Here is a 58,587-nt window from a genome sequence, read left to right on the forward strand (position 1 = left end):
CCACCTAGCAGGACAGAGAGAGAGAGAGAGAGAACAGGTTAACCACCTAGCAGGACAGAGAGAGAGCAGGTTAACCACCTAGCAGGACAGAGAGAGAGAGAGAGAACAGGTTAACCACCTAGCAGGACAGAGAGAGAGAGAGAGAACAGGTTAACCACCTAGCAGGACAGAGAGAGAGAGAACAGGTTAACCACCTAGCAGAGAGAGAGAGAGAGAGAACAGGTTAACCACCTAGCAGGACAGAGAGAGAGAGAGAGAGAACAGGTTAACCACCTAGCAGGACAGAGAGAGAGAGAGGTTAACCACCTAGCAGGACAGAGAGCAGGTTAACCACCTAGCAGGACAGAGAGCAGGTTAACCACCTAGCAGGACAGAGAGAGAGAGCAGGTTAACCACCTAGCAGGACAGAGAGAGAGAGAGAGAGAGAGCAGGTTAACCACCTAGCAGGACAGAGAGAGAGAGAGCAGGTTAACCACCTAGCAGGACAGAGAGAGAGAGAGCAGGTTAACCACCTAGCAGGACAGAGAGCAGGTTAACCACCTAGCAGGGGGCAGAACAATACTTTAGAAATAGTTGACTCAAACCTCATTCCAGGGATTGTTTAAAGGTGCTATGAATCAATGTTCTACAGAACTTAAACAAAAACCATTTCATTTACCTATACAGACTTTAGAAGGTATTCATACCCCTTGACTTATTCCACAGTCTGTTCGTGTTACAGCCTGAATTCAAAATGGATTAAAAATATTTATTTTTTTTACTGCTGAATTTAAGAGGTTGAATACCTATTGCCTCAAGACATCAGTTTAAATTTATTTATATACTGCTCAAAAAAATAAAGGGAACACTTAAACAACACATCCTAGATCTGAATGAAAGAAATAATCTTATTAAATACTTTTTTCTTTACATAGTTGAATGTGCTGACAACAAAATCACACAAAAATAATCAATGGAAATCCAATTTATCAACCCATGGAGGTCTGGATTTGGAGTCACACTTAAAATTAAAGTGGAAAACCACACTACAGGCTGATCCAACTTTGATGTAATGTCCTTAAAACAAGTCAAAATGAGGCTCAGTAGTCTGTGTGACCTCCACGTGCCTGTATGACCTCCCTACAACGCCTGGGCATGCTCCTGATGAGGTGGCGGATGGTCTCCTGAGGGATCTCCTCCCAGACCTGGACTAAAGCATCCGCCAACTCCTGGACAGTCTGTGGTGCAACGTGGCGTTGGTGGATGGAGCGAGACATGATGTCCCAGATGTGCTCAATTGGATTCAGGTCTGGGGAACGGGCGGGCCAGTCCATAGCATCAATGCCTTCCTCTTGCAGGAACTGCTGACACACTCCAGCCACATGAGGTCTAGCATTGTCTTGCATTAGGAGGAACCCAGGGCCAACTGCACCAGCATATGGTCTCACAAGGAGTCTGAGGATCTCATCTCGGTACCTAATGGCAGTCAGGCTACCTCTGGCGAGCACATGGAGGGCTGTGCGGCCCCCCAAAGAAATGCCACCCGACACCATGACTGACCCACCGCCAAACCGGTCATGCTGGAGGATGTTGCAGGCAGCAGAACGTTCTCCACGGCGTCTCCAGACTCTGTCACGTCCGTCACGTGCTCAGTGTGAACCTGCTTTCATCTGTGAAGAGCACAGGGCGCCAGTGGCGAATTTGCCAATCTTGGTGTTCTCTGGCAAATGCCAAACGTCCTGCACGGTGTTGGGCTGTAAGCACAACCCCCACCTGTGGACGTCGGGCCCTCATACCACCCTCATGGACTCTGTTTCTGACCATTTGAGCAGACACATGCACATTTGTGGCCTGCTGGAGGTCATTTTGCAGGGCTCTGGCAGTGCTCCTCCTGCTCCTCCTTGCACAAAGGCGGAGGTAGCGGTCCTGCTGCTGGGTTGTTGCCCTCCTACGGCCTCCTCCACGTCTCCTGATGTACTGGCCTGTCTCCTGGTAGCGCCTCCATGCTCTGGACACTACGCTGACAGACACAGCAAACCTTCTTGCCACAGCTCGCATTGATGTGCCATCCTGGATGAGCTGCACTACCTGAGCCACTTGTGTGGGTTGTAGACTCCGTCTCATGCTACCACTAGAGTGAAAGCACCGCCAGCATTCAAAAGTGACCAAAACATCAGCCAGGAAGCATAGGAACTGAGAAGTGGTCTGTGGTCACCACCTGCTGAACCACTCCTTTATTGGGGGTGTCTTGCTAATTGCCTATAATTTCCACCTGTTGTCTATTCCATTTGCACATCAGCATGTGAAATTTATTGTCAATCAGTGTTGCTTCCTAAGTGGACAGTTTGATTTCACAGAAGTGTGATTGACTTGGAGTTACATTGTGTTGTTTAAGTGTTCCCTTTATTTTTTTGAGCAGTATATATTTCTTCAAATCAATTCCATTTTGACATTTTGGGGTATTGTGTGTTGGCTGTAACAAAATGTGGAAAAAGTCAAGGGGTGTGAATACATCCTGAAATCAAAATGTTATTTGTCACATGCACCGAATACAACAGGTGTAGACCTTACAGTGAAATGCTGAATACAACAGGTGTAGTAGACCTTACAGTGAAATGCTGAATACAACAGGTGTAGACCTTACAGTGAAATGCTGAATACAACAGGTGTAGACCTTACAGTGAAATGCTGACTTAGAAGCCCTTAACCAACAATGCAGTTAAGAAAAAGTAAAACAAAATAACTAGGCAAAGGGGTACCGGTACCGAGGAAATGTACAGGTTAGTCGAGGTAATATGTACATGTCGTTAGGGGTAAAGTGACTATGCATAGACAAACAGCAAGTAGCAGCAGCAAACTTTTTTTTTTAAATAAGGGGTCAATGCAAATAGTCCGGGTAGTCAGGATGCTCTCGATGGTACAGCTGTAGACGTTTGAGGATCTGGGGACCCATGACAAATCTTCAGTCTCCTGGGGGAGAAATAGGCATTGTCATGCCCACTTCACAACTGTCTTGGTGAGTTTGGACCATGATAGTTTGTTAGTGATGTGGACACCAAGGAACTTGAGGCTCTCAACCTGCTCCACTACGGCCCTCCTTTTCCTGTCGTCCACGATCAGCTCCTTTGTCTTGCTGACACGGAGGGAGAGGTTGTTGTCCTTGCACCACACTGCTAGGTCTATGACGACCTCCCTATAGGTTGTCTCATCGTTGTCAGTGATCAGTTGTGTCGTTGGCAAACTAAATGATGGTGTTGGAGTTGTATGCAGTCATAGATGAACAGGGAGTACAGGAGTGGACTAAGCACGCACCCCTGAGGGGCGGCAATGTTGAGGATCAGCATGGCAGATGTGTTGCTACCTACCCTTACCACCTGGGGGCAGCCCGCCTTTTACTGAGGAGTGGCTTCCGTCTGGTCACTCTACCATAAAGTCCTGATTGGTGGAGTGCTGCAGAGATGGTTGTCCTTCTGGAAGGTTCTCCCATCTCACCAGAGGAACTCTGGAGCTCGGTCAGAGTGACCATCGGCCCTTTTCCCCTGATTACTCAGTTTGGCCGTGTGGAAAGCTCTAGGAAGAGTCTTGGTGGTAGCAAACTTCTTCCATTTAAGAATGATGGAGGCCACTGTGTTCTTAAGGACCTTCAATGCTGCAGAAATGTCTTGGTACCCTTCCCCAGATCTGTGTCTCAACACAATCCTGTCTCGGAGCTCTATGGACAATTCCTTCAACCTCATGGCTTGGTTTTTGCTCTGACATGCACTGAACTGTGGAACCTTATATAGACCGGTTTGTGTCTTTCCAAATCATGTCCAATCAATAAATTTTTACCACCGGTAGATTCCATTCAAGTTGAAGAAACATCAGGGATGACAAATGGAAACAGGAAGCACCTGAGCTCAAATATGAGTCTCATAGCAAAGGATCTTAATACTTATGTAAATAAGGTATGTTTTTTATTTTTTAATACAGTTGCAAAAATGTCCAAAAACCTGTTTTTGCTCTGTCATTATGGGGTATTGTGTGTAGATTTAGGATTATTATTATTACTTTTTAAATCCATTTTAAAATAAGGCTGTAACGTAACAAAATATAGAGAAAGTCAAGGGGTCTGAATACTTTCCGAACGGTCACTGTAGGGACGACGTTGTCGATGCACATATTCCAGTCTGTACTGGCATAACAGTCCTGTAGCTTAGCATCCGCGTCATCTGACCACTTCCATATTGAGTGAGTCACTGGTGCTTCCTGCTTTGGTTTTTGCTTGTAAGCAGGAATCAGGAGGATAGAGTTGTGGTCAGATTTGCCAAATTGAGGGTGAGGGAGAGCTTTGTATGCCTCTCTGTGTGGGGTAAATGTAGTCTAGAGTTTTTCTTCCTCTGGTTAACATGCTGGTAGAAATGAGGTAAAATCGATTTAAGCTTTCTTGCATGCAAGTCCCCGGCCACTAGGAGCGCCACTTCTGGATGAGCATTTTCTTGTTTGCTTATGGCCTTATACAGCTCATTGAGTGCGGTCTTAATGCCCAGCATTGGTTTGTGGTGGTAAATAGACAGCTATGGAAAATATAGATAAACTCTCTTGGTAAATAGTATGGTGTACAGTTTATCATGAGGTACTCTACCTCAGGCGAGCAACACCTTGAGACTTCCTTAATATTACAGATCGCACACCAGTCGTTATTGACAAATAGACAGACCTCTGCTCGTCTTACCGGAGGTAGCTATTTGGTCTTGCCGATGCAGGGAATACCCAGCCAACTGTATATTATCCATGTTGTCGTTCAATGACGACTCGGTGAAACATAAGACATTAAAGTTAATGTCCCGTTGGTAGTATGGTCTCGAACGGAGATCATCCAGTTTATTCTCCAGCGATTCCATGTTGGCCAACAGGTCGGATGGTAGAGGCGGATTACCCACTCTCCGATGAATTCTCACAAGGCACTCCATCTCCTCTTCATGTGGATTTGGGCCTGGTCTGGGAGCAGTAGTATATCCTTCGCGTCCGACTGGTTAAAGAAAAAGTTTTAGTCCAGTTCGAGGTGAGTAAATCGCTGTTCTGATATCCAGAAGCTCTTTTTGGTCATAAGAGACCGAGACATACAGTTGAAGTTGGAAGTTTACATACAACCTTAGCCAAATACATTTAAACTCAGTTTCACAATTCCTGACATTTAATCCTAGTAAAAATTCCCTGTTTTAGGTAAGTTAGGATCACCACTTTATTTTAAGAAATGTGAAATGTCAGAATAATAGTAGAGAGAATTATTTATTTCAGCTTTTATTTCATCACATTCCCAGTGCGTCAGAAGTTTACATACACTCAATTAGTATTTGGTAGCATTGCCTTTAAATTGTTTAACTTGGGTCAAACATTTTGGGTAGCCTTCCACAAGCTTCCCACAGTAAGTTGGGTGAATTTTGGCCCATTCCTCCTGACAGAGCTGGTGTAACTGAGTCAGGTTTGTTGGCCTCCTTGCTCACACACGCTTGTTTAGTTCTGCCCACAAATATTATATGGGATTGAGGTCAGGGCTTTGTGATGGCCACTCCAATACCTTGACTTTGTTGTCCTTAAGCCATTTTGCCACAACTTTGGAAGTATGCTTGGGGTCATTGTCCATTTGGAAGACACATTTGCGACCAACTTCCTGACTGATGTCTTGAGATGTTGCTTCAATATATCCATATAATTTTCCTACCTCATGATGCCATCTATTTTGTGAAGTGCACCAGTCCCTCCTGCAGCAAAGCACCCCTACAACATGATGCTGCCACCCCCGTGCTTCACGGTTGGGATGGTGTTCTTCGGCTTGCAAGCTTCCCCCTTTTCCTCCAAACATAACAATGGTCATTATGGCCAATCAGTTCTATTTTTGTTTCATCAGACTAGAGGACATTTCTCCAAAAAGTACGATCTTTGTCCCCATGTGCAGTTTCAAACCGTAGTCTGGCTTTTTTATGACAATTTTGGAGCAGTGGCTTCTTCCTTGCTCAGGTCGATATGGGACTTGTTTTACTGTGGATATAGATACTTTTGTACCCGTTTCCTCCAGCATCTTCACAAGGTCCTTTGCTGTTGTTCTGGGATTGATTTGCACTTTTCACACCAAAGTACATTCATCTCTAGGAGACAGAACGTGTCTCTTTCTTGAGCGGTATGACGGCTGCGTGGTCCCATGGTGTTTATACTTGCGTACTATTGTTTGAAGGTAGGCCTTGAAATACATCCACAGGCACACCTCCAATTGACTCAAATTATACCAATTAGCCTATCAGAAGCTTCTAAAGCCATGACATCATTTCCTGGAATTTTCCAAGCTGTTTAAAGGCACAGTCAACTTAATGTATATAAACTACTGACCCACTGGAATTGTGATACAGTGAATTATAAGTGAAATAATCTGTCTGTAAACAATTGTTGGAAAAATTACTTGTGTCATGCACAAAGTAGATGTCCTAACCGACTTGCCAAAACTATAGTTTGTTAACAAGGAATCTGTGGAGTGGTTGAAAAAAACAAGTTAATGACTCCAACCTAAGTGTATGTAAACTTCCAACTTCAACTGCATGTACAAATAAAGTTACACAATGCAAAAAAAAAATGTTAAAAATAAATAAATAAAAATAGAACAATTTGTTAGTAGCCCATAAAAATGGCTGCCACCCCTCCGGAACCATTCTCATCTAACAGCGTGGCTACTAGTGATAATACTTATAGGACACTCACCTCACATTCAACCCCCTCCTTAGCCAGGACGGCCGCTGCCTCCAGACAGAAACCCACACACCGGGAATGTGAAACTAGAGTGATATGGGTCCCTGGAGTAAACAGACAGGCAGAAATGGTTGGGTAGTGTACAATGTTTTGTATATCTGTGTTGTAACAAGAGCCTACGGAGTGAACTTACGCACCCTTAGGAATTCTCTGTTTTTCCACCACCCACAACTAAGTGGCACATTCCAGGCCAAGATTTCCAGTTCTGTTATTGACCCCTTCAAGCTATCACAAGAACAAATAAACTGCCTCCTTTTTAAAAAAATTTTTTTTTACCTGAGTGGCCCGGAGGAGGAGGGCAGGAGAGAAAAAAAGACGCCTCCTGCAAATCAGCAGACCGTCTTGTGATCTGCATGTTTTACTGGGAATGACCAGCCAGGCTTTCAAGTAGCCAAGAAGAGCAGTAGCCAGGGTAGTGTATTGTAAAGGGAAGAGCAGTAGCCAGGGTAGTGTATTGTAAAGGGTAGAGCAGTAGCCAGGGTAGTGTATTGCAGGGGAAGAGCAGTAGCCAGGGTAGTGTATTGTAAAGGGAAGAGCAGTAGCCAGGGTAGTGTATTGTAAAGGGTAGAGCAGTAGCCAGGGTAGTGTATTGTAAAGGGAAGAGCAGTAGCCAGGGTAGTGTATTGTAAAGGGAAGAGCAGTAGCCAGGGTAGTGTATTGTAAAGGGAAGAGCAGTAGCCAGGGTAGTGTATTGCAGGGGAAGAGCAGTAGCCAGGGTAGTGTATTGCAGGGGAAGAGCAGTAGCCAGGGTAGTGTATTGCAGGGGAAGAGCAGTAGCCAGGGTAGTGTATTGTAAAGGGAAGAGCAGTAGCCAGGGTAGTGTATTGCAGGGGAAAGAGCAGTAGCCAGGGTAGTGTATTGTAAAGGGTAGAGCAGTAGCCAGGGTAGTGTATTGCAGGGGAAGAGCAGTAGCCAGGGTAGTGTATTGTAAAGGGAAGAGCAGTAGCCAGGGTAGTGTATTGCAGGGGTAGAGCAGTAGCCAGGGTAGTGTATTGTAAAGGGAAGAGCAGTAGCCAGGGTAGTGTATTGTAAAGGGAAGAGCAGTAGCCAGGGTAGTGTATTGCAGGGGAAGAGCAGTAGCCAGGGTAGTGTATTGCAGGGGAAGAGCAGTAGCCAGGGTAGTGTATTGCAGGGGAAGAGCAGTAGCCAGGGTAGTGTATTGTAAAGGGTAGAGCAGTAGCCAGGGTAGTGTATTGTAAAGGGAAGAGCAGTAGCCAGGGTAGTGTATTGCAGGGGAAGAGCAGTAGCCAGGGTAGTGTATTGTAAAGGGAAGAGCAGTAGCCAGGGTAGTGTATTGCAGGGGTAGAGCAGTAGCCAGGGTAGTGTATTGCAGGGGAAGAGCAGTAGCCAGGGTAGTGTATTGCAGGGGAAGAGCAGTAGCCAGGGTAGTGTATTGCAGGGGAAGAGCAGTAGCCAGGGTAGTGTATTGTAAAGGGTAGAGCAGTAGCCAGGGTAGTGTATTGCAGGGGAAGAGCAGTAGCCAGGGTAGTGTATTGTAAAGGGTAGAGCAGTAGCCAGGGTAGTGTATTGTAAAGGGAAGAGCAGTAGCCAGGGTAGTGTATTGCAGGGGAAGAGCAGTAGCCAGGGTAGTGTATTGTAAAGGGAAAGAGCAGTAGCCAGGGTAGTGTATTGTAAAGGGAAGAGCAGTAGCCAGGGTAGTGTATTGTAAAGGGGAGAGCAGTAGCCAGGGGTAGTGTATTGTAAAGGGAAGAGCAGTAGCCAGGGTAGTGTATTGTAAAGGGAAGAGCAGTAGCCAGGGTAGTGTATTGTAAAGGGAAGAGCAGTAGCCAGGGGTGGTGTATTGTAAAGGGAAGAAGAGCAGTAGCCAGGGTAGTGTATTGCAGGGGAAGAGCAGTAGCCAGGGTAGTGTATTGCAGGGGAAGAGCAGTAGCCAGGGTAGTGTATTGCAGGGGAAGAGCAGTAGCCAGGGTAGTGTATTGTAAAGGGAAGAGCAGTAGCCAGGGTAGTGTATTGTAAAGGGAAGAGCAGTAGCCAGGGTAGTGTATTGTAAAGGGTAGAGCAGTAGCCAGGGTAGTGTATTGTAAAGGGAAGAGCAGTAGCCAGGGTAGTGTATTGTAAAGGGAAGAGCAGTAGCCAGGTAGTGGAATTGTAAGGGAAGAGCAGTAGCCAGGGTAGTGTATTGCAGGGGAAGAGCAGTAGCCAGGGTAGTGTATTGTAAAGGGAAGAGCAGTAGCCAGGGTAGTGTATTGTAAAGGGAAGAGCAGTAGCAGGGTAGTGTATTGTAAAGGGGAAGAGCAGTAGCCAGGGTAGTGTATTGTAAGGGGAGGCAGTAGCCAGGGTAGTGTATTGCAGGGGAAGAGCAGTAGCCAGGGTAGTGTATTGTAAGGGAAGAGCAGTAGCCAGGGTAGTGTATTGCAGGGGAAGAGCAGTAGCCAGGGTAGTGTATTGCAAGGGGAAGAGCAGTAGCCAGGGTAGTGTATTGTAAGGGTAGAGCAGTAGCCAGGGTAGTGTATTGCAGGGGAAGAGCAGTAGCCAGGGTAGTGTATTGTAAAGGGAAGAGCAGTAGTCAGGGTAGTGTATTGTAAAGGGAAGAGCAGTAGCCAGGGTAGTGTATTGTAAAGGGAAGAGCAGTAGTCAGGGTAGTGTATTGTAAAGGGTAGAGCAGTAGCCAGGGTAGTGTATTGTAAAGGGTAGAGCAGTAGCCAGGGTAGTGTATTGTAAAGGGAAGAGCAGTAGCCAGGGTAGTGTATTGTAAAGGGTAGAGCAGTAGCCAGGGTAGTGTATTGTAAAGGGAAGAGCAGTAGCCAGGGTAGTGTATTGTAAAGGGAAGAGCAGTAGCCAGGGTAGTGTATTGTAAAGGGAAGAGCAGTAGCCAGGGTAGTGTATTGTAAAGGGAAAGAGCAGTAGCCAGGGTAGTGTATTGTAAGGGTAGAGCAGTAGCCAGGGTAGTGTATTGTAAAGGGAAGAGCAGTAGCCAGGGTAGTGTATTGCAGGGGAAGAGCAGTAGCCAGGGTTAGTGTATTGTAAAGGAAGAGCAGTAGCCAGGGTAGTGTATTGCAGGGGAAGAGCAGTAGCCAGGGTAGTGTATTGCAGGGAAGAGCAGTAGCCAGGGTAGTGTATTGCAGGGAAGAGCAGTAGCCAGGGTAGTGTATTGTAAAGGGAAAGAGCAGTAGCCAGGGTAGTGTATTGTAAAGGGAAGAGCAGTAGCCAGGGTAGTGTATTGTAAAGGGAAGAGCAGTAGCCAGGGTAGTGTATTGCAGGGGAAGAGCAGTAGCCAGGGTAGGTATTGTAAAGGGAAGAGCAGTAGCCAGGGTAGTGTATTGTAAGGGAAGAGCAGTAGCCAGGGTAGTGTATTGTAAAGGGAAAGAGCAGTAGCAAGGGTAGTGTATTGTAAAGGGAAGAGCAGTAGCCAGGGTAGTGTATTGCAGGGAAGAGCAGTAGCCAGGGTAGTGTATTGTAAGGGAAGAGCAGTAGCCAGGGTAGTGTTTGTAAAGGGAAGAGCAGTAGCCAGGGTAGTGTATTGTAAAGGGAAGAGCAGTAGCCAGGGTAGTGTATTGCAGGGGAAGAGCAGTAGCCAGGGTAGTGTATTGTAAAGGGAAGAGCAGTAGCCAGGGTAGTGTATTGTAAGGGAAGAGCAGTAGCCAGGGTAGTGTATTGGCAGGGGAAGAGCAGTAGCCAGGGTAGTGTATTGTAAAGGGAAGAGCAGTAGCCAGGGTAGTGTATTGTAAAGGGAAGAGCAGTAGCCAGGGTAGTGTATTGCAGGGAATAGAGCAGTAGCCAGGGTAGTGTATTGTAAAGGGAAGAGCAGTAGCCAGGGTAGTGTATTGTAAAGGGTAGAGCAGTAGCCAGGGTAGTGTATTGTAAAGGAAGAAGAGCAGTAGCCAGGGTAGTGTATTGTAAAGGGAAGAGCAGTAGCCAGGGTAGTGTATTGTAAAGGGAAGAGCAGTAGCCAGGTTAGTGTATTGTAAAGGGAAGAGCAGTAGCCAGGGTAGTGTATTGTAAAGGGTAGAGCAGTAGCCAGGGTAGTGTATTGTAAAGGCAAGAGCAGTAGCCAGGGTAGTGTATTGCAGGGGAAGAGCAGTAGCCAGGGTAGTGTATTGCAGGGGAAGAGCAGTAGCCAGGGTAGTGTATTGTAAAGGGAAGAGCAGTAGCCAGGGTAGTGTATTGTAAAGGGAAGAGCAGTAGCCAGGGTAGTGTATTGTAAAGGGGCAAGAGCAGTAGCCAGGGTAGTGTATTGTAAGGGAAGAGCATAGCCAGGGTAGTGTATTGCAGGGAAGAGCAGTAGCCAGGGTGCGTGTGTATTGCATTGGGAAGAGCAGTAGCCAGGGGTACTAGCGTATTGCAGGGGAAAGAGCAGTAGCCAGGGTAGTGTATTGTAAAGGTAAGAGCAGTAGCCAGGGTAGTGATTGCAGGGGAAGAGCGTAGCCATGGGTAGTGGTATTGTAAAGGGAAGAGCAGTAGCCAGGGTGTGTATTGCAGGGGAAGAGCAAGTAGCCAGGGTAGTGTATTGCAGGGGAAGAGCAGTAGCCAGGGTAGTGTATTGCAGGGAAGAGCAGTAGCCAGGGTAGTGTATTGTAAAGGGAAGAGCAGTAGCCAGGGTAGTGTATTGCAGGGGAAGAGCAGTAGCCAGGGTAGTGTATTGTAAAGGGAAGAGCAGTAGCCAGGGTAGTGTATTGCAGGGGAAGAGCAGTAGCCAGGGTAGTGTATTGTAAAGGGAAGAGCAGTAGCCAGGGTAGTGTATTGTAGAGGGAGAGCAGTAGCCAGGGAGTGTATGTAAAGGGAAGAGCAGTAGCCAGGGTAGTGTATTGTAAAGGGAAGAGCAGTAGCCAGGGTAGTGTATTGTAAAGGGAAGAGCAGTAGCCAGGGTAGTGTATTGTAAAGGGAAGAGCAGTAGCCAGGGTAGTGTATTGTAAAGGGAAGAGCAGTAGCCAGGGTAGTGTATTGTAAGGGAAGAGCAGTAGCCAGGGTAGTGTATTGTAAGGTAAGAGCAGTAGCCAGGGTAGTGTATTGTAAAGGTAAGAGCAGTAGCCAGGGTAGTGTATTGTAAAGGAGAGCAGTAGCCAGGGTAGTGATTGTAGGGGAAGAGCAGTAGCCAGGGTAGTGTATTGCAGGGGTAGAGCAGTAGCCAGGGTAGTGTATTGTAAAGGGAAGAGCAGTAGCCAGGGTAGTGTATTGCAGGGGAAGAGCAGTAGCCAGGGTAGTGTATTGCAGGGGAAGAGCAGTAGCCAGGGTAGTGTATTGTAAAGGGAAGAGCAGTAGCCAGGGGTAGTGTATTGTAAAGGGAAGAGCAGTAGCCAGGGTAGTGTATTGTAAAGGGAAAGAGCAGTAGCCAGGGTAGTGTATTATTGTAAAGGGAAAGAGCAGTAGCCAGGGTAGTGTATTGTAAAGGGAAGAGCAGTAGCCAGGGTAGTGTATTGTAAAGGGTAGAGTAGAGCAGTAGTCAGGGTAGTGTATTGTAAAGGGTTTTAGAGCAGTAGCCAGGGTAGTTGTATTGCAGGGGAAGAGCAGTAGCCAGGGTAGTGTATTGTAAAGGGAAGAGCAGTAGCCAGGGTAGTGTATTGCAGGGGAAGAGCAGTAGTCAGGGTAGTGTATTGTAAAGGGTAGAGCAGTAGCCAGGGTAGCGTATTGCAGGGGAAGAGCAGTAGCCAGGGTAGTGTATTGTAAAGGGAAGAGCAGTAGCCAGGGTAGTGTATTGCAGGGGAAGAGCAGTAGCCAGGGTAGTGTATTGTAAAGGGAAGAGCAGTAGCCAGGGTAGTGTATTGCAGGGGAAGAGCAGTAGCCAGGGTAGTGTATTGCAGGGGAAGAGCAGTAGCCAGGGTAGTGTATTGCAGGGGAAGAGCAGTAGCCAGGGTAGTGTATTGTAAAGGGAAGAGCAGTAGCCAGGGTAGTGTATTGCAGGGGAAGAGCAGTAGCCAGGGTAGTGTATTGTAAAGGGAAGAGCAGTAGCCAGGGTAGTGTATTGCAGGGGAAGAGCAGTAGCCAGGGTAGTGTATTGCAGGGAAGAGCAGTAGCCAGGGTAGTGTATTGTAAAGGGAAGAGCAGTAGCCAGGGTAGTGTATTGTAAAGGGTAGAGCAGTAGCCAGGGTAGTGTATTGTAAAGGGAAGAGCAGTAGCCAGGGTAGTGTATTGTAAAGGGAAGAGCAGTAGCCAGGGTAGTGTATTGTAAAGGGAAAGAGCAGTAGCCAGGGTAGTGTATTGTAAAGGGAAGAGCAGTAGCCAGGGTAGTGTATTGTAGGGGAAGAGCAGTAGCCAGGGTAGTGTATTGTAAAGGGTAGAGCAGTAGCCAGGGTAGTGTATTGTAAAGGGAAGAGCAGTAGCCAGGGTAGTGTATTGTAAAGGGAAGAGCAGTAGCCAGGGTAGTGTATTGCAGGGGTAGAGCAGTAGCCAGGGTAGTGTATTGTAAAGGGAAGAGCAGTAGCCAGGGTAGTGTATTGCAGGGGAAGAGCAGTAGCCAGGGTAGTGTATTGCAGGGGAAGAGCAGTAGCCAGGGTAGTGTATTGTAAAGGGAAGAGCAGTAGCCAGGGTAGTGTATTGTAAAGGGAAGAGCAGTAGCCAGGGTAGTGTATTGTAAAGGGAAGAGCAGTAGCCAGGGTAGTGTATTGTAAAGGGAAGAGCAGTAGCCAGGGTAGTGTATTGTAAAGGGAAGAGCAGTAGCCAGGGTAGTGTATTGTAAAGGGTAGAGCAGTAGTCAGGGTAGTGTATTGTAAAGGGTAGAGCAGTAGCCAGGGTAGTGTATTGCAGGGGAAGAGCAGTAGCCAGGGTAGTGTATTGTAAAGGGAAGAGCAGTAGCCAGGGTAGTGTATTGCAGGGGAAGAGCAGTAGTCAGGGTAGTGTATTGTAAAAGGGTAGAGCAGTAGCCAGGGTAGTGTATTGTAAAGGGAAGAGCAGTAGCCAGGGTAGTGTATTGTAAAGGGTAGAGCAGTAGCCAGGGTAGTGTATTGCAGGGGAAGAGCAGTAGCCAGGGTAGTGTATTGTAAAGGGAAGAGCAGTAGCCAGGGTAGTGTATTGCAGGGGAAGAGCAGTAGTCAGGGTAGTGTATTGTAAAGGGTAGAGCAGTAGCCAGGGTAGTGTATTGTAAAGGGAAGAGCAGTAGCCAGGGTAGTGTATTGTAAAGGGAAGAGCAGTAGCCAGGGTAGTGTATTGTAAAGGGAAGAGCAGTAGCCAGGGTAGTGTATTGCAGGGGAAGAGCAGTAGCCAGGGTAGTGTATTGCAGGGGAAGAGCAGTAGCCAGGGTAGTGTATTGTAAAGGGAAGAGCAGTAGCCAGGGTAGTGTATTGCAGGGGAAGAGCAGTAGCCAGGGTAGTGTATTGTAAAGGGTAGAGCAGTAGCCAGGGTAGTGTATTGTAAAGGGTAGAGCAGTAGCCAGGGTAGTGTATTGCAGGGGAAGAGCAGTAGCCAGGGTAGTGTATTGTAAAGGGAAGAGCAGTAGCCAGGGTAGTGTATTGTAAAGGGAAGAGCAGTAGCCAGGGTAGTGTATTGTAAAGGGTAGAGCAGTAGCCAGGGTAGTGTATTGCAGGGGAAGAGCAGTAGCCAGGGTAGTGTATTGTAAAGGGAAGAGCAGTAGCCAGGGTAGTGTATTGCAGGGGAAGAGCAGTAGCCAGGGTAGTGTATTGTAAAGGGTAGAGCAGTAGCCAGGGTAGTGTATTGTAAAGGGAAGAGCAGTAGCCAGGGTAGTGTATTGTAAAGGGAAGAGCAGTAGTCAGGGTAGTGTATTGTAAAGGCAAGAGCAGTAGCCAGGGTAGTGTATTGTAAAGGGTAGAGCAGTAGCCAGGGTAGTGTATTTAAAGGGAAGAGCAGTAGCCAGGGTAGTGTATTGTAAAGGGAAGAGCAGTAGCCAGGGTAGTGTATTGCAGGGGAAGAGCAGTAGCCAGGGTAGTGTATTGCAGGGGAAGAGCAGTAGCCAGGGTAGTGTATTGCAAGGGAAGAGCAGTAGCCAGGGTAGTGTATTGCAGGGGAAGAGCAGTAGCCAGGGTAGTGTATTGCAGGGGAAGAGCAGTAGCCAGGGTAGTGTATTTGTAAAGGGAAGAGCAGTAGCCAGGGTAGTGTATTGCAGGGGCAGAGCCAGTAGCCAGGGAGGTATTGTAAAGGAAGAGCAGTAGCCAGGGTAGTGTATTGTAAAGGGAAAGAGCAGTAGCCAGGGGTAGTGTATTGTAAAGGGAAGAGCAGTAGCCAGGGTAGTGTATTGCAGGGGAAGAGCAGTAGCCAGGGTAGTGTATTGTAAAGGGAAGAGCAGTAGCCAGGGTAGTGTATTGTAAGGGAAGAGCAGTAGCCAGGGTAGTGTATTGCAGGGGAAGAGCAGTAGCCAGGGTAGTGTATTGTAAAGGGAAGAGCAGTAGCCAGGGTAGTGTATTGTAAAGGGAAGAGCAGTAGCCAGGGTAGTGTATTGTAAGGGAAGAGCAGTAGCCAGGGTAGTGTATTGCAGGGGAAGAGCAGTAGCCAGGGTAGTGTATTGTAAAGGGAAGAGCAGTAGCCAGGGTAGTGTATTGCAGGGGAAGAGCAGTAGCCAGGGTAGTGTATTGTAAAGGGTAGAGCAGTAGCCAGGGTAGTGTATTGTAAAGGGAAGAGCAGTAGTCAGGGTAGTGTATTGTAAAGGGTAGAGCAGTAGCCAGGGTAGTGTATTGCAGGGGAAGAGCAGTAGCCAGGGTAGTGTATTGTAAAGGAAAGAGCAGTAGCCAGGGTAGTGTATTGCAGGGGAAGAGCAGTAGCCAGGGTAGTGTATTGTAAAGGGAAGAGCAGTAGCCAGGGTAGTGTATTGTAAAGGGAAGAGCAGTAGCCAGGGTAGTGTATTGTAAAGGGAAGAGCAGTAGTCAGGGTAGTGTATTGTAAAGGGAAGAGCAGTAGCCAGGGTAGTGTATTGTAAAGGGTAGAGCAGTAGCCAGGGTAGTGTATTGTAAAGGGAAGAGCAGTAGCCAGGGTAGTGTATTGTAAAGGGAAGAGCAGTAGCCAGGGTAGTGTATTGTAAAGGCAAGAGCAGTAGCCAGGGTAGTGTATTGTAAAGGGAAGAGCAGTAGCCAGGGTAGTGTATTGTAAAGGGAAGAGCAGTAGCCAGGGTAGTGTATTGCAGGGGAAGAGCAGTAGCCAGGGTAGTGTATTGCAGGGGAAGAGCAGTAGCCAGGGTAGTGTATTGCAGGGGAAAGAGCAGTAGCCAGGGTAGTGTATTGCAGGGGAAGAGCAGTAGCCAGGGTAGTGTATTGTAAAGGGAAGAGCAGTAGCCAGGGTAGTGTATTGCAGGGGAAGAGCAGTAGCCAGGGTAGTGTATTGTAAGGGAAGAGCAGTAGCCAGGGTAGCGTATTGTAAAGGGAAGAGCGTAGTAGCCAGGGTAGTGTATTGTAAAGGGTTAGAGCAGTAGCCAGGGTAGTGTATTGCAGGGGAAGAGCAGTAGCCAGGGTAGTGTATTGTAAAGGGAAGAGCAGTAGCCAGGGTAGTGTATTGCAGGGGAAGAGCAAGTAGCCAGGGTAGTGTTATTGCAGGGGAAGAGCAGTAGCCAGGGTAGTGTATTGTAAAGGGAAGAGCAGTAGCCAGGGTCAGTGTATTGTAAAGGGTTAGAGCAGTAGCCAGGGTAGTGTATTGTAAAGGGAAGAGCAGTAGCCAGGGTAGTGTATTGCAGGGGAAGAGCAGTAGCCAGGGTAGTGTATTGTAAAGGGAAGAGCCAGTAGCCAGGGTAGTGTATTGTAAAGGGAAGAGCAGTAGCCAGGGTTAGGTATTGTAAAGGGAAAGAGCAGTAGCCAGGGTAGTGTATTGTAAAGGGAAGAGCAGTAGCCAGGGTAGTGTATTGTAAAGGGAAGAGCAGTAGCCAGGGTAGTGTATTGTAAGGGAAGAGCAGTAGCCAGGGTAGTGTATTGCAGGGGAAGAGCAGTAGCCAGGGTAGTGTATTGCAGGGGAAGAGCAGTAGCCAGGGTAGTGTATTGCAGGGGAAGAGCAGTAGCCAGGGTAGTGTATTGTAAAGGGAAAGAGCAGTAGCCAGGGTAGTGTATTGCAGGGGAAGAGCAGTAGCCAGGGTAGTGTATTGCAGGGGAAGAGCAGTAGCCAGGGTAGTGTATCGCAGGGGAAGAGCATTAGCCAGGGTAGTGTATCGCAGGGGAAGAGCATTAGCCAGGGTAGTGTATTGCAGGGGAAGAGCAGTAGCCAGGGTAGTGTATCGCAGGGGAAGAGCATTAGCCAGGGTAGTGTATCGCAGGGGAAGAGCATTAGCCAGGGTAGTGTATTGCAGGGGAAGAGCAGTAGCCAGGGTAGTGTATTGTAAGGGAAGAGCAGTAGCCAGGGTAGTGTATTGTAAAGGGAAGAGCAGTAGCCAGGGTAGTGTATTGCAGGGGAAGAGCAGTAGCCAGGGGTAGTGTATTGTAAAGGGAAGAGCAGTAGCCAGGGTAGTGTATTGTAAAGGGAAAGAGCAGTAGCAGGGTAGTGTATTGTAAAGGGCTTAGAGCAGTAGCCAGGGTAGTGTATTGCAGGGGAAGAGCAGTAGCCAGGGTAGTGTATTGTAAAGGGAAGAGCAGTAGCCAGGGTAGTGTATTGTAAAGGGTAGAGCAGTAGCCAGGGTAGTGTATTGTAAAGGGAAGAGCAGTAGCCAGGGTAGTGTATTGTAAAGGAAGAGCAGTAGCCAGGGTAGCGTATTGGAAAGGGAAGAGCAGTAGCCAGGGTAGTGTATTGTAAAGGGAAAGAGCAGTAGCCAGGGTAGTGTATTGCAGGGGGAAGAGCAGTAGCCAGGGGTAGTGTATTGTAAAGGGAAGAGCAGTAGCCAGGGTAGTGTATGCAGGGGAAGAGCAGTAGCCAGGGTAGTGTATTGTAAAGGGAAGAGCAGTAGCCAGGGTAGTGTATTGTAGAGGAAGAGCAGTAGCAGTAGTGTATTGCAGGGAGAGCAGTAAGCCAGGGTAGTGTATTGCAGGGGAAGAGCAGTAGCCAGGGTAGTGTATTGTAAAGGGAAGAGCAGTAGCCAGGGTAGTGTATTGCAGGGGAAGAGCAGTAGCCAGGGTAGTGTATTGTAAAGGGTAGAGCAGTAGCCAGGGTAGTGTATTGCAGGGGAAGAGCAGTAGCCAGGGTAGTGTATTGCAGGGGAAGAGCAGTAGCCAGGGTAGTGTATTGTAAAGGGAAGAGCAGTAGCCAGGGTAGTGTATTGTAAAGGGTAGAGCAGTAGCCAGGGTAGTGTATTGTAAAGGGAAGAGCAGTAGCCAGGGTAGTGTATTGTAAAGGGAAGAGCAGTAGCCAGGGTAGTGTATTGTAAAGGGAAGAGCAGTAGCCAGGGTAGTGTATTGTAAAGGGAAGAGCAGTAGCCAGGGTAGTGTATGTAAAGGGTAGAGCAGTAGCCAGGGTAGTGTATTGTAAAGGGAAGAGCAGTAGCCAGGGTAGTGTATTGTAAAGGGTAGAGCAGTAGCCAGGGTAGTGTATTGTAAAGGGAAGAGCAGTAGCCAGGGTAGTGTATTGTAAAGGGAAGAGCAGTAGCCAGGGTAGTGTATTGCAGGGGAAGAGCAGTAGCCAGGGTAGTGTATTGTAAAGGGTAGAGCAGTAGCCAGGGTAGTGTATTGTAAAGGGAAGAGCAGTAGCCAGGGTAGTGTATTGTAAAGGGAAAGAGCAGTAGCAAGGGTAGTGTATTGTAGGGGAAGAGCAGTAGCCAGGGTAGTGTATTGCAGGGGAAGAGCAGTAGCCAGGGTAGTGTATTGTAGGGGAAGAGCAGTAGCCAGGGTAGTGTATTGCAGGGGAAGAGCAGTAGCCAGGGTAGTGTATTGTAAGGGAAGAGCAGTAGCCAGGGTTAGTGTATGTTAGGAAGAGCAGTAGCCAGGGTAGTGTATTGTAAAGGGAAGAGCAGTAGCCAGGGTAGTGTATTGTAAAGGGTAGAGCAGTAGCCAGGGTAGTGTATTGCAGGGGTAGAGCAGTAGCCAGGGTAGTGTATTGCAGGGGAAGAGCAGTAGCCAGGGTAGTGTATTGTAAAGGGAAGAGCAGTAGCCAGGGTAGTGTATTGCAGGGAAGAGCAGTAGCCAGGGTAGTGTATTGCAGGGGAAGAGCAGTAGCCAGGGTAGTGTATTGTAAAGGGAAGAGCAGTAGCCAGGGTAGTGTATTGTAAAGGGAAGAGCAGTAGCCAGGGTAGTGTATTGTAAAGGGAAGAGCAGTAGCCAGGGTAGTGTATTGTAAAGGGAAGAGCAGTAGCCAGGGTAGTGTATTGTAAAGGGAAGAGCAGTAGCCAGGGTAGTGTATTGCAGGGGAAGAGCAGTAGCCAGGGTAGTGTATGCAAAGGGAAAGAGCAGTAGCCAGGGTAGTGTATTGTAAAGGGAAGAGCAGTAGCCAGGGTAGTGTATTGTAAAGGGTAGAGCAGTAGCCAGGGTAGTGTATTGTAGGGGAAGAGCAGTAGCCAGGGTAGTGTATTGTAAAGGGAAGAGCAGTAGCCAGGGTAGTGTATTGTAGGGGAAGAGCAGTAGCCAGGGTAGTGTATTGTAAAGGGAAGAGCAGTAGCCAGGGTAGTGTATTGCAGGGGAAGAGCAGTAGCCAGGGTAGTGTATTGTAAAGGGAAGAGCAGTAGCCAGGGTAGTGTATTGTAAAGGGTAGAGCAGTAGCCAGGGTAGTGTATTGTAAAGGGAAAGAGCAGTAGCCAGGGTAGTGTATTGTAAAGGGAAGAGCAGTAGCCAGGGTAGTGTACTGTAAAGGGAAGAGCAGTAGCCAGGGTAGTGTATTGCAGGGGAAGAGCAGTAGTCAGGGTAGTGTATTGTAAAGGGAAGAGCAGTAGCCAGGGTAGTGTATTGTAAAGGGAAGAGCAGTAGCCAGGGTAGTGTATTGTAAAGGGAAGAGCAGTAGCCAGGGTAGTGTATTGTAAAGGGAAGAGCAGTAGCCAGGGTAGCGTATTTGCAGGGGAAGAGCAGTAGCCAGGGTAGTGTATTGTAAAGGGTAGAGCAGTAGCCAGGGTAGTGTATTGTAAAGGGAAGAGCAGTAGCCAGGGTAGTGTATTGTAAAGGGAAGAGCAGTAGCCAGGGTAGTGTATTGTAAAGGGTAGAGCAGTAGCCAGGGTAGTGTATTGTAAAGGGAAGAGCAGTAGCCAGGGGTAGTGTATTGCAGGGGAAGAGCAGTAGCCAGGGTAGTGTATTGTAAAGGGAAGAGCAGTAGCCAGGGTAGTGTATTGCAGGGGAAGAGCAGTAGCCAGGGTAGTGTATTGTAAAGGGAAGAGCAGTAGCCAGGGTAGTGTATTGTAAAGGGAAGAGCAGTAGCCAGGGTAGTGTATTGTAAAGGGAAGAGCAGTAGCCAGGGTAGTGTATTGCAGGGGAAGAGCAGTAGCCAGGGTAGTGTATTGTAAAGGGAAGAGCAGTAGCCAGGGTAGTGTATTGTAAAGGGAAGAGCAGTAGCCAGGGTAGTGTATTGTAAAGGGTAGAGCAGTAGCCAGGGTAGTGTATTGCAGGGGAAGAGCAGTAGCCAGGGTAGTGTATTGTAAAGGGAAGAGCAGTAGCCAGGGTAGTGTATTGCAGGGGAAGAGCAGTAGCCAGGGTAGTGTATTGTAAAGGGAAGAGCAGTAGCCAGGGTAGTGTATTGTAAAGGGAAGAGCAGTAGCCAGGGTAGTGTATTGTAAAGGGAAGAGCAGTAGCCAGGGTAGTGTATTGTAAAGGGTAGAGCAGTAGCCAGGGTAGTGTATTGCAGGGGAAGAGCAGTAGCCAGGGTAGTGTATTGTAAAGGGAAGAGCAGTAGCCAGGGTAGTGTATTGTAAAGGAAGAGCAGTAGCCGGGTAGTGTATTGTAAAGGGAAGAGCAGTAGCCAGGGTAGTGTATTGTAAAGGGAAGAGCAGTAGCCAGGGTAGTGTATGCAGGGGAAGAGCAGTAGCCAGGGTAGTGTATTGTAAAGGGTAGAGCAGTAGCCAGGGTAGTGTATTGTAAAGGGTAGAGCAGTAGCCAGGGTAGTGTATTGTAAAGGGAAGAGCAGTAGCCAGGGTAGTGTATTGCAGGGGAAGAGCAGTAGCCAGGGTAGTGTATTGTAAAGGCAAGAGCAGTAGTAGCCAGGGTAGTGTATTGTAAAGGGAAAGAGCAGTAGCCAGGGTAGTGTATTGTAAAGGGTAGAGCAGTAGCCAGGGTAGTGTATTGCAGGGGAAGAGCAGTAGCCAGGGTAGTGTATTGTAAGGGGAAGAGCAGTAGCCAGGGTAGTGTATTGCAGGGGAAGAGCAGTAGCCAGGGTAGTGTATTGTAAAGGGTAGAGCAGTAGCCAGGGTAGTGTATTGTAGGGGAAGAGCAGTAGCCAGGGTAGTGTATTGTAAAGGGTAGAGCAGTAGCCAGGGTAGTGTATTGCAGGGGAAGAGCAGTAGCCAGGGTAGTGTATTGTAAAGGGAAGAGCAGTAGCCAGGGTAGTGTATTGTAAAGGGAAGAGCAGTAGCCAGGGTAGTGTATTGTAAAGGGAAGAGCAGTAGCCAGGGTAGTGTATTGTAAAGGGAAGAGCAGTAGCCAGGGTAGTGTATTGTAAAGGGAAGAGCAGTAGCCAGGGTAGTGTATTGTAAAGGGAAGAGCAGTAGCCAGGGTAGTGTATTGTAAAGGGAAGAGCAGTAGCCAGGGTAGTGTATTGTAAAGGGAAGAGCAGTAGCCAGGGTAGTGTATTGTAAAGGGAAGAGCAGTAGCCAGGGTAGTGTATTGTAAAGGGTAGAGCAGTAGCCAGGGTAGTGTATTGTAAAGGGAAGAGCAGTAGCCAGGGTAGTGTATTGTAAAGGGAAGAGCAGTAGCCAGGGTAGTGTATTGTAAAGGGTAGAGCAGTAGCCAGGGTAGTGTATTGCAGGGGAAGAGCAGTAGCCAGGGTAGTGTATTGTAAAGGGAAGAGCAGTAGCCAGGGTAGTGTATTGCAGGGGAAGAGCAGTAGCCAGGGTAGTGTATTGTAAAGGGAAGAGCAGTAGCCAGGGTAGTGTATTGCAGGGGAAGAGCAGTAGCCAGGGTAGTGTATTGTAAAGGGAAGAGCAGTAGCCAGGGTAGTGTATTGTAAAGGGTAGAGCAGTAGCCAGGGTAGTGTATTGTAAAGGGAAGAGCAGTAGCCAGGGGTAGTGTATTGTAAAGGGAAGAGCAGTAGCCAGGGTAGTGTATTGTAAAGGGAAGAGCAGTAGCCAGGGTAGTGTATTGTAAAGGGAAGAGCAGTAGCCAGGGTAGTGTATTGTAAAGGGAAGAGCAGTAGCCAGGGTAGTGTATTGTAAAGGGAAGAGCAGTAGCCAGGGTAGTGTATTGCAGGGGAAGAGCAGTAGCCAGGGTAGTGTATTGTAAAGGGAAGAGCAGTAGCCAGGGTAGTGTATTGTAAAGGGAAGAGCAGTAGCCAGGGTAGTGTATTGCAGGGGAAGAGCAGTAGCCAGGGTAGTGTATTGTAAAGGGAAGAGCAGTAGCCAGGGTAGTGTATTGTAAAGGGAAGAGCAGTAGCCAGGGTAGTGTATTGCAGGGGAAGAGCAGTAGCCAGGGTAGTGTATTGTAAAGGGTAGAGCAGTAGCCAGGGTAGTGTATTGCAGGGGAAGAGCAGTAGCCAGGGTAGTGTATTGCAGGGGAAGAGCAGTAGCCAGGGTAGTGTATTGTAAAGGGTAGAGCAGTAGCCAGGGTAGTGTATTGTAAAGGGTAGAGCAGTAGCCAGGGTAGTGTATTGTAAAGGGAAGAGCAGTAGCCAGGGTAGTGTATTGCAGGGGAAGAGCAGTAGCCAGGGTAGTGTATTGTAAAGGGTAGAGCAGTAGCCAGGGTAGTGTATTGTAAAGGGAAGAGCAGTAGCCAGGGTAGTGTATTGCAGGGGAAGAGCAGTAGCCAGGGTAGTGTATTGCAGGGGAAGAGCAGTAGCCAGGGTAGTGTATTGCAGGGGAAGAGCAGTAGCCAGGGTAGTGTATTGTAAAGGGTAGAGCAGTAGCCAGGGTAGTGTATTGTAAAGGGTAGAGCAGTAGCCAGGGTAGTGTATTGTAAAGGGTAGAGCAGTAGCCAGGGTAGTGTATTGCAGGGGAAGAGCAGTAGCCAGGGTAGTGTATTGTAAAGGGTAGAGCAGTAGGATCTTTTTCACTCTTTGTAACAAAAGAAATGGCGCCAATACAGCCCAGTGACCCTGATGAACAATACATTAAACTGGAGGACTCATGACATGTTGGTATAACATGAAGCATAACGTGACCATTTTCTCCTGGTTGTTCTATGTCATTAAAAAGGGGTAGAATAAGGATTTACTGTGACATATGTTTGGTCCCTGCAGGTTACACATTTCATCCTAGAGACAAACTGTTCTCTGTACAGTAGAAACATTCTGTGAATACTTATGAGGAAATCGCAGATTTATCTCATATGAACATAAATGTGTGGGATTCTCCGAATCAGAGTCCGCCCTCTGTAAGTATCACTATAAATTACAGGAGTCGCTAATAGACGCGGCGATCAAGTTTCTTCGAGATGCGGCCACACCAAGTTAAACTGAATGATCCGATCTCCTTGGAAACCAAGCACCTATCGACGACACCCTATCCTAACTCAGACAGACTCAATCATCCCAGAGAATCTACAGAGAGCACTGTTGCTCATTCAAGACCAACGGACTGAGTTCACAATACATCCCGGGTGGGATCAGAGAAACGGCGGAAAGAAAAACTAGTAGACATTACTTTCCTGGACTGAGGCCAGAGCGAAGCTGGTCTCGCTCCTTTGGCTGTGAGCTATTTTTTGGCCTGGCCTCAGCACGACTGTCAAGAGAAGAGGACAACAGACCTTTACTTCATCCTATCCTAGCGGGAACCAACCAGGCAGGCAACGTCAGCATACAAGGAAATGACCCATAGCATTCTTAAATTCCTCTGAAAGTGGCATTGTGTGTGTGTGTGTGTGTGTGTGTAAAGTAGTGGGTCATTAAGTAATAGTGGGATGGCAGGTATAATTTACAAGCCCATGATCAATACTGTCCCGGCACTGTCCACAACGGATGCTAACAGACAGCCTAGCCCACTGTCCACAACGGATGCTAACTGACAGCCTAGCCCACTGTCCACAACGGATGCTAACAGACAGCCTAGCCCACAACGGATGCTAACAGACAGCCTAGCCCACTGTCCACAACGGATGCTAACTGACAGCCTAGCCCACTGTCCACAACGGATGCTGACAGACAGCCTAGCCCACTGTCCACAACGGATGCTGACAGACAGCCTAGCCCACTGTCCACAACGGATGCTGACAGACAGCCTAGCCCACTGTCCACAACGGATGCTGACAGACAGCCTAGCCCACTGTCCACAACGGATGCTAACTGACAGCCTAGCCCACAACGGATGCTGACAGACAGCCTAGCCCACTGTCCACAACGGATGCTAACAGACAGCCTAGCCCACTGTCCACAACGGATGCTAACAGACAGCCTAGCCCACAACGGATGCTAACAGACAGCCTAGCCCACTGTCCACAACGGATGCTAACAGACAGCCTAGCCCACTGTCCACAACGGATGCTAACAAACAGCCTAGCCCACTGTCCACAACGGATGCTAACAAACAGCCTAGCCCACTGTCCACAACGGATGCTAACAGACAGCCTAGCCCACTGTCCACAACGGATGCTAACAGACAGCCTAGCCCACTGTCCACAACGGATACTAACAGACAGCCTAGCCCACTGTCCACAACGGATGCTAACTGACAGCCTAGCCCACTGTCCACAACGGATGCTAACTGACAGCCTAGCCCACTGTCCACAACGGATGCTAACTGACAGCCTAGCCCATTCCTGTTTGGTGAACCGCTCTATAATTCACGGTTGTGACAGCTGTCAATGTAGCCCTCTCACACTTTCTCTTTCACTGAATACGAATCACATAATTCTCAAAGTCCTGTGAAAGTGTTATTGTATTTGAGTTGAGTACAGAAACCATTCATATTCAACTTTGGAGATTCACCTCAAACTGCATTGTATCCTATTGTACATACAGTCTTTATATTGTATCTGTTAACTACCTAATATTACAACTTATTCTAGTAAATAAAACCTTGAATTAATTATTTGTGGCATTAAGTTAATTTGTGAGCGATTGGGTTATTGAGGTTTCCAGGGGTCAAAAACAAAATCCCATGACTGAAACTTAAGTCTCAGATGGACTGTCTGGGGCCAAGTTAACCTCCCCATTCACGTCATAAAGTCACAGCCATCTTGCTTTTAAGGAAAGAGGATGATTTTTGTACATGTATTAAAGCTGCAAGTTGGACCATTTCCAGTTGCCTTGCTCAGCTGGTCCGAGGACTGACAAGCTCAGTTCTGGTGACTTAAAAAAAAACTAAAAAAAAGGACTACTCCAAAATAAATTCAAATAAAATGACACCATCTAAAATATAAATTTCCACCGGTAAAAAAATGACGTTAAATTAAATGTTTACATATAGCATTGGCTATATTATCAGATGTGCCATTAGCAAAAAGCATCATCACCTGTAGCCCAACAAGCAGCAGCATAGCGATATAGAAAGTACATGGCTGAAGAATGGGGTGTGTGTCCATTTACCCCAACATCCAGATTCTTATTCTTATTATTTGTTTCTATTACAAAGTACGTCATCGCCCCTTTAAGACGTCATCGCCCCTTTAAGACGTCATCGCCCCTTTAAGACGTCATCGCCCCTTTAAGACGTCATCGCCCCTTTAAGACGTCATCGCCCCTTTAAGATGTCATCGCCCCTTTAAGACGTCTGGTACACAGCCGCTCCTAAACCATGCTCGAAATGCTGGTTGTAAAACGATGCCACATAAACAATTGAAGTGTTGTAGAGATGGAAAACTAGCATCCCTCTCTTTTCTAACAAAGGCCAAAACTGTTTTCAAAAGTGTTTCCATGTAATTGGATTAAGAATTGTTGTGTATTGACTGCTTGTCAGAATACATGTTTCTCTCCTATGGCGCTCCAAACTGGAATGGACACCGAGAGGAATATTACTCACTTAATACACAAGCCGACTAGGTAAACAGATCAACTATTGTCTGGTTTAGTATATTAACACCATTACCTGACCAGGTAAACAGATCAACTATTGTCTGGTTTAGTTTAATAACACCATTACCTGACCAGGTAAACAGATCATCTATTGTCTGGTTTAGTATATAACACCATTACCTGACCAGGTAAACTACTGTCTGGTTTAGTTTAATAACACCATTACCTGACCAGGTAAACAGATCAACTATTGTCTGATTTAGTATAATAACACCATTACCTGACCAGGTAAACAGATCATTTATTGTCTGGTTTAGTATATAACACCATTACCTGACCAGGTAAACTACTGTCTGGTTTAGTATAATAACACCATTACCTGACCAGGTAAACAGATCAACTATTGTCTGGTTTAGTATATAACACCATTACCTGACCAGGTAAACAGATCATCTATTGTCTGGTTTAGTATATAACACCATTACCTGACCAGGTAAACTACTGTCTGGTTTAGTATAATAAAACCATTACCTGACCAGGTAAACAGATCAACTATTGTCTGGTTTAGTATAATAACACCATTACCTGACCAGGTAAACAGATCAACTATTGTCTGGTTTAGTTTAATAACTACCTGACCAGGTAAATAGGTGGCAACAACAGTAGGAGTATAAGGTTCCATCCTGAGTGTGAATGACTTTACCAGCTGTACCACACTGCTGTCTGAGTTGAGGCTGCAGTGATGCGCATTGGACCATTTAATTCATCTGAACATCGGCATCAGCAACAATCATGAATGGCAGTTCAGTGCACACAGCTTAACAGAGAAAATAAACACATTTGGGAATATATTTCCTAGAAACAGACATGCTTCTGTCTGTCATCTCCAAACCATCAATCGCCAACTCTCGCTCACAATGAAATCATCAATAATCTCGCAATGTTTTTCCAGGGGAGGGTACAATGAACATAAAAATAATTATTGAAAAAAAACATTTAAAATTCTCCAGCGGTTGCTAGTTACCTTGTCTTTCCACTTTGGCCTTTCCAATAGGTACGACAAAGTCTTTATGCATAACCTCCTCAGAGAGGTCAAAGGGCACTCCATACATCAGCTCATTCTCCAGGAACACCACTGTTGGAGGAGAAATACAACACAAGGTGGTTTTGATTAGCAGGTGTCACCATGGTTAACAGCACAGGAATTTACATGTCTGTACTACAGGACATGAGCAGATCACCAGTGATTCCCCTCATCTATACTACAGGACATCCCCCCTTGTCGCCTTGGAACCTTCTCCAATACCGTTGAGGGAGCCGGATGTGAGGAAACATGAAAAGGGGATTAGCACCCTATTCCCTTTGTAGAGCAGTACTTTTCAACAGAGCCTTATGGGCCCCTGGTCAACAGTAGTGGAATACGGTGCTAAACTCAGGGGGGGGGGGGGGGGGGGGGGAAGAAACCTTCTCTCACTGTCAACTGCATTTATTTTCAGCAAACTTAACATGTGTAAATATTTGTATGAAGATTCAACAACTGAGACAAACAGAACAAGTTCCACAGACATGTGGCTAACAGAAATGGAATAATGTGTCCCTGAACAAAGGGGGGGGGGGTCAAAATCAAAAGTAACAGTCAGTATCTAGTGTGGCCACCAGCTGCATTAGGTACTGCAGTGCGTCTCCTCCTCATGGACTGCACCAGATTTGCCAGTTCTTGCTTCTTAGGCGTCTCACAGTACAGACGTTGCAATTTATTGCCCTGGCCACATCTGCAGTCCTCAGGCCTCCTTGCAACATGCCTAAGGCACGTTCACGTAGATGAGCAGGGACCCTGGGCATCTTTCTTTTGGTGTTTTTCAGAGTCAGTAGAAAGGCCTCTTTAGTGTCCTAAGTTTTCATAGCTGTGACCTTAATTGCCTACCGTCTGTACGCTGTTAGTGTCTTAACGACCGTTTCACAGGTGCATGTTCATTAATTGTTTATGGTTCATTGAACAAGCATGGGAAACAGTGTTTAAACCCTTTACAATGAAGATCTGTGAAGTTATTTGGATTTTTACAAATTATCTTTGAAAGACAGGGTCCTGAAAAAGGGACGTTTCGTTTTGCTGAGTTTATTTGGTACACAACTCAATGCTCACCAGGGTTGTCGTCCCTGATAGCTGCTTTAAGAAGTCCTCTGGCATCCTCAGAGTTCCAGGGGCTGACTACTTTGAGGCCGGGGCAGTGGCCGTACCAGGCAGCGAAGCACTGGGAGTGTTGTGCTGCCACGCCTGCAGACAAAGAAATCAATAAAAGTTCCCAAACGATCTCAGAATAAAATTCAAAACGAAGCAAAGAGTCTACATAGATTAATACAATCCTGGTCCTGAGGAACCAAAGGGGACAAAAATAAAAAATGTGGACCCCTTTGGGTCCCCGGGACCAGGAATGGGAAGCAACGGGTATCAGATGTTTGTTAATTTACCTGCGGAGGAGCCATTGGGACCACGGAAAACAATGGGGACAGGCTGGACTCCGGCTGACATGTAGTAAGTCTTAGCAGCTGAGTTGATCACCTGGTCGATGGCTTGCATGGAGAAGTTCCAGGTCATGAACTCACAGATTGGCCTCAGCCCGGCCTGGAAACACAGCATGATGGATGACTCAAAATGGCAGCCTATATAGCACACTTCCTTTGGCCACGGCCCATGCACACGATGAGAAGGCTGTCATCTTTCTACCAAAATCAGATTTAGACATTCAATCGTTTGTGTTTTATTACATTTAACACTCAATATAAAAGGGTTAGTGAAGAAATGCTTGTACAACGTTACTTTCTATAGGAATAGGACATTTCCATACATATCATAATAATAGTAATTGACTTACGAATGCAGCACCAACAGCAATGCCAGCAAAGCCCATCTATAAGGGGGAGGAGAAAACGCATCCGTTATATTCCTTAAGAGACCATCAGACTAACAACATAGAAACAACTTTCAAAATAAACAGTCTTGTTTACCTCTGTGATTGGCGTGTCGATGATACGTTTGTCTCCATATTTCTTCCACAGCCCTCTGCTGACCTACGAATACACAAGATAAAATAAATGAATACCATTCAGGCTGTCAAATAAACCATAGATTGTTTGGGAAGAAAAAAAAAATACATTTTTAACCACTTTTGAATCCACAATAGTTTGTCATACATCGTTATCAAGACAGTCTAGTTTTGGTGTACAGTGCCTTTGGAAAGTATTCAGATCCCTTCCCTTTACCACATTGTTAGGTTACAACCTTATTCTAAAATGTATTAAAATTGTTCCCCCCCCCTCAATCTACACACAATACCCCATAATGACATCACAATAACCCATAATGACATCACAATACCCCATAATGACATCACAATAACCCATAATGACATCACAATACCCCATAATGACATCACAATACCCCATAATGACAAAGCAAAAACTGTTTTTTTAGAAATGTTTCCTAATAATTTTAAAGCCTGAAAAAAAACTCAGTTTACACAAGTATTCAGACCCTTTACTCAGTACTTTGTTGAAGCACCTTTGGAAGGGATTAGAGCCTGGCGTCTTCTTGGGTATGACGCTACAAGCTTGGCAAACCGGTATTTGGGGAGTTTCTCCCATTCTTCTCTGCAGATCATCTCAAGCTCTGTCAGGTTGGATGGGGAGCGCCACTGCACAGCGCTCAGGAGCAGGTTTTCATCAAGGATCTCTGTACTTTGCTCTGTTCATCTTTCCCTAAATCCTGACTAGTCTCCCAGTACATGCCGCTGAAAAACATCCACTGCATGTTGCTGCCGCCACCACCATGCTTCACCGTAGGGATGGTGTCAGGTTTCCTCCAGACGTGACACTTGGAATTCAGGACAAAGAATTCAAATCTTGGTTTCATCAGACCTGAGAATCTTGTTTCTCATGGTCTGAGTCCTTTAGGTGGCTTTTGGTAAACTCCAAGTGGGCTGTCATGTGCATTTTACTGAGGAGTGGCTTCCATCTGGCCACTCTACCATAAAGGCCTGTGTACGACTATGTAGATATTCCATAAAAATAAATTTAAAAAGCCGTTTCCAGCTACAATAGCCTCAATGTCTACAACATTGACAATGTCTACAACATTGACAATGTCTATACCCTATTTCTGATCAATTTGCTGTTATTTTAATGGACAAATATTCAAGTCAAAAGTGTGGACACGCCTACTCATTCAAGGGTTTTTCCATTTTTACTATTTTCTACATTTTAGAATAAGTGAAGACCTCAAAACTATGAAATAAGACATATGGAATCATGTAGTAACCCCAAAAATTTTAAAAACAAATAACAATACATTTTATATTTGACATTCTTCAAAGTAACCACCCTTTGCCTTGACAGCTTTGAACACTCTTGGCATTCTCGGTACTGCATATCCATCTCTAGGTGTGGGAAACGTTCCAAAGGGATGCTGCAGATTGGACGGTGGTATATTCATGCTGTGACCAGCCCTTTCCATCTCATCCCAAAGATGCTCTATAAGGTTGAGGTTTGGGGACTGCGCAGACCGCTCAAGTAAACTGAACTCGCTGTCATGTTACAGGCAATGTTTTTCCACTCCTCATTTGTCCAGTGTTGGTGATCACCTGCCCATTGGAGCTGCTTCATCTTGTTTTTAGCTGATAGGAACCCGGTGTGGTCGTCTGCTGCAGTAGCCCATCCGTGACGAGGACCAACGAGTTGTTTGTTCTGAGATGCTGTTCTGCACACCACTGTTGTACTGTTCCGTTATTTGCCTGTTTGTGGCCCGTCTGTTAGCTTGCATGATTCTTGGCATTCTTCTTAGACCTCTCATCAACGAGCTGTTTTCACTCACAAGACTGCCGCTGACTGGATTTTTTGTTCGTCGCAACATTTACAGTAAACCCTTGACACTGTCGTTCCTGAAATGCCCAGGACGGTGGACGTTTTTTGAGATACCGGAACCGGCGCGCCTGGCACCGACGATCATACCACTCTCAAAGTCATTTAGGTCACTCGTTCTAACATTCAACCGAACAGTAACTGAATGCCTTGATGCCTGTCTGCCTGCTTTATATATCAAGCCACAACCACGAGACTCACTGTCTGTAGGAGCGATCCATTTTGGTGAATGGGCTGGTGTACCTAATAATTACCTTGTAGGCTCCATCATACTGAGCCACCTCCTCCCCCAGGAGGAAGACTCTCTCATCCCTCTCCAGTTCCTCATCCATGGCCTGGTTGAGGGCATCTCGGACATTCACCTGAAATAAAGACACATTTCACTACACAAAAAAACGACATAAAATACAGTGCATTCAGAAAGTATTCAAACCTTCCCTTTGTCCACTGTTATTTTACAGCAATTTTTCTAAAATGGATTAAAAACAAACAAAAAAATCCACACACACACACACACACACAATACCCCATAATGACAAAGCGAAAACAGGTTGACATTTTAGCTAATGTATTAAAAATAAAAACAAACACCATATTTACATCAAGTATTCAGACCCTTTGCTATGAGACTCTAAATTGAGCTCAGGTGCTTCCTGTTTCCATTGATCATCCTTGAGATCTTTCTACATCTTGATTGGAGTCCAGCTGTGGTAAATTCAATTGATTGGACATGATTTGGAAAGGCACACACCTGTCTATATAAGGTCCCACAGTTGACAGTGTATGTCAGACCAAAAACCAAGTCATGAGGTCGAAGGAATTGTCCATAGAGCTCTGAGACAGGATTGTGTCGAGGCACAGCTCTGGGGAAGGGTACCAAAACATTTCTGCAGCATTGAAGGTCCAAGAACATAGTGGCCTACATCAGTCTATAATGGAAGACGTTTGGAACCACCAAGACTCTTCTTAGAGCTGGCAATCCGGCCAAACTGAGCAATCAGGGGAGAAGGGTCTTGGTCAGGGAGGTGACCAAGAACCCGATGGTCACTGACAGAGCTCCAGAGTTCCTCTGTGGAGATGGGAGAAACTTCCAGAATGACAAACATCTCTGCAGCACTCCACCAATCAGGCCTTTAAGGTAGAGTGGCCAGACTGAAGCCACGCTCCAGTAAGAAGGCACATGACAGCCCATTTGGAGTTTGCGAAAAGGCACCTAAAGACTGACCGTGAGAAACAAGATTCTCTGGTCTGATGAAACCAAGATTGAACTCTTTGGCCTGATTGGAAAGGGTCCCCTCTGGAGGAAACCTGGCACCATCCCTAAGGTGAAGCATGGTGGTGGCAACATCATGCTGTGGGGATGTTTTTCAGCGGCAGGGACTGAGAGAGTAGTCAGGATCGAGGGAAAGATGAACGGAGCAAAGAACAGAGATCCTTGATGAAAACCTGCTCCAGAGCACTCAGGACCTCAGACTTGAGTGAAAGTTCACTTTCCAACAGGACAACAACCCTAAGCATACAGCCAAGATCACGCAGGAGTGGCTTCGGGACAAGTCTCTAAATGTCCATGAGTGGCCCGGACTTGAACCCGATCAAACATCTCTGGAGAGACCTGAAAATATATGTGCAGCGAAGCTTCCCATCCAACCTGACAGAGTTTGAGAGGATCTGCAGAGCGGAATGGGAGAAACTCCCCAAATACAGGTGTGCCAAGCTTGTAGCGTCATGCCCAAGAAGACTCGAGGCTGTAATCGCTGCCAAAAGGTTACTTCAACAAAGTACTGAGTAAAGAGTCTGACTACTTGTGTAAATGTGATATTTCAGTTTATTTTTAATACATTTGCAAACATTTCTAAAAATCTGTTTTGCTTTGTCATTATGGGGTATTGTGTGTAGATTGATGAGGGAAAAAAAATGTTTAATCAATTTTAGAATAAGGCTGTAACGTAACAAAATGTAGAAAAAGTCAATGGGTCTGAATACTTTCCAAATGCACTGCATGTGTTTTATATAGAGCTTTTCATTACAAGCTACATCTCAAAGTCACTTTAAATAACAAAGTTGGGGTAGAGTTAACATCCTGGTTCTAGACCCATTTCCTCCTCTCACCACCAGAGATCCATGGAGACAGCAGTTCACATTCAAGTCATTATCCCTCACAGTCCAATTGATCCATTAAGGCGTGAGAATGCTTCAGGTAGGCTGTCGGCTAGGTGAATCCATTAAGGCTGTCGGCTAGGTGAATCCATTAAGGCGTTAGAATGCTTCAGGTAGGCTGTCGGCTAGGTGAATCCATTAAGGCTGTCGGCTAGGTGAATCCATTAAGGCTGTCGGCTAGGTGAATCCATTAAGGCGTTAGAATGCTTCAGGTAGGCTGTCGGCTAGGTGAATCCATTAAGGCTGTCGGATAGGTGAATCCATTAAGGCTGTCGGCTAGGTGAATCCATTAAGGCTGTCGGCTAGGTGAATCCATTAAGGCTGTCGGCTAGGTGAATCCATTAAGGCTGTCGGCTAGGTGAATCCATTAAGGCATGAGAATGCTTCAGGTAGGCTGTCGGCTAGGTGAACTGAACAAGTGTGCTCCAAACTCCCTTAAGACCTTGGCTTGAAAAACGAGGAGGGAAAAAAAACAGCAATAGTACTGTTTGTCCATTCTGAGGCGCCGTAACCAGTATTCACTTCCTCAATGGTCAGAATTAATCTAAGATAAATCAAGAAATCTGTCATTCACATAATTGCCATAGAGATCTTAGTCGCGCAATTTTACATCTAAGACGTTTGGTGCAGTATTTCTCAATGAAAAAAAGTGCATGAAAATACATCGTTGCTCGTTGAACAACAAATACTTTATTGAAGAATCCCTACAGTTGACCAATTAGGGAGGAAGGTTTGGTGTGCCCGAACAGCCTGAAGAAAAACAAAAAAACCTACCCTAGTTCAAAACAATAACATGACAAAATGTCTTCATAATATATGCACAAACTCTTCCGAACTGTTTCTGCAGGGAAACATGTGGACGCCTTAAGAGGCTGAGTGACAGGATGCTCGATGCTGTGACTGTCTTTAGCTCCTACCTTCACTAGTTGTTATTCTCTGTGGCTCAGTCGGTAGAGCATGGCGCTCGCCCGGGGAACAATTACAAAAAAAAATGTATGCACTCACTACTGACTAACTCGATCTGGTAAGAGTGTCTGCTAAATTACCGAATTGTAAAATGTTTTAACTGTTTTCGTAAAATGTAATTTAATGTTAAAGTCAAACAAACAGAAGATCTAACGAAACGCTGCCCCACCCCGGGTAGGTCTACGGCTAGCCCCACCCCGGGTAGGTCTACGGCTAGCCCCACCCCGGGTAGGTCTACGGCTAGCCCCACCCCGGGTAGGTCTACGGCTAGCCCCACCCCGGGTAGGTCTACGGCTAGCCCCACCCCGGGTAGGTCTACGGCTAGCCCAACCCCGGGTAGGTCTACGGCTAGCCCAACCCCGGGTAGGTCTACGGCTAGCCCAACCCCGGGTAGGTCTACGGCTAGCCCAACCCCGGGTAGGTCTACGGCTAGCCCAACCCCGGGTAGGTCTACGGCTAGCCCAACCCCGGGTAGGTCTACGGCTAGCCCCACCCCGGGTAGGTCTACGGCTAGCCCCACCCCGGGTAGGTCTACGGCTAGCCCAACCCCGGGTAGGTCTACGGCTAGCCCCACCCCGGGTAGGTCTACGGCTAGCCCCACCCTTGGAAGTTCTCACATTTCCGCAAACTGCTTTATTAGCACATTAATGTGCAGAAACATCAAATAGTCATGCACCTGCACGCAACTGCTGAAGGGCAGAGGCCTTTTCATTCCAGACTTTACCTTTTTAGTTTCTGTCATGGTAGAACGCAGAGGCAATAATGAAAAGTCAGTGGCGTTTCCCTTCTATCCACCAATCTGTCCTCCATCCCCTCTGTCCACACGGTCTGTGTTGTTGCTTTCCTCTTCACCATCATTGTTTTGGTCTCACATGCTGAGTGCTCATTGGTTATTTGCAGTAGTCTTTACCCAACCGCGTTGTAGAGCTGCTCATACTATAAGACCCATGATCAAATTTCCTGACATATCAGGAAATGATCGGGACATCCGACGGGGGTCTAGAGTCCTTGACCCGCTCAAACGACGCAAGACCCGAAGTGATGATCCTAGCTCATAGGACTTCACACCGAGCATGAAAATGTGTCCGGGATGGAGAAAACGTGGCGAAATCGTATAGTGTATTCCCGGCATAAATGAATCTGTCCTTGTTAAATGGGTCAGTCAGGCCTTATTAACATCGCACAAGACTATAAGACGTTCATCATAGGCCGTGAACTGGCCAACTTGTTATAATGACTTGAATTGACAGTACATGCTACCGTTCAAGCAATTCAATGACACAAGCGAATATAATGTTTTGGGGGTATATACAATTGACAGCTGCAAGCCACAAAGTCATAAACCCCACCTATATCTAGATATAAAAAAACATGAATACCAAAAGGCACGTTTTTGTTTTCATGAATTTTTACGATATAGACCATTTTGAGTTTGTCTGTGGTAACTAGTGAAAACACGTTGAAGGTTGTTAGTTAGATGAAGCTATGAGAATAGATGATAGTAGTTAGCGTTAGCCCTCACCTGCACCGCGACCGGAGACGACTTGCTCAACTCCCTCCGTAGGACCACCGACACGGCTTTCTGCACCAGACAACACAGGAGAAGAAGAAAAAATAAAGGGCTCTTGTTTTTATCTCATCCGAACAAAATAGGTAATTGTCTACACTTGGATTTAAAGTTAATAAATACCTTCCCGGAACGAAGAAAACACCTCAACGACGCCATGTTTGACCTGTGGTCTGAGCGGGAGGAGCGCCGTGTCCCTGGAAACGGATCAGGTCCAATCAGAGCAGTTCTCTGAGTCCCGCCAGAGATACTTTGTTGAGGAGATGGGCATCTTATTAACTCCCATTACGCAATGGGCCTCGTGGTGCATTCTGGGTGATTCTGAGACAATTCTGGGACAATGTGAGATCTCCTTCAATTGAAACTCAACATTAGCATGAATTTCAAGTGGTACAACCCATTTTTTTTCACAAGATGTGAGATAATTAGCTGGTTCTCTGTAATGTAGTATAGCTGTGGAATTGTGACATTATGTACTTTCAATAAAAAATAGACAAGTTTCTCGACTCACCCTGACTTTGAGAAGGGATTGCGTGACGATTAGTTTAGCAACGAAGCGACACAGCATAACAACGGGAATGCGATTGGTCGACCGTCTGCTGGGTGCGGCGTTCAACGTTTTTGCCATTCAAGCTCCCTTGGAATTTATATCTCTTCCTTTCTGTAATGTCTCTGGTCAGTCAAGGAATAGAGAACCAATCAGGACCACTCTCATGAAAAGGAAGCGGAAGAACTCGAGCGACTGGGAAAATTCAAGGGCAAGAGCAAAAACTATCTTCATCATCCTGTTGCCCTAACCTTAACCCTTACTATGTTTTACCACGAACCGACAGTTAACTTCTGTGTAGCATAGCATGGCACAGCGGTCCAAGGCACTGCATCTCAGTGCTAGAGGTGTCACTACAGACCATGGTTCGATTCCAGGCTGTATCACAACCGGCCGTGATTGGGAGTCCCATAGGGTGGCGCACAATTGTCCCAGCGTCGTCCGGGTTAGGGTTTGGCCGTCATTGTAAATAAGAATTTGTTCTTAATTGACTTGCCTAAATAAATAGCATATTTTAATTAAATCTGTGTGCATATCTGTCACTTTAGATTACTATGCTGAAGTTTGATGTAGCGCAGACTAGAGGCAGTGATTACAGCTACCACTAGAGCCTGTCTGGGTACTTACATAGAAGGCTCACAGCGCTAGTCATATTTAGGCATCATGATGTTGGACATATTTGGACAGCACACAAGCAGGGTTGGGGAGTAACAGATTACATGTAATCCTTTACATGTAAGGGATTACAAAAACCGGTAACTGTAATCCGTTACTTTACCAGCAAAAATATTGTAATCAGATTACAGATACTTTAGAAAAACTAGATGACTACTTCAAGGATTACTGTTAAATTCAGAAAGGATGTTTGCGGGGGAAAAAAATCGTAGAAACGTCTCTGTTTACTCAGTGACGTTCAAATCAGCATTTAAAAAAGGTGCAAGTTTAAGTTTGTTCCACCTGAGCGAATCTGACCACAAGTCAGAGACCACTATAATGACACATCAAATGTGTTTGATGGATTGTGGGAAAAGAGAAGGAATAGGCTTTTGTATGGTACAGTCCAAGTTGTGTCTTCCAATGGTGCGGCTGCTGTCGGCATCCAAAGATTATCCAACTTGAATAAACGCTTGGAGGTAAAGGATGACAGCAGTGGTTGTAGTCTACAGCGATACGGATATCACTTATTATTGATATCTACATAAAGCATTGATGTGAATCACACTGCTGCTCTCATTTAGCTATTTGCGCCTTACGGATTGTGGTTGTTGTGGATGGCTGTTGACAAATCTAAATGTGTATTTGAACCCAATAATGGTTGAATTTAAGAAGTTTAAGCTGCCTATTAATCATTGTTTTTGAGACCAGTGGACAGCCAGTGAAAATTGCGCTTTTGCAACAGCTGCATAGTGCAGATCCCAGCCTACGGAATAAAAGTGGGGCTTTTATTGCTCAATCTAATTCATGCTGATAAAAACAAAATAGAGGAATATAACTTCTAAATGCCTCACGATCTTAGTTCAACTGTCAGACTCCACGAGAACCCAACATATAAACTTGTTTTACTCCAACGTTTGTAAACAATGTAAACAAACACTGTTTAGCCTCATAACATGGTTAAACCAATCATAGTGATATGGATGGTCAGTCGTTGCATCCATAGCTCTGTCTATTAAGCCGAGTGTGGTTACATTTCTCCAGGCCCATCCCTCAGCTTTTTAGCAGCAGAGGCAGGGTGTTCGTTTTGTTATTGTTTCATTTGTGGATTTGCGCTTTAAACAGTTGTATATTATCAAGATATCAAAGTGCCACGAACAAAAAGGTAAACAACAGGCCTATAGCAAATGAATCATATGTCATTCATTCTTCACATGTAAATAACAATTTTCAGTAGAGCTCAAAGCCATTCCATGAGTGCAGCATTTATTTTTTTAACTTGAATCAATGAGCCCAGTCAGTCCTCCATGACAACACAATCATAAACAACAGAGTAGGGCTGGCTAATAAGTCCTTAGTTTTGGGGTCATGCTCAGGTAAAACAATTTGACTAATCTATACTTCCATATTTCCAAGTCCTATTCTTGAAGATCAAGGGGTATAACATTTATTGGAATGACTGGAATTCTGATAGACTTTGGTTTTTAATGTAAATATATAATGTAATTGTATTATTATAATGTAGTAGAAAGCAATGGGTTAGAAGAAGCCTACATAACCAGCCCATAAAGTAAAATTTTACATCCGTATATGGCCAGCTGTGTAAACTTTAACATTGATTTATCCTGCAATAGATGTCATTCAGTTGGTAACATACATTTCTGTCTTCTTCTAATCTGATATACCAGGGTTGTCAGCCAATCAGCATTCAGGGCTCGAACCACCCAGTTTATAATAGTAGTTGTATTGTTTCATAGTGGTTTATCAGTAGTATCGTTTCATAGTGGTTTATCAGTAGTTGTATTGTTTCATAGTGGTTTATCATTTATGTATTCACCTGGTAGAAAACGTGCACAGGTAAAGTAAACAACATCAGATCTCCTAATAATAGCTACAAGCTCAAATATCTCCACTGGTAAAATGGTAAACCACAACAGCCCACAATAACAGTAGAGCTCAATGGTCTCCATTGTGTGTGATGTTTGTAACAGTGTGTGTAATCTGGGCTATATGAGGTACTGCCAGGGTCAAGGCTGACACTAGAGAAGCCTTTCTTTCAGTGACTGAAATGGATACATCCTCCTGACATTTCAGTTCAGTGCAGGTGGTTTCACCTTCACAGAGACTCGCAGGGCTTCAGGTTACCTCGCTGTGATGAGCTCATACAGACCTTCTTGTTTCCATATTCAGGCTGAATCATCATACAACTTCACTGCAAATGTTTAGGTTACTATGGGTCTTCGCCGATATCGTTTATATAAATGGTAAACAAAACAGGCCCTAAAATGGAACCTTGCGGAACACCTTTCTGTGTAATATAAACTGTAATCTATACAAGATTAAGGCAGTTTATTCCAGCGCTAAAACATAACCATCAAGCTTTTTTTAGTCCAGGAGCAGGCTTAATCTGGGTCCAGGAAAATAAAACTTAAATTTTTCTACTTTGTTCCCCTGTGTTAGTTTCCAGTCTCAAACTAGGTTTCCATCCAACTTTTTTTTATGCGAGTAAAGTACACGTCACATAAAAACATGTCACGACAGGCCTGATGGAAACAGCACATTTATGAGTAAACTAATATTGATATACTAACTATGGTAACACTTTACAATAAGGTTCCATTTCTAAAGGGTTTATAAAGAGGTTATAATTACATTATGAATGATTATTTAATAATTTGTAAATGCATTAAACGGTTATATCGCATTGGTCAAAATAGTGCAATAACTGGTCAGTGTTTGCCAAATAGTGAGCCGATATTTACCTCCAGTAAAATGCACTTGTGCTTATAAGATGAACCCTTATGTATTATCCTGCTACCTTATTTTCAACAGTTGCCAAGTTGAACAATAGTTATATTCTCACTTTTGGAGTGATGCATTGTGGTGCCCTGTCCCAGGAACAGAAGAGGCTGGTTTTCATGATGTTTTGACGCACCTTTGAAACCCTGATGCCCTGGCCACATTTACATCCGTAACATTCTTCAATCATCATTCATAACATATTACCCTTTATCATATTATATCAACACACTTACCAGGTCTCTGTGATAGTCCAAGTATGGTGAACGCTCTGGTGTGAAATGGTAACCAGGTCTCTGTGATAGTATGGTGAACCCTCTGGTGTGAAATGGTAACCAGGTCTCTGTGATAGTATGGTGAACCCTCTGGTGTGAAATGGTAACCAGGTCTCTGTGATAGTATGGTGAACCCTCTGATGTGAAATGGTAACCAGTTAGTTAGTAATATCTTTGGTTGGTGAAACATTGGAGGACGCATCCTCTCACAATGTTGAATGTTTTAAGTGTTTAACACTATTAACTTTCTAACACTAATAGCTAGCTAACACAGATTAAAGGGGTTAGCTAATTATCCCAATGTTTGCTAATACACTAGCTAGTTAGCTAGATAGTAAGTTAGTCTTAAAATTGAACTGACAAAGAATGCTAGCTAGCTAACGTACCAGCGACCTAGCTAGATACAGTACATGAGTTCAAAGGTTAGATAACCATCTAGCTAGCATGCTAATCCCCCCCAAAAAACTAGCTAAACAAATTGCATGGAAATACTGTAATTTCGATGTTAGCTAGCTAGCTGGCAGTGGAGTGTATTCATGCATGCCAAGGGAAGCCAGGCATCCCAAAATTATTTTTGATTTTTTTATTTGACCAGGTAAGTTGACTCAGAACACATTCTCATTTACAGCAACAACCTGTGTAATAGTTTCAGGGGAGAGGAGGAATGAGCCAATTGGAAGCTGGGGATGGGTAGCACTAGCGGTTCTGGGGGGTGGGCAGTGCCCCTGTGCCAACAATTTTGGACCCCTTGTGGCCCCCCTAAATGTGGAGTATGAAATAATTTTTACATAACAAATTTTTGCTATCGTTCTTTTTTTTTTTTACATCCGTTATTAGACAGTGGCAACGCGGAACACTAATGATTATGAACATGGTCTTTTGCCTGCTAATGCAGTGAAGAAAACGATATGACAACAATAACGTCTAATTTAACTGGCCCCTCTAACAGTAAAACTGGCCCCAGCTTGCCCCCCCCCCCCCAGTTGAAATGGTCTAGAACCGCCACTGATGAGTAGGTGAGCATGATGGTATGAGAGACAGATGGGGAATTTAGCCAGGACACCAGGGTTAACACCCCTACTCTTACGATAAGTGGGATTTTTAGTGACCACAGAGTCAGGACACCCGTTTAATGTCTCATGTGAAAGACCGCACCCTGCACAGGGCTGTCTCTTTATGTGTAGCCCATCTATCTGATGCTGTCTGGTCAAATAGAGTATGACATTGTTGTCGCCCGTAACATTGAATGCAAGGGAAGCCAGCGAGCCTTTGGCTTCCCTTTATAATAAAAATAAATAATTGCCAATCAGCATTTAGCTAAACTGAGTGAGCTCAACTGTGAATGGTCTGAGCGCACCAAAAAAAAGTGTCAAGGGAAGCCAGTTTGGATTTGGCTTCACACCAATTACATCACATCGAGAGCAAAATATCTAATGACAGAAATGTTTTTAATTGTTGCATCTTGTTGTGTTGTTGTCCTCTGGTCGGTGCCTAGCTATCTAAAAATAATCACTTACCTAAATTAGCCATGGATGGAGACTTCTGGTTTTAATTCTCCGTACTGGCCAATGATTATAAAACGGCGATTCTGATCCAATCATAAATTCATACATTGTGCCGCTGTCATGTGAGGATGGAAGTTCAATATGTAGCTAGATGTACCAGGCTAATGTTAACCAGCTGGCTAATCATTGCCCATGAAAGGAAGTTAGGCTAGCGAGCGAGCATTTTAGCCAGGTAGCTTAGGACAACAAAAACTAAAAGCGTGTACTGTATGACAGTCATAGACCGTTTCGCCAACATGAAAGAGAGGAGGATGGCATTGGCGTTTCTCTACCAGTAGGGTGAGTCAATGTTTTTCTACTTGCACGCACACAGAGAGCAATCAGAACCATGAAAAGCCAAATCATATCAATAATTACACTGATTGGACTTAATTGTTTTTGGTATCTTTTCGTTGTAACTGTATTAGACTAAACAGACTGTAGGCGATTTGATGATGAAGTTGAAATGATGCAGGAATAGTGGAATAGTTTCTTTGCAACTTGTGGTAATTCTCTGGTTCTAAATCAATAGTTGTTTAGTTTATCTGAAAATGTAGGAAACATTAACCTGCTTGACCCTACTGCTGGTCATGTAACTGTTTGTTATATGCAATATGCTTTGTGGACTTCACCAGACAGATGTTGCTCTCCGGTTTTGTGATGAAACAAAGTTGTGGTTGAATTCATTCTTCCACTGTCTTCTTATTGTCTCAGCCTGATGCCTACAGTACATATCACGGTCGCAAGGCCTATGAACAGCTTATAGAGCAAACAACACAATTATCACAACACACAGGTTGTAATATGGCTATTTTGTTCTGGCTTGGCTTCCCCAGCAATTTTACCAACGCATCCCTATTGCTACCTGGCAGTTAACTTCGCTAGCGAGCCAGAAAACGTTAACTACCCAGCAAATGTGATCTACTTAGCTAGCTAAATACATTATCCTAAAGGTTATCTCGTACTAAATCGTCTAGCAGAATTTCAATATTGAAAAATGTTTTAGGTTTTACCTAATGCTAGCTAGATAGCTAGCTAACGTTTCCTAGCTAGCTAGGTAGGACAGAGGTGCTAAAAAAAAAAGGTAAAAAAATGCTAGCAAACGTTAGCAAGCTAGCTACTTAGCAAGCTGAGCAGCGGGCTAAATCATCCAGCAGAACTTCTGTATCCAAAAGTGTAACAAATTGCATAGAGAATTTATCCTCTCTCATCTGTCAAAAATGGTTATATTCTGAACGTTTTTTTTTTTTTTTGCCTACTGGCACTGTATCTGTTAGCTGCTAGGCAGTTAGCCCACTGTTCCTAGGCCGGCATAGAAAATAAGAATTTGTTCTTAACTGACTTGCCTAGTTAAATAAAGGCTAAAAAATAAACAAATTCTAGTCACCAATTGTATGGAAACAGTCTCACACCTGCTTTCCTCGGAATGTGATCATCATAGGGGACTTCAACATGGCCTGTGGCTACATACCCAAGAGGCAGTGGGGCAGCATCCGTCTGCGGTCTGACAGCAGCTGACGGGCGACACCATCGACACCACTGTGATGGAGTCCACACAATGTGCCTACGGCGGGGCAGAGGACGTCGCCATAGAAACATACAGTGCATTTGGGAAGTTTTCAGACCCTTTCACTTTCTCCACATCTTGTTATGTCACAGCCTTTTTCTAAAATGGATTAAATATTTATTTTTTCTCATCAATGACAAAGCGAAAAAAAATTTTTTTTATATTTGCAAATATATTTAAAAAAATGTAAACCCAGAAATACCTTATTTACATAAGTATTCAGACCCTTTGCTATGAGACTCGAAATTGATCTCAGCTGCATCCTGTTTCCATTGATCATCCTTGAGATGTTTCTACAACTTGATTGGAGTCCACCTGTAGTAAATTCAATTGATTGGACATGATTTGGAAAGGCACACACCTGTCTATATAAGGTCCCACAGTTGACAGTGCAGGTCAGAGAAAAAACCAAGCCATGAGGTTGAATGAATTGTCCATAGAGCTCCAAGACAAACAACAAAGCACTGAGTTAAAAAAAAGGGTCTGAATACTTATGTAAATTATTTTTGTTTTAACTCAACAGTGTTGTGATGTCAAAGTGACTGTTAATCAACCAGGAAGTACATTTAAGAATCTCTTTCTGCTATATGGTTCTTCTGCTCCTGTCTGACCCCTCCTTTTTGTCGGTCGGTCGGTCTTCCTCAACAGGAACACGATGATCCAGGCAGTCAACCCAACCTTTCTGGATGTGTTCAACTTCACAGGCCTAAGGACTCACCGAGCATGCTGTCTCTGTGTCTCTCTCTGTCTCTGTGTGTCTGTCTCTCTCTTTCTGGTCTCTCTCTCTCTGTATTTTTCTCTTTCAGTCTCAAATCAATTGAATTCAATTTAAGCCGTCATTAAGGCAAAGGGTGGCTACTTTGAACAATCTAAAATCTTAAATATATTTTGATTTGATTAACACTTTTTTGGTTACTACATGATTCTTATGTGTTATTTCATAGTTGATGTCTTCACCATTATTCTACAATGTAGAAAATTGTAAGAAAAACCCTTGAATGAGAAGGTATATACAAACTTTTGACTGGTACTGTATATGTTGAAGAGGGTGGGTTAAGCTGCATCCCTGTCTCACCCCACGGCCATGTGGAAATAAAAGTTTTTTTGCCCATTTTAACCGCACACTTGCTGTTTGTGTACATAGATTTTATGTCATTTTTTTCCCTCAACACCATTTGTATAGCAGACCCTTATGCAAAATTGAGTCAAAAGCTTTTTTGAAATCAATAAAGCATCCGAAGTCTTTGGCTTTGTTTTGGTTTGTTTGTTTGTCAATTAGGGTGTGCAGGGTGAATACGTGGTCTGTCGTACGGTAATTTGGTAAAAAGCCAATTTGACATTTGCTCAGTACATTTCACTGAGGAAATGTACGAGTCTGCTGTTAATGATACTGCAGAGGATTTTCCCCAAGGTTGCTGTTGACGCATATCCCACGGTAGTTATTGGGGTCAAATTTGTCTCCACTTTTGTGGATTGGGGTGATCAGTCCTTGGTTCCAAATATTGGGGAAGATGCCAGAGCTGAGGATGACGATAAAGAGTTTAAGTATAGCCAATTAGAATTTGTTGTCTGTATATTTTATCATTTCATTGAGGATACCATCAACACCACAGGCCTTTTTGGATTGGAGGGTTTGTATTTTGTCCTGTAGTTCATTCAAGGTAATTGGAGAATCCAGTGGGTTCTGGTAGTCTTTAATAGTTGATTCTAAGATTTGTATTTGATCATGTTTCTGCTGTTTGTTCTTCGTTATAGAGCCAAAAAGATTGGAGAAGTGGTTTCTCCACACATCTCCATTTTGGATAGATAATTCTTCATGTTGTTGTTTGTTCAGTGTTTTCCAATTTTCCCAGAAGTGGTTAGAGTCTATGGATTCTTCAATTACATTGAGCTGATTTCTGACGTGCTGTTCCTTCTTTCTCCGTTGTGTATTTCTGTATTGTTTTAGTGATTCACCATAGTGAAGGACTAGACTCAGGTTTCTGGGTCTCTATGTTTTTGGTTGGACAGGTTTCTCAATTTCTTTCTTAGGTTTTTCCTTTCTTCATCAAACCATTTGTCATTGTTATTAATTTTCTTCGGTTTTCTGTTTGAATTTTTTTGATTTGATAGGGAAGCTGAGATGTCAAATATACTGTTTAGATTTTCTACTGCCAAGTTTACACCTTCACTATTACAGTGGAACGTTTTGTCCAGGAAGTTGTCTAAAAGGGATTGAATTTGTCGTTGCCTAATTGTTTTTTGGTAGGTTTCCACACTACATTCCTTCCATCTTCCATTTCTTAATGTTATTCAGTTCCTTTGGTTTTCATGCCTCATGATTGAGTATTGCTCTGTTCAAGTAGACTGTGATTTTACTGTGATCTGATAGGGGTGTCAGTGGGCTGACTGTGAACGCTCTGAGAGACTCTGGGTTGTGGTCAGTGATAAAGTAGTCTACAGTACTACTGCCTAGAGATGAGCTATAGGTGTACCTACCATAGGAGTCTCCTCGAAGCCTACCATTGACTATGTACAGACCCAGCATGAGACAGAGCAGCAGGAGTTGTGACCCATTTTGTTGGTTATGTTGTGTCTAGGGAGGCATATGGAGGAGGGAATGCTGTCACCTCCAGGCAGGTGTTTGTCCCCCTGTGTGCTGAAGGTGTCAGGTTCTTGTCCAGTTCTGGTATTTAGGTCACCACAGACTAGTACATGTCCCTGGGCCTGGAAATAATTGATTTCCCCTCCAGGATGGAGAAGCTGTCTTCATTATAGTATGGGGATTCTAGTGGGGGGATATAGGTAGGATGGATAAGCTGTCTTCATTAAAATATGGGGATTCTAGTGGGGGGATATAGGTAGGATGGAGAAGCTGTCTTCATTATAGTATGGGGATTCTAGTGGGGGGATATAGGTAGGATGGAGAAGCTGTCATCGTTAAAGTATGGGGATTCTAGTATGGGGATTCTAGTGGGGGGATATAGGTAGGATGGAGAAGCTGTCTTCATTAAAGTATGGGGATTCTAGTGGGGGGATATAGGTAGGATGGAGAAGCTGTCTTCATTATAGTATGGGGATTCTAGTGGGGGATATAGGTAGGATGGAGAAGCTGTCTTCATTAAAGTATGGGGATTCTAGTGGGGGGATATAGGTAGGATGGAGAAGCTGTCTTCATTAAAGTATGGGGATTCTAGTGGGGGGATATAGGTAGGATGGAGAAGATGTCTTCATTAAAGTATGGGGATTCTAGTGGGGGGATATAGGTAGGATGGAGAAGCTGTCTTCATTAAAGTATGGGGATTCTAGTGGGGGGATATAGGTAGGATGGAGAAGCTGTCTTCATTATAGTATGGGGATTCTAGTGGGGGGATATAGGTAGGATGGAGAAGCTGTCTTCATTATAGTATGGGGATTCTAGTGGGGGATATAGGTTGAGAATTTCCTTTAGAATTTCTAGCCCAATATAAAATATTCCTGTTTTGATTAATTTAATAGTGTGATTCTTGGCAAGATTAAAAATTCATTACTTGCATGTAGACTTCACGATCTAGAAATATTTAGAAGTACCAAGGCGACGCGGCAGGCTGCCGGGCGTTAGGCGACGGGGCAGGCTGCCGGACGTTAGGCGACGCGGCAGGACGTTAGGCGACGGGGCAGGCTGCCGGACGTTAGGCGACGCGGCAGGCTGCTGGACGTTAGGCGACGGGGCAGGACGTTAGGCGACGCGGCAGGCTGCCGGACGTTAGGCGACGGGGCAGGACGTTAGGCGACGCGGCAGGCTGCTGGACGTTAGGTACTTTACAAGCTGAATTAGTCACCTTAGGCCCCATGCATGCTACATCCATCAGTTTGGGACTTCTTAGACTTCAGCCAATCATGGTCACTCGGTGAAAAAACAAAAGGAGCCATTGAGGTGTTTGAGGGAAGGCTTGGAGATTCTCCCGATCCTGTAACCTGGCAGAGAAAAGCTCAGGACCCCAGTTCTAGCCTAGTGGTTATAGCCCTTTAACTAGGGCTAATCATCCCCACGATGAATCAGTGACGTACTCTCCAAGAATGAATCATCCTCAGGATGAAATCAGTGACGTACTCTCCAAGAATGAATCATCCTCAGGATGAAATCAGTGACGTACTCTCCAAGAATGAATCATCCCCAGAATGAATCAGTGACGTACTCTCCAAGAATGAATCATCCCCAGAATGAATCATCCCCAGGATGAATCATCCCCAGAATGAATCATCCCCAGAATGAATCATCCCCAGAATGAATCATCCCCAGGATGAATCATCCCCAGAATGAATCAGTGACGTACTCTCCAAGAATGAATCATCCCCAGAATGAATCATCCCCAGGATGAATCATTCCCATACACTGTGCCCCAGACAGAATGGCAGGACGTTGATACATGGGCCTATTACTAGGGCCCAGAGTTATTCTTTTTCCACTCTGTTCATTCATTAGTCCTCGGTAGTCTAGCAGGTAGCCTAGCAGTTAAGATGCATTGGGCCAGTAATCAAAAGGTGGCTGGTTGGAATCCCTGAGCCGACTAGGTAAAACAACCTGTCGATGTGCCCTTGAGCAAGGCACTTAACCCTAACCGCTCCTGCTAAATGATGAACATGTGAGTATGAATCTGTACCGTGCCAGTCATAGGTCAGAGTATTTATACCAGGCAACAGATGAAGAGGTGACCAGACCATGCTAGCTTGTTAATTATAAACCACAACATTTAAGATGTGTGTTTCCTTGTTGCTAGGAGACCAGTTGAACCTGTGACCAACTCGTATCGAGCGTGGCAGCCTGCTTTCTCCTCATGCAGAGCGTGGCAGCCTGCTTTCTCCTCATGCAGAGCGTGGCAGCCTGCTTTCTCCTCATGCAGAGCGTGGCAGCCTGCTTTCTCCTCATGCAGAGCGTGGCAGCCTGCTTTCTCCTCATGTCGAGCGTGGCAGCCTGCTTTCTCCTCATGCAGAGCGTGGCAGCCTGCTTTCTCTTCATGCTTGGCAACTTTTTCACATCTATTATTTTCACACAGGAATGTTTAAACCACACAAACCTGACAGCAAATAAGTAGAAAAAAGGTTTATCCAGATGTTATTATATCAACACATTTTCTCCAACGGTTATGACAGGTTGTATATGTAAAGTAGCAGTGTTTTCAGATGAACATAATTTATAGCTAACCCACATCTGTACATCCAATAGAAGAGAATATATTTGTTATAAATCAAACAAAGATAGCATACTTATACAGTGAAAACAAATTAAAGTTATTCTTCGTCAATATCAAGAGAATCGAATAATAAAGTATAAAACCAGCTGAAAAACGAAGCCTTTCGCTCGTCATCCAAGGCGATCCGTTTCGGAGGGAAAATTGAAAATTCCATTCCTGCCGTAAAATGTGTTCCTCACGACTCCTGATCTTCCATTGGCTGGCGACCTGTAGTCTCTTCCGTAGTCACCTAGACACAGACCGAATGTTGACGTTGTAATACCCCATTTAAATATCTTTCTTTAACATGCACTGCTTTGTGATAAACATAAACAAACACAAACTAGTTTGTAATCCTTTCAAGCTTCTTTATTTTGTTATTGGTATTTTATTTGACTCTGTTATATTTATTAGCCAGGGAAATAGCATTAAGATCAACATGATATTTTTCCATTCAGCCATTTAAAGGTCTGGGCTACATGAAGCATCCCAGAACCAATCTCCATCCATAGTCATTATAAAAGGCTCATACATGCTTATAACCAGCAATGAAGCGTTATACCTGCAGACATAAAGTGTTATTAAATGGTAAAGTGTTACCGTACATTTCATCAACTCTCCATCCATAGTCATATAGTGTCATACACGCTTATAACAAGTATTAAAGCTTCAAGTATAAGATTACCAAACGTCTCACCCAGTCTCCATCCGTAGTGCCAGGAAGACAGTAGAAGGTGGGCAAACTTCTCCTCTGGGCCTTTCTGGGTGCGTGTGTGGAGGTACAGGCTGCGTCCTTTACCCTCCTTGGAGAAACCCTGGTAGAGAGATTCCTTGGTCTGGGGTGTCACTGTTCTCATCAGCGGAGCCTCGCTCAGTAACCTGGTTTAAAGGTAACTATTAACATCATTTAGGTAGACATTAATATGTTTTAAATCCTCAAAGATTTTTTTTTATATGAAATTGTACTGTTTTTCTAAAAACGGCCTCATCTGGTGTTTTCTGAGCCTGTGTACTGTAGGGACAACTGAATACTGTGTACTGTACTGTGTACTGTACTGTGTACTGTAGGGACAACTGAATACTGTGTACTGTACTGTAGGGACAACTGAATACTGTGTACTGTACTGTGTACTGTAGGGACAACTGAATAGGTCCATCTTAAAAGGTTGAGTTCCTTCTCATTAAACCAAAAAGGTGGCGTAGCCGACTCTAGTGCCCCTCGGCTTAGGCCCCTAGGTTTAGGCCCCTTAGGCCCCTGGGCTTAGGCCCCTGGGCTTAGGCCCCTTAGGCCCCTGGGCTTAGGCCCCTTAGGCCCCTAGGCTTAGGCCCCTAGGCTTAGGCCCCTTAGGCCCCTAGGCTTAGGCCCCTTAGGCCCCTAGGCTTAGGCCCCTAGGCTTAGGCCCCTAGGCTTAGGCCCCTTAGGCCCCTAGGCTTAGGCCCCTGGGCTTAGGCCCCTTAGGCCCCTAGGCAGTGAAGTAAAGTAAGTCCCTGGACGACCCTAAAGAGCTCATTACATTTCAAATGCTCAGGCATGACAGAAAAAAATGGTCAAATTTACACACTTATCAAGAGAATGCATAATCTCTACTGCCTCTGATCTGTCGGACTCACAAAACACAAGATCTGCGTATGGCGTGTTTTGGAGTATGGCCCTTGCTGTCCGAAAAAAAAAGGAAATAAGCAATTTGATGTATAGCATTTACTTTTGATACATAAATACATTTAAAACTAGATACTTTAATACTTATACAAGTAGTATTTTACTGGGCACTTTCACTTTTTATTTGGTCATTTTCTAATTGAGGAAGCTTTACTTTTACTCAAATATGACAATTGGGACCTTTTTCCACCACTGAGCTTAGGTTACCACACACATTTCGGCGTAGTCGGCAAAATCAATAATTGTTTTCCTCCTGTGGCTGAGGCAACTCTAGTTGTATTTCAAATGTGTCAAATAAAATGTATTAATTCACTCACCTGTCCATGGGCACTGCAGCCTCTCTCCTCCTCTCCAGGGTAGATAACACAGGAGGCAGGATGGTCTTAGTCGTGGGGGTGGTGGTCAGGGGGAGCTCAGGGAGCCTCAGCCCTAGCTGCTCATTGGCCCTGCGGGAGACGAAGCTGGTGGGGTAGTCTCGTCCGTAGCGGCTCTTCCAGGCCAGCCGGGTGTAACACTCCTTCTCTATCTGCTCCCGGTAACAGTTCTGGTTCTCGGTGGTCAGGAGGTTCCTCATCCTCTAGAGTGTTCTGTCCTGTTCTAGAATGTCCTGTACTCTTCTAGAGTGTCCTCTTCTAAAATGCCCTGTTCTGTTGTAGAATGCTAGTTTCTGTTCTAGAATGTCCTGTACTGTTCTGACCTGTCTGTAGAAAAGGCTGTTGCTGCACTGGTTGGCTGGTTCTGCTGTTCTATTATCCTGTCCTGATTGGTTTCAGAGTGGAGACTTCCGGAATATTTATCCTCACTGAAGCAGAACTCTGTCTGCTTTTCCACAGGTATTATCTGTCAGAAACCTAATGTAACCTTGTGGCTCAGATTCAGAAACCTAAGAACAGTCTGTCAGGTTGCTCTCACTCTCTCCCTCTATGGTTAACCAATCAGAGACCAGAACGTTCCAGACAGGTGCCTTTGTGTGTGTGTGTGTGTGTGTGTGTGTGTGTGTGTGTGTGTGTGTCTAGAAAACAGATTTCATTTTACCAGCCAGCCTCACCTTGCCCCCACCAGCCAGCCTCACAGTGACCCCACCAGCCAGCCTCACAGTGCCCCCACCAGCCAGACTCACAGTGCCCCCACCAGCCAGACTCCCACCAGCCAGCCTCACAGTGCCCCCACCAGCCAGACTCCCACCAGCCAGCCTCACAGTGCCCCCACCAGCCAGCCTCACAGTGCCCCCACCAGCCAGCCTCACAGTGCCCCCACCAGCCAGACTCCCACCAGCCAGCCTCACAGTGCCCCCACCTGCCAGCCTCACAGTGCCCCCACCTGCCAGCCTCACAGTGCCCCCACCAGCCAGACTCACAGTGCCCACACCAGCCAGACTCACAGTGCCCCCACCAGCCAGACTCCCACCAGCCAGCCTCACAGTGCCCCCACCAGCCAGCCTCACAGTGCCCCCACCAGCCAGCCTCACAGTGCCCCCACCAGCCAGCCTCACAGTGCCCCCACCAGCCAGACTCACAGTGCCCCCACCAGCCAGCCTCACAGTGCCCCCACCAGCCAGCCTCACAGTGCCCCCACCAGCCAGACTCCCACCAGCCAGCCTCACATTGCCCCCACCAGCCAGCCTCACAGTGCCCCCACCAGCCAGCCTCACAGTGCCCCCACCAGCCAGCCTCACAGTGCCCCCACCAGCCAGACTCACAGTGCCCCCACCAGCCAGCCTCACAGTGCCCCCACCAGCCAGCCTCACAGTGCCCCCACCAGCCAGACTCACATTGCCCCCACCAGCCAGCCTCCCACCAGCCAGCCTCACAGTGACCCCACCAGCCAGCCTCACAGTGCCCCCACCAGCCAGCCTCACAGTGCCCCCACCAGCCAGCCTCACAGTGCCCCCACCAGCCAGACTCACAGTGCCCCCACCAGCCAGGCCCCCACCAGCCAGCCTCACAGTGCCCCCACCAGCCAGGCCCCCACCAGCCAGCCTCACAGTGCCCCCACCAGCCAGACTCCCACCAGCCAGCCTCACAGTGCCCCCACCAGCCAGCCTCACAGTGCCCCCACCAGCCAGACTCACAGTGCCCCCACCAGCCAGACTCACATTGCCCCCACCAGCCAGCCTCACAGTGACCCCACCAGCCAAACTCCCACCAGCCAGCCTCACAGTGCCCCCACCAGCCAGCCTCACAGTGCCCCCACCAGCCAGCCTCACAGTGCCCCCACCAGCCCCCACCAGCCAGCCTCACAGTGCCCCCACCAGCCAGCCTCACAGTGCCCCCACCAGCCAGTCTCACAGTGCCCCCACCAGCCAGTCTCACAGTGCCCCCACCAGGCAGACTCACAGTGCCCCCACCAGCCAGACTCACAGTGCCCCCACCAGCCAGCCTCACATTGACCCCACCAGCCAGACTCACAGTGCCCCCACCAGCCAGACTCACAGTGCCCCCACCAGCCAGCCTCACAGTGCCCCCACCAGCCAAACTCCCACCAGCCAGCTTCACAGTGCCCCCACCAGCCAGCCTCACAGTGCCCCCACCAGCCAGCCTCACAGTGCCCCCACCAGCCAGACTCCCACCAGCCAGCTTCACAGTGCCCCCACCAGCCAGCCTCACAGTGCCCCCACCAGCCAGCCTCACATTGACCCCACCAGCCAGACTCACAGTGCCCCCACCAGCCAGACTCACAGTGCCCCCACCAGCCAGCCTCACAGGGCCCCCACCAGCCAGCCTCACAGTGCCCCCACCAGCCAAACTCCCACCAGCCAGCTTCACAGTGCCCCCACCAGCCAGCCTCACAGTGCCCCCACCAGCCAGCCTCACAGTGCCCCCACCAGCCAGACTCACAGTGCCCCCAACCAGCCAGACTCACAGTGCCCCCACCAGCCAGCTGATAGAACTGCAGAACATGATGGAACACAGCATATACAGAACGAGTGAGAGCAGTTCTGCTTCCAGTCCAGATGATGGCGCTGTAGTGTTAAAGTAGTGTTTTCTCTCTGTGAGTCCGCATACTGTGGTCCCTGCTGAGCAATGATACTTTAAGAGAATCTCCATTTTTATTCCAGGAATAGGCTTAATATGGGTCTGAAAACTCGTGCATACCGTCTATATAGAAGAGTACTGATTTACCTTGGCAACACTGTTTTTCTAAAGGTGTGCGCATGTTTGCCAACACTGGTATGCCATCCACTATCCTTGCTATCTGGGATCCTTGGGACATCCTTACCCAAGCTGACATTTAAAATAGGTAAGGGTTGGGTTGGGGGGGACCTAAATCCTACCTGCCAACACCGTTGCTCTTAAAAAATATTAAATATTTAAGACTATATCGAATGACGTTCTAATCAATATAATCTTTAAACTAATAATCCTGTATCCCTTTAACTCTCATACTGGACCTCAGCCTCTCTCTGTCCCTCAGATACTGGACCTCAGCCTCTCTCTGTCCCTCAGATACTGGACCTCAGCCTCTCTCTGTCCCTCAGATACTGGACCTCAGCCTCTCTCTGTCCCTCAGATACTGGACCTCAGCCTCTCTGTCCCTCAGATACTGGACCTCAGCCTCTCTCTTTCCCTCAGATACTGGACCTCAGCCTCTCTCTTTCCCTCAGATACTGGACCTCAGCCTCTCTCTGTCCCTCAGATACTGGACCTCAGCCTCTCTCTGTCCCTCAGATACTGGACCTCAGGCTCTCTCTGTCCCTCAGATACTGGACCTCAGCCTCTCTCTGTCCCTCAGATACTGGACCTCAGGCTCTCTCTTTCCCTCTGATACGGCCCACATTGTATCAGTACCTGCTCCACGGTCTCTGTTTCCTGGCAAAAATCACAATTTCCTGTTGGATGCTTTCCTATCCCACCATTAATCTTGTAATAATAATAAAATAATAAAAATAGCCTCCTCTCTCATGTCCCTTCCTTCAGTCCTCCACTCCCAGACTTTCCTCTGTATTTGAAATAAAGGCCTGCCCTTAGTATCTCTATTCCACTGCTCCTGCCATCTCTACACCATCACTGTCCATATCAGGCTGTTAACCTGCCATCTCTACACCATCACTGTCCATATCAGGCTGTTAACCTGCCATCTCTACACCATCACTGTCCATATCAGGCTGTTAACCTGCCATCTCTACACCATCACTGTCCATATCAGGCTGTTAACCTGCCATCTCTACACCATCACTGTCCATATCAGGCTTTAAACCTGCCATCTCTACACCATCACTGTCCATATCAGGCTTTTAACCTGCTCCTGCCATCTCTACACCATCACTGTCCATATAAGGCTTTTAACCTGCCATCTCTACACCATCACTGTCCATATCAGGCTTTTAACCTGCCATCTCTGCTCCATCACTGTCCATATCAGGCTGTTAACCTGCCATCTCCACACCATCACTGTCCATATCAGGCTGTTAACCTGCCATCTCTACACCATCACTGTCCATATCAGGCTTTTAACCTGCCATCTCCACACCATCACTGTCCATATCAGGCTTTTAACCTGTCATCTCTACACCATCACTGTCCATATCAGGCTGTTAACCTGCTCCTGCCATCTCTGCACCATCACTGTCCATATCAGGCTTTTAACCTGCTCCTGCCATCTCTACACCATCACTGTCCATATCAGGCTTTTAACCTGCTCCTGCCATCTCTACACCATCACTGTCCATATCAGGCTTTTAACCTGCTCCTGCCATCTCTGCACCATCACTGTCCATATCAGGCTTTTAACCTGCCATCTCTGCACCATCACTGTCCATATCAGGCTTTTAACCTGTCATCTCTACACCATCACTGTCCATATCAGGCTTTTAACCTGCCATCTCTGCACCATCACTGTCCATATCAGGCTGTTAACCTGCCATCTCCACACCATCACTGTCCATATCAGGCTTTAAACCTGCCATCTCTACACCATCACTGTCCATATCAGGCTTTTAACCTGCTCCTGTCATCTCTACACCATCACTGTCCATATCAGGCTGTTAACCTGCCATCTCTACACCATCACTGTCCATATCAGGCCTTTAACCTGCCATCTCTACACCATCACTGTCTATATCAGGCTTTTAACCTGCCATCTCTACACCAATCACTGTCCATATCAGGCTGTTAACCTGCCATCTCTGCACCATCACTGTCCATATCAGGCTGTTAACCTGCCATCTCTGCACCATCACTGTCCATATCAGGCTGTTAACCTGCCATCTCTGCTCCATCACTGTCCATATCAGGCTGTTAACCTGCCATCTCTGCACCATCACTGTCCATATCAGGCTTTTAACCTGCCATCTCTACACCATCACTGTCCATATCAGGCTTTTAACCTGCCATCCCTGCACCATCACTGTCCATATCAGGCTTTTAACCTGCCATCTCTACACCATCACTGTCCATATCAGGCTTTTAACCTGCTCCTGCCATCTCTGTACCATTGAAGGTAGGCCTTGAAATACATCCACAGGTACACCTCAAATGGACTCAAATGTCAATTAGCCTATCAGAAGCTTCTAAAGCCATGACATCATTTTCTGGAATTTTCCAAGCTGTTTAAAGGCACAGTCAACTTAGTGTATGTAAACTTCTGACCCACTGGAATTGTGATACAGTGAATTATAAGTGAAATAATCTGTCTGTAAACAATTGTTGGAAAAATTACTTGTGTCATGCACAAAGTAGATGTCCTAGCCTAGTGGTTAGGGCGTTGGACTAGTAACCAGCAGGTAGCCTAGTGGTTAGGGCGTTGGACTAGTAACCAGCAGGTAGCCTAGTGGTTAGGGCGTTGGACTAGTAACCAGCAGGTAGCCTAGTGGTTAGGGCGTTGGACTAGTAACCAGCAGGTAGCCTAGTGGTTAGGGCGTTGGACTAGTAACCAGCAGGTAGCCTAGTGGTTAGGGCGTTGGACTAGTAACCAGCAGGTAGCCTAGTGGTTAGGGCGTTGGACTAGTAACCAGCAGGTAGCCTAGTGGTTAGGGCGTTGGACTAGTAACCAGCAGGTAGCCTAGTGGTTAGGGCGTTGGACTAGTAACCAGCAGGTAGCCTAGTGGTTAGGGCGTTGGACTAGTAACCAGCAGGTAGCCTAGTGGTTAGGGCGTTGGACTAGTAACCAATAGATTCCAAGATCGAATCCCCGAGCTGACAAGGAAAAAACTCTGTGGTTCTGCCCCTGAACAAGGCAGTTAACCCACTGCTCCCTGGGAGGCCGTCATTGAAAATAGGAAATTGTTCTTAACTGACTTGCCTAGTTAAAGGTGAAATAAATAAATAAAAAAGGGCAGTGTGGAGTCCAATAGAGATTGCATCATCTGTGGATCTGTTGGGGCGGTATGCAAATTGGAGTGGGTCTAGGGTGTCTGGGATGATGGTGTTGATGTGAGCCATGACCAGCCTTTCAAAGCACTTCATGGCTACGGACGTGAGTGCTACGGGTCGGTAGTCATTTAGGCAGGTTGCCTTTGTGTTCTTGGGCACAGGGACTATGGTGGTCTGCTTGAAACATGTTGGTATTACAGATTTAGTCAGGGACATGTTGAAAATGTCAGTGAAGACACTTGTCAGTTGGTCAGCGCATGCTCAGAGTACACGCCCTGGTAATCCGTGCGGCCTTGTGAATGTTGACCTGTTTAAAACTTCTTTAGCATTGGTGGGTCCCCTGCGGGACGGTTGAGCTAACGTAGGCTGATGCGATTAGCATGAGGTTGTAAGTAACAAGAATATTTCCCAGGACATAGACATATCTGATATTGGCAGAAAGCTTAAATTCTTGTTAATCTAACTGCACTGTCCAGTTTATAGTAGCTATTACAGTGAAATAATACCATGCTATTGTTTGAGGAGAGTGCACAGTTTTGAACATGAAAAGTTATTAATAAACAAATTAGGCACATTTGGGCAGTCTTGATACAACATTTTGAACAGCAATGCAATGGTTCATTGGATGAGTCTAACACTTTGCACATACACTGCTGCCATCTAGTGGCCAAAATCTAAATTGCACCTGGGCTGGTATAATACATTATGGCCTCTCTCATGCATTTCAAAGATGGTACAAAAAAAATACCAAAGAACGGTTGTTTTTTTCTTTGTATTATCTTTTACCAGATCTAATGTGTTATATTCTCCTACATTCATTTCACATTTCCACAAACTTCAAAGTGTTTCCTTTCAAATGGTACCAAGAATATGCATATCCTTGCTTCAGGCAGTTAGATTTGGGTATGTCATTTTAGGCGAAAATTGAAAAAAAGGGCTGATCTTTAAGAGGTCTTACATCGGCTTCGGAGAGTGTGATCATGCATGTTTCAGTGTTACTTGCCTCGAAGCGAACATAGAAGTAATCTAACTCATCTGGTAGGTTCGTGTCACTGGACAGCTCGTGGTTGTGATTCCCTTTGTAGTATGTAATGGTTGCAAGCCCTGCCACATCCGACGAGCGTCGGAGCCGGTGTAGTACGATTAAATTTTAGTCCTGTATTGATGCTTTGACGATTTGATGGTTTGTTGGAGGGCATATCAGGATTTCTTATATGCTTCCGGGTTAGAGTCCCACTCCTTGAAAGCGGCAGCTCTACCCCTTAGCTCAGTGCGGATGTTGTCTGTAATCCATGGCTTCTGGTTGGGGTATGTACGTACAGTCACTGTGGGACGACGTCATCGATGCACTTATTGATAAAGCCAGTGACTGATGTGGGGAACTCCTCAATTGCGTCGGAAGAATCACGGAACATATTCCAGTCTGTGATAGCATAACAGTCCTGAAGTTTAGCATCTGCTTCATCTGACCACTTTTTTATAGACCGATTCACTGGTGCTTCCTGTTTTAATTTTTGCTAGAAAGCAGCAATCAAGGAGGACAGAATTATGGTCAGATTTGCCAAATGGAGGGCGAGGGAGAGCTTTGTATGCATCTCTGTGTGTGGAGTAAAGGTGGTCTAGAGTTGTTTTTCCTCTGGAAAATGAGGTATGAGAAATGAAGTAAAACTGATTTGACTTTCCCTGCAGTAAAGTCCCCAGCCACTAGGAGTGGATGAGCATTTTCCTGTTTGCTTATGGTCCTTTTACAGCTGGTTGAGTGTGGTCTTAGTGCCAGTGTCGGTCTGGGGTGGTATATAGACAGACAGCTATGAAAAATATAGATGTAAACTCTAGGTAAATAGTGCGGTCTACAGCTTATCATGAGATACCCTACCTCAGGCGAGCAAAACCTCGAGACTTTCTTAGGTTTCGTGCACCAGCTCTTGTTTACAAATATGCACAGGCCGCCACCCCTTGTCTTACCAGAGGCCACTGTTCTGTCCTGCTGAAAAAGCTTAAAACCCGCCAGCTGTATGTTATTCATGTCGTCGTTCAGCCACGACTCTGTGCAACATAAGACAATACAGTTTTTAATGTCCCGTTGGTAGGATATATGTGCTCGTAGTTGATCTATTTTATTATCGCTTGATTGTAAGTTGGCTAATAGGACCGATGGTAAAAGTAGATTACTCTCTCGGCGATGGATCCTTACAAGGCATCCGGACCGTCGTAAACGATACCTCCGTCTTTTCCTCCTGTGAATGACGGGGAAAAGGGCCTTGTCGGGTATCTGGAGTAAATCCTTCCCGTCCGACTCGTTGAAGAAAAGTTCCTCCACCATGGAACTGCTTTCCTCCTCCTCCTCCCTGAACTCTTAGGTATCTCCTCAGTAGCTGCCCCCACCAACGCTGTTCTCACCCAGTTATTCATACTATCCACATCCCATCTCATATCCACCCGAGCCATAACCTGCTCACTCAGCTCCTGAAACTGATCCCACTTTGCCCTTCCGAACACCCACCTGCCTTCTCCATCCACTGACACCTCCTCCTCCCTTCGGCCTACTGTGCATAGTAGTGATCACTCCCTACTGTCGACTCCTCCCATACCTCCCCCTCACAGATTCCTACAATGGCACTAGATCCCAGAGTAAGGTCCAAGACTCTTCCCCTGTGGCGACATCAATCCTGGTCCCTCTGCCAACACTAGATCCCAGAGTGAGGTGCAAGGCAGACTCTTTCCCTGTGGCTACATCAATCCTGGTCCCTCTGGACATCACTAGATCCCAGAAGGAGGTCCAAGGCAGACTCTTTCCCTGTGGCTACATCAATCCTGGTCCCTCGGCCATCATTCAGGCACCAGATCTTTCAT

The 58,587-nt window shown here is 46.0% G+C and overlaps 2 protein-coding genes across 2 annotated transcripts; both read right to left on the bottom strand.

The window, feature by feature from the left end:
- Positions 1-4,637: 4,637 nt before the first annotated feature.
- On the bottom strand, positions 4,638-35,414 carry LOC115207227 (pyruvate dehydrogenase E1 component subunit beta, mitochondrial-like). The gene is made up of 10 exons (XM_029774200.1): positions 35,309-35,414; positions 35,141-35,200; positions 30,750-30,857; positions 28,588-28,650; positions 28,455-28,490; positions 28,051-28,204; positions 27,725-27,856; positions 26,606-26,716; positions 6,712-6,803; positions 4,638-4,990 (listed from the first exon to the last, which is right to left on the bottom strand). Exons 1-10 carry the CDS (start codon positions 35,342-35,344, stop codon positions 4,916-4,918), a joined length of 867 nt encoding a protein of 288 aa, XP_029630060.1. The 5' UTR covers positions 35,345-35,414; the 3' UTR covers positions 4,638-4,915.
- A 12,206-nt stretch (positions 35,415-47,620) lies between these two features.
- Positions 47,621-50,426, bottom strand: LOC115207060 (protein ATP6V1FNB-like). The gene is made up of 3 exons (XM_029774070.1): positions 49,741-50,426; positions 48,461-48,642; positions 47,621-48,013 (listed from the first exon to the last, which is right to left on the bottom strand). Exons 1-3 carry the CDS (start codon positions 49,995-49,997, stop codon positions 47,895-47,897), a joined length of 558 nt encoding a protein of 185 aa, XP_029629930.1. The 5' UTR covers positions 49,998-50,426; the 3' UTR covers positions 47,621-47,894.
- Between the last annotated feature and the right edge of the window lie 8,161 nt (positions 50,427-58,587).

The sequence above is a fragment of the Salmo trutta genome, chromosome 14, assembly GCF_901001165.1.
Source record: "Salmo trutta chromosome 14, fSalTru1.1, whole genome shotgun sequence".
In the NCBI taxonomy this organism is placed as follows: domain Eukaryota; kingdom Metazoa; phylum Chordata; class Actinopteri; order Salmoniformes; family Salmonidae; genus Salmo; species Salmo trutta.

Coding starts and splice junctions, on each gene's coding strand:
- LOC115207227 (XM_029774200.1), bottom strand. CDS start 35,344: ATGGCGTCGTTGAGGTGTTTTCTTCGTTCCGGGAAG. Junction 30,858..35,140: donor CGTCTCCGGTCGCGGTGCAG/GTGAGGGCTAAC, acceptor TCTTTATTTCAG/GTGAATGTCCGAGATGCCCT. Junction 27,857..28,050: donor TCCCAATGGCTCCTCCGCAG/GTAAATTAACAA, acceptor CTTTGTCTGCAG/GCGTGGCAGCACAACACTCC.
- LOC115207060 (XM_029774070.1), bottom strand. CDS start 49,997: ATGAGGAACCTCCTGACCACCGAGAACCAGAACTGTTACCGGGAGCAG. Junction 48,643..49,740: donor GCTGCAGTGCCCATGGACAG/GTGAGTGAATTA, acceptor CCTTTAAACCAG/GTTACTGAGCGAGGCTCCGC. Junction 48,014..48,460: donor GCACTACGGATGGAGACTGG/GTGAGACGTTTG, acceptor GTCTGTGTCTAG/GTGACTACGGAAGAGACTAC.